The 72089-nt window shown below is 35.1% G+C and overlaps 4 protein-coding genes and 1 pseudogene across 29 annotated transcripts; 3 read left to right on the top strand and 2 right to left on the bottom strand.

Annotated features, from left to right (window-relative positions):
- The first annotated feature begins 7982 nt into the window (after positions 1-7982).
- Positions 7983-9470, top strand: LOC132190605 (molybdate transporter 1 pseudogene; annotated as a pseudogene).
- A 10103-nt stretch (positions 9471-19573) lies between these two features.
- On the bottom strand, positions 19574-33805 carry LOC132189147 (uncharacterized). 26 transcript variants are annotated; one of them, XM_088510398.1, is made up of 15 exons: positions 33653-33805; positions 33396-33462; positions 32187-32458; positions 31153-31813; positions 30570-30769; positions 30234-30478; positions 28973-29870; positions 28788-28839; positions 28567-28715; positions 28420-28484; positions 27429-27624; positions 27253-27336; positions 25679-25763; positions 24691-24727; positions 19574-20169 (listed from the first exon to the last, which is right to left on the bottom strand). In XM_088510398.1, the coding sequence occupies exons 2-7, from the start codon at positions 33414-33416 to the stop codon at positions 29176-29178; spliced, it is 2094 nt and encodes a 697-aa protein (XP_088366524.1). In that variant the 5' UTR covers positions 33417-33462; positions 33653-33805; the 3' UTR covers positions 19574-20169; positions 24691-24727; positions 25679-25763; positions 27253-27336; positions 27429-27624; positions 28420-28484; positions 28567-28715; positions 28788-28839; positions 28973-29175. The 26 variants fall into 26 exon arrangements, with proteins under 26 accessions (XP_088366524.1, XP_088366526.1, XP_059459689.2 ...); XM_088510400.1 differs by having other exon boundaries at positions 28567-28811; XM_059603706.2 differs by having other exon boundaries at positions 25679-25734; positions 28567-28839.
- A 15527-nt stretch (positions 33806-49332) lies between these two features.
- Positions 49333-55503, top strand: LOC132189105 (putative E3 ubiquitin-protein ligase RZFP34). Its single transcript, XM_059603630.2, has 12 exons — positions 49333-52014; positions 52108-52693; positions 52798-52885; positions 52969-53028; positions 53145-53177; positions 53439-53516; positions 53694-53737; positions 53865-53905; positions 54030-54112; positions 54211-54302; positions 54394-54505; positions 54666-55503. The coding sequence occupies exons 2-12, from the start codon at positions 52494-52496 to the stop codon at positions 54774-54776; spliced, it is 942 nt and encodes a 313-aa protein (XP_059459613.1). The 5' UTR covers positions 49333-52014; positions 52108-52493; the 3' UTR covers positions 54777-55503.
- Positions 55504-57664: 2161 nt separating this feature from the next.
- On the top strand, positions 57665-63780 carry LOC132189796 (polyamine-modulated factor 1-binding protein). Its single transcript, XM_059604589.2, has 4 exons — positions 57665-57790; positions 58613-58664; positions 59884-60039; positions 63343-63780. Exons 1-3 carry the CDS (start codon positions 57706-57708, stop codon positions 60032-60034), a joined length of 288 nt encoding a protein of 95 aa, XP_059460572.2. The 5' UTR covers positions 57665-57705; the 3' UTR covers positions 60035-60039; positions 63343-63780.
- KAT3 (potassium channel protein) lies at positions 60149-67736 on the bottom strand. Its single transcript, XM_059604588.2, has 13 exons — positions 67524-67736; positions 66471-66686; positions 65273-65434; positions 65121-65178; positions 64714-65031; positions 64283-64522; positions 63912-64010; positions 63796-63828; positions 62796-62981; positions 62325-62402; positions 61143-61212; positions 60856-61008; positions 60149-60397 (listed from the first exon to the last, which is right to left on the bottom strand). The coding sequence occupies exons 1-13, from the start codon at positions 67724-67726 to the stop codon at positions 60294-60296; spliced, it is 1920 nt and encodes a 639-aa protein (XP_059460571.2). The 5' UTR covers positions 67727-67736; the 3' UTR covers positions 60149-60293.
- Between the last annotated feature and the right edge of the window lie 4353 nt (positions 67737-72089).

Raw genomic sequence — 72089 nt, forward strand, 5'->3', positions numbered from 1 at the left:
TGGTCATTTTACTTTCTCCCTCCTTTGGGTTTATGGCTACTGATGATGGTGGGCGGCATATGCATGTGGATGGTGGGCTTGGATCGAGACAATGCCAAAGTTAATGGTTGAGGAGCGGCGGTAGTGGAAGCCAAAGAGCATAAATGATAGTTGACGACATGTTGGATGTGGGTTGGTTTGACCTATCCATGCATAGTACATGTGGTTGTGATGAGCGTCTGGCGCGTGGGGAGGAGCAATGAAGCTTTTAGATGCGCATGAGAGCGCATACAAACTGGGACAGTGAATATCTGGACTGATTTGGGATGACCGGTGAAAGATCTGTCGGGTTAGGTGAGAACAGAAGCAATTGCTAGAATATGATGGTGTGGGGATTAACAGGTAGGATTCTACAAGAACCAAAAACTTGGCTCTAATACCATGTTGAAATAATAATGAGACGAAAATAATAGGAAGCAAGAGAGAGAAAATAATACAAAGAATTTACGAGTGGTTCGCTGTTAGATACCTACATCCATAACTCTAAATAGCCGTAAGGACTACATTGTCCTCATTAACTTGATTTGTCTACAATACAAATGTCTCTATTTATAAGGTAGTAAATAAATACATGTTTACAATCTCAATATTTGATCACAATCGGCTCATAAATAGAGAATATTTGATACCAACCTAATATTGAATATACGGAAAATATTATATATTTTTCATATATTCTAATAGGCGTGTCAAATGAGACACATGTGGTAAATGACAAACTGTTAATTTTGACGATAAAGTGATAAAGGGACATATTTAAACTTGAGCAAAATCTAAGGACCTTTATTCTTGAAATTGAAACCCAATAACTAAATCCAAATTAGATAAAAACCTAAGGACTAAATATGATTTTTCCCTAAATTTTTTGTAATAAAATTTTATTTTTATTTGTATTTTTTAAACATATATATAATGAGAGCCCCTACTATCCGGTCGGTACTTAAAAGTGGTGTTTTGCAGCATCCAATCACCTTGTCACACATCATCAATTTAAGAAAAATGTAAAAAATGAAAATGAGAACAACCATAACAAATCAATATAAGAAAGATAAAAAATAAAAAATAAAAAATAAAAAATAAAAACCTCGTAGCTGGCGATGCCAGACCCGCGAGACCCAGGCCGGACAAACCTAGGCCAGACCCACGACGCTGTGGGTCTGGAGACCCACTGCATTAAACCCGCCATCTGTGACCCACCTCAAAACCCATTTTTAATGCCCAAAATCCATCTCTAATGCCTCAAAACCCGTTTCTAATACCTCAAAACTCATTTCTAATGCTCAAAACTCGTTTTTGGATTCAAAACTAAAACCTAAAGAAGGAAGGTTAACCCTTTAAGGATTTTATCACCGTAAAGGCCGGAGAAGATGATTGTCGGCGCCAGAGACGGTGACTCTCAGTGCCGGAGAGGGTGACCCAGCCAGCCGTGGGTCTGGCCCTAGCGCCATTTCAGAAGACCCAGGGCCATTTCTTCTTTCTCTACCAGACCCACGGCCATTTCTTCTTTCTCTCTTTCCTTCTTTCTCTTTTTTCTTTTTTCTCTTTTCTTCATCCAGTGTATTTGGTTGTAAGTTAATTTTGTGCACTTGTTGTGCTTTAGCTTTGGTGTCAATTTACACCATGTCCGAATGTAGGTTTTCCCATATATAATTGTATTGTGATGAACCGTTCAATAGAATTTTGAGTTCTTCTTATCTTTGTCTCTTACCTTACCTTTTTTCATACATTTTTGCTTGCTTGCCCTAAAATAGCACAAATTATAGTATATCCTCTCCCTTGTATCAGAAACTAAAACTAAAACTGATCAATACATGATCCACTGCTTATGTTCATAGGTTCCACTGCTTATGTTCATAGGTTATATTTTTGGAAGTTGGACGAATGTTTCTTCAGTTGAGAACAAATCAATGATAATACTGTAGTAGCTATAGCCAATATGATCGTTGCTCAATGCATCTCAACAACCAAATAATTCCATTTTCAAACAAAGTTTCCTCGTAAGTACTGATCATGTATTAGTATGACTGCACTTTTTGACCAGAAAACAATGTGTAATGTATCTTTAATATGCTGCTTTAGGAGATCTTGATTTGTGGTTTTCTAAATATATACTTGGTTAGAGTTTCATTAATTTCATGATGTTAGATTACCTAAAATGCAACCTTTTATTCCATAATGGACATTGTTTGATAGCGTCACCTTACATATTTTTTCCCAATTTGTCATGTTTTATTAAGTTGCTGAGTGGCCCTTTTGGCTCTTGGATTAGAGTCAATGGGTGTGAAGATTATCATTGATGGGTTTTTACCCCCAAGTGTGGTTGTAGTGGCCATGATGGCGCGCGGTTACTGCTTGGAGGCAATGGAAGATTAATTGGAAAGATATGGCGGTGATTTGCACCAATATTGATGGGACATTGGTGTCAAGTAGTGTTCACAGGGGCGGAACTAGGATTTTGAGTGTGGAGGGACGATTTTTTTTTTTTTTTTCTAATTAAAAGGGTAGACCAGAGATATCAATTGTGACTATCTTACCTGAGTGTGAACATAGTACCACCTACCGAATTTATATAATTTCATAATAAATCACAAGTCATTTTTGTTAGAATTTTATTATAATTTTTATTACCACTAACAAGTGAAAGAATGACAAATAAATTAATGAATTAAAACCCATCAAATTAACCAACAATGAAAGTTAAAAACAAAACTTGTATAAACACACATTAGCATAAATTATTAGCAATATAAACTAAGCACAACCTATATGATTCAAGAAACCTTTGAGCATGAATTGTTTCTCCTAACAAAATGCCGTGAAGCTCCCAACTACAAGAATGCTGAGCATGAGAGTATGAGACAAGCCAAAACAATGTTGCAGCCTGCAATAATTAAGATAACCCAAATTTTAATCCTATGAAATCTCAAATTAGATAAGTCAAAATGCTAATTTTAATCTTTAACAACTAAGTCGTGAAAATTATCCAGAAGAAAAAAGAAAATATGAGAGTCTGAGACAAGCCAAATCCACTCTGGCGAGGGCTCTCTCTCTCCATGCGTGTATCTGGAAATACCCAAATCCAGCAAATACCCAATAATTGCCGTTTCTTCGTATTTCCCCACCATATGACTTAGCAAGCTGCTGTCCCTCTCTCTTGATCATTACCCATTCTTCCTCTTCTTTCTTTATTATTTCTAAGCCTATTTTTCTTTTGAGTCATCTTGGACTTGGCAGGGACTTCGCCAGTGAAGCAAATCTGAGTCTTCTCTCTCTCTCTTGCTCATATTCAAGTGCGGGCTTCAAAAATCAGACACCCAGATCAAGTTGATGCACTGAGAAGCTGATCTTGAAGCATTTGGGTGATGGGTGCTTGAATTCACCTTCTGTGATTTGAAGTAGACTTTCCTTCTTGTTTTGGTGAAAATGGGGATTCATCGTCTTCGAGTGCAGCCAAAGCTGCTCAAAAGGAATAAAAAATTATTTGGGGGACAATTTAAGAATTTTTTGGTGAGAGAGTTTTGGGGGGACATCTTCAGTAATTTGGGGGGACAAATTTCGAAATTTGGAGATATATATAAAATTTCACATACTAATATAAAATTTCTGAAAACTTTTGGGGAGACATTCGTCCCCCCACTCATCAACATACGTCCGCCCCTCAAGTGTTGTCATGATATGAGAAATCATGTTAGTAAAGAAGATGATCGAGATGGTAGACAATGGTGAGTGGTAGGGGATGAGGATCATGAATTGATCATCATATTTGAAGGCCAAAGGAGGAGATTTGAAGCAGCAAGGCCAAAGGATGATCATCATCATCATGTTTCTGCAGTAATGGTCTTCTATGATATGTTGTCTTTTGAATACCTTTTTATTCTTTGAATATGTAAGCCTAGAAAACATTAGTTACGTTTGTGCTAATATCTCAAAATGATTAGCCAAAGAATCGTTTAAAAAGTTCAATCTCATCTACTAAAAAATCAAAGTAAGACTTAGCACTAATGCGTTTTAATAATTCCACCCACTTAAATCCTCCTCGTCAAGGCTATGCATGTCATGCAATACTCTAGTATCACATGGAGTTATTAGGATACTTTTATACTATTTGTAACGACGAAGAAAAAGCATTATACATATTTGCATTATTATCCAAAAACGACTGACTTTCGCTAGCATAAGATACGTTAGTTACATCTGTGCTATTATCTCAAAATGATTAATCAAAAAAATTGCAACATTTATAGTGCGCAACATCCCTATAACCTCTTTCCTTTCCTACATATAAGAAAAATGTCAAAAAAAAGAAATCATAAAAACCTATCCACAACAGATATCCTATCGGTTCCCTAAGCATTGCGAATGCTATAGTAATTCTACCCAATGTGTAGGGAACCAAAACAGCTTCCCTCTCTCATCTCTCATCTATCATCTCTTTACCTTTTATTGGGGATTGCGTTGAAACTTTGTAAAAAAATTGAGGGAAAATAGGAATTAACTTATATTTTGTAAATAAATAATATTTAATTGATATTAAAAAAAATTAAAAAAAAAAAAAAAATGAAGCTATTGTGAAAAGTATTTCAATAGGAAAACGGAAAATAGTTTTGTTTCCTAAATTTAAGAAAATCTAAAGGAAGCTACTCTGAATGCTCAGAAACCAATATGGGACTTACCACTCATGAGTACCTTCATGATCTACCCACTTAAATCCTCCTCATCAAGGTTATGTCACACAGTATTCTAATATCACATGGCGTTATTATAATGCTCTCATATCATTTATAATGATACAAAAAAAAGCGTTAACCTCATCTATATTATCACCCAAAAATGACCGTCTCTCGTTGGCTTTCTATTCTTGGAATACCTTCAATGGTATTTAGGATATTTTGTTCTTTTTTTTCTTGTTGGTCTTGTGATCACTCGCAGAAGGGTGCTTCTTGTCGATGCAGCTCCACTTGCCGCTCCTACCAACATGTGATATTTTAAATTAATTAAATGCTTGTGAGTGAGGAGACATCAGACATGTACTTTTGAGCCATAATATCTTTTTAGTATGTGGGGCGTGCTTAGGACGCCGCGTGCTCTTTTACTTCACCCGAAGTTTATAGTTTTTTCAATTTTTCTTTTCAAAAATGGAAAATCTTAAAATGTGCTTAACTTTACTACTAGAGTACTACAATCGCATGTTTTAACGAAAACAGATTTTTTTTTTTTTTTTTTTTTTTTAGGAGAAAACAGAATGTTGAAAAAACTCATTTTAAGAAAAAAAAAAAAAAAAAAAAAAAAAAAAAAAACCTCTAATTTCCATCCTTGACACTTAGATTATCCAAGTTTTAAAAGTGACATTTAATTCCCTTTAATTATCACTTATTTACAAGTTATACATTACACTGAGGGAAAAATATAAAAAAGGCCCCTCAACTAATAGTCGTTTTTAAAAAGAGCCCCAATGATCTTTAAAATGTGTTAAAGTGATCCATCAAACAAACAAAATGTGTCAAAAAGGCCATAAAATTTTTTATATTCCTATAATACTCATATTCTTTTAAAAACTAAAATAAAAAACTAAACTAAACTATTTTTTAAACATAAAACCAAAAAAAAAAAATGGAATAAATAAAAAATTAGTCACTATAGTTAGCCTAAATTACAAATTGCTCATATAGTATAAAAAGTAAGGGTAAATGCAAAATCAGACCATTAGTTGGTCTAAATTACAAATAGCTCCATGTCATATGAAAGTGAAATCAGAGGTTCCTATTATATGTCAAAAAACAATTTTCCCTGATTCCAATTATATTAAACATTTAACAAATTCTGTTAGATGTCACGTTAATACCAATAAAATGGCGACATGTGTCATTCTTAATGAAGAAAATATAAATGTGTGTTTTAATATGCATTTTAAATGTTTATAGACATTTGGCACAATTTTAAATAGATTGAAAGATATTTTCTTCATAAGTAAATTTATGTCCATAGAACAAACGCACAATAAAATCCAGATTAGGAAAGTTTACTTTCTAAGAAGATTTGACTTTTTATAATCCTTTCGTGCACACTTGGGTTGTCCATCTCTCTCTCTCTTATCTTTCTTTTCTTTTTGTCTGTTTTGGCTGCTGCTAGTGGGGAGAGTTCTTCATTGTCTGGTTTTTCCTTGTCAACTATCTGCTTCCCCAAAAATAAAAAAATAAAATATTTTAACTTTCTTACTAATATATGAGGAAAAAAAAGTACATGGTCACCTAATTATGAGCTCATAATTAATTACATGCTCATTGTTGTCTTGTTGAATTTGCTGTTGCGGATCTTTTTCACTTGGTTCCTTTCCTGGTAAATCAAAGGTAACGTTATGCAGGTTACCAACCTGCTCTTGTCTATCAATGTCATTCCTTTTCTTGAAGAGGAACCAAGGTTTGATTTAACACGTGACGTGTTTTAAGTAATTTTTTTTTTTTTTTTTTTTTTAAAGGTTTACATATACTCTTTAAATTTCTATCTAATTGACAATATTCCTCAAACTTTTAATTGCGACAATGTCCTCTCTAAACTACCAAAAAATTGACAATATCCCCTACTAACACCAACAAAAAAACAAAAATACCATAAATTTTGTTCAATAAAACAAAACTACTCCAATAAATTTGAAAAAGGAAAAAATAAATCAATAAATAAATAAAAAACAAAAAAACTTAGTTATTTTTATTTTATTAAGTGTATTTTCGTTATTGATGGGACACTGTCAATTTTTTTGATAATTTAAGAGGGACATTATCGCAATTGAAAAGTTTTGAGAGGGACATTGTCAATCGAATGGTAGTTTAAGGAGAGTATGTAAACTTTTCGCTTCTTTTTTAAATAACTAACATAAAAAATCAGTTAAAACATGTTGCATATGTAAGTGTGAAATGAATTTAATAAATATATATTAAGCGTGAAGAGTAACTAAATCAACCAACTTGGCTTATATGTTATGCATTGAAAACTTGGCTCTCTCTCTCTTTTATTTTTTTTTTTTATAATTTTTTTTTTTTTTTTTTTTTCAAGGAGTTGCATCGATCCAGTTTATTCAATTAATATAGTTAATTAATGAAGCCATCTAAAATTTGATGAAGAAAGCTTGGGCTTACTTTACTCTCATTATCATATTTGAGTTGAAAATGAGATTCCCTTCTTTAATTTGCATGTTGTGCTTCGATTCCTTGCACGATAATTCAATGAATCTTTCAATGTCAACTGTTTTTATATTCCCTTTTTTAATATATATATATATATACCTTTTTTTCTTGCCCCTTTTAAGCAAACAATAGGGTTTTCTTCAATCTTGCAGTTCACTGTTATCCAATATCAATGTATCATCAGATTAAACTTTTTATTTTATTTTATTTTTTTACGCATCGTTTTATAGAATAAAATTTTATTTTCATTTAATTTGAAATAGAGATAATTCATTTCATGATCGAAATTTTATTTTATTACCGATATATATATATATATATATATATATATATATATTCAAATACGTTAATGTGCTAAAAATCACTACTCAAACTACATGTATTCGAGAAGAACGTACATGGAATTTTTCCTTAGATTTGAAGTGTGAGCCGTACATTTAAGTATAAATAAGAAATAAAAAAGATCAAGTGGTTCTGAAAAAATGTTAGTTAACGAGGCTCCAGGTGTTTGACAACTCATTTTTAGCGGCGGGAAATCATCAATGAAATTGTTGACTTTGTGTAAAGGACAATACAGGATCATATTCCCTTGGGCCACCAATAATGGCACATCTTATTATTTTACTTAACAGCCTCTGAATCAATCTAAAAGACACCCTAACCTTACTTCATCTCACCTCACCCCTCCTCACCTAAGAATTTAGTATAAATACGGCACAATTCTATTAACATTTACTTCGATATTTGCATTCACAATCTCAGTGACTAGTGCACTTCCATGGAGTCCCAAAATCCGCAAATCTCACCACCCCATGCCTTCCAAGGCCCACCTGAAACCGCTCACCGCTCGCCCATGTCCGGTTTTGCGGCCAACATCGTAAACAAAGTGAAAACCAACTTAGTTTTCCAGTCAAAATGGGCGGAATTGAATGGGGCAATGGGAGACTTAGGCACATACATACCAATAGTGCTGGCCCTGACACTAGTAGATGGCCTTAATCTAGGCACAACATTAATATTCACCGGGGTCTACAACATTATCACTGGTGCCATCTATGGTGTCCCCATGCCAGTCCAGCCCATGAAGTCCATCGCTGCAGCAGCCTTAGCGGGCCCCGGTTTCGGCGTCCCAGAGATCATGGCTGCTGGAATTTTGACCGGGGGAATACTAATTGTTCTGGGTGTCACAGGGTTGATGAAGCTGGCGTATAACTTGATTCCTCTACCTGTTGTTAGGGGAATTCAGCTGGCACAGGGCTTTTCATTTGCACTGACTGCGGTTAAATACGTCAGAAAAGTACAGGATTTTTCCAAGTCAAAAGCTAAGGGGGACAGGCAGTGGCTCGGGCTGGATGGATTGGTCTTGGCTATTGTTTGTTTTTGTTTTATTGTTATTATTACTGGTGCAGGAGAGAAATGCAGCGGCGAAAGAGATGAAGAAACAAATGTTGATTTGGGTGTTGATGAAGAAAGGCCTAGAAGAAAAAGAAGAAATTTCAGAAAAATTATCTTAGCTTTTCCTTCAGCCTTTATTATATTTGTGTTGGGTGTTGTATTGGCTTTTATAAGAGAGCCTAACGTGGTGCATGACATCAAATTTGGGCCGTCTGTTATGGAAGTAGTGTCCATCTCAAAGCATGCATGGAAGGAAGGGTTCATAAAGGGTACAATTCCTCAACTTCCCTTGTCCATATTGAATTCCGTGATCGCTGTCTGCAAGCTGTCATCGGATCTTTTTCCGGGAAATGACTTCTCGGCGACGTCACTGTCGGTGACCGTCGGGTTAATGAACGTGATCGGGTGCTGGTTCGGAGCCATGCCGAGCTGCCACGGCGCGGGCGGGCTAGCCGGGCAGTACAAGTTTGGTGGGAGGAGTGGTGGGTGCGTGGCCCTTCTTGGCACAGCAAAATTGATCTTGGGTTTGGTATTAGGGAGCTCTTTGGTGAAGATTTTGAGCCAATTTCCTGTTGGTGTCCTTGGGATTCTGCTCTTGTTCGCTGGAATTGAGCTTGCCATGGCTTCAAGGGACATGAATACCAAGGAGGAATCATTTGTCATGCTTCTTTGTACAGCAGTTTCTCTAGTGGGATCAAGTGCTGCTCTTGGCTTTGTGTGTGGGATTCTTGCTCATTTGCTTCTAAGGTTAAGAGATTATAGAAAGGGTCAACCCCTTTCAACGTTGTGGATGCATGAAAACCAATAAAAGCCAAAGCTCTTGAAGCCTTCGGTTTAGCCTATGTTGTCACATGCAAAGATATGGTTGTGTTTTGTTTCAAAGTAATGATATCGAGTAGACTATTATACGACTGTCGTACAACTGAATGATGTGACAATGAATTACTCTGATTTATCCCAGTTGTATAACTGTGTCTAACAATCTACTAAATAGCATTGTTGTTTGTTTTAAGGATTTGCCTATGAGTGGGAGATTGTGGTGGCAAAAAGTTGAAGACATTGTGTATTTTTCACCTTTATTTTTGTTGTCTTGTGATGGGGACTGCAATTGGAATCAAGTAAAGGGGCTATTCACAATGGTGAATTTCCTTGCTTCCTCCCCACCTACGTTGTAGATCTCCTGCAATGTATCATGTAAATATTTGCTTGCTATGATGCTATGAAGAATAAAAGTAGTCAAAACTTTTGTAATTGTGGCTTCACTGTTGCCTTTTCTCTTATGTTGTCCACTTTCTCCTTAATTATGTGTTGCTTGTGATCATATGATCAGGTATATATATATAATAATCTTAATTTGCGATGGTGAAATGAACAACTTATATACCACTTTCTAGCACTGTAATTTTTTTTTTATTTATTTATTATTATTATTATTATTATTATTATTATTATTTTGTTTTCACTTTACTTATGTGAAATAACTCCGTTGCTTTCCACTAAGAAAGGAAGATACATAGCATATCAATAAAGGTAAAAAGAAGGAAAAAAAAAACAAATGATATGAGAACCCAATTCTCCATATCATATTCTTCGATGCTGAATTAACTATTTGGGTGTTTTTATTCCTTTTGTAATATTCTAAGGGCTAATCTTCCACTTAGATAGCTCCATAGCTTGATCTTGACAGGCCATGAGGAGCATTAGAAGTAAATAAGTAAAAAAAATCAAAGAAACAGAGGAAATGCTAGCTATCCATGAACTTTCAACAACAAGCAGAACTGTTCATAAACATTGTTGCTTGGGGATTGATCGATAGAGTTTTCCTCCTAAACGGGCTCCGAATTCCGTCTACAAAATTGTCATACACGCGTCCCTTAGCACGTGAGAAGCCCATGTTTGAATAGAATAACCTCCAACTCTTTTAATGTTATATTAAAAAAAAATGTGTTTTTCTTCTCATGTACTCAAATGACATATACCAATTTTCTCCAACTCAGTTTAGATTAAAACGTCTATATCTACGAGCCACGCACATATATAATTTGGACTAAGAGTGATGGCAGATTCAGTGCATGCATCATGATTTGGAAGTCGAGCCTTTTTACTGGCCTCCTTTTGTATGGGGAGCGGGTCAATGAAGAACAGGGGGATGGGATACCATATCCTTGAAGCACTTTATGTGCTAAATTCGCCACAAAAATAATCATCACACATCTAACAACAAAAACACCCCCTCCCCCTCCCAAAGGCCACCTCTTGACTTTGTGAAAGGAATGGGCCGGGGTAAAATTAAGGTGGTGTGGTAGAACATGTTCTGCATCAAAGATGAGTTGGAAGACCAGAAAAATCCGCTAGGGACCTTCTTTTTGATTTAGTGATTGTTTGTTTGATTCTGCTCATATGTCTGCCTCCAAAAAAATATCTTGCAGAATAAAAGAAACAAAATACTCGAAGCATTAACTGAAACAGGCTCTAGATGTCATGCCATAAAGTATAGCTAGCCCACCATGCATTGATCTCTTCAGAAAGTATTATAATAAACTAATTCATGAAATAAAGTAATTCATGCTATTTAGTATAATGTTTATACGATTACTGTAACACCCTGCTTTAAAAGGTATGATATTGTCCGCTTTGTGGTAAAGCCAATAACAAAACCTTGTGGACTGAGGCCCGAAGCAAACAATATCAATGTCATTTAGAGCGAGGTGTTACAAATGGCATAAGAGTCATTCTTCAGCCTGAGATTGGGGAGCGTGTACAAGCACATAAGAGTCGCCAGTGAGGAGGCTAGGTCCCAAGAGAGGGTGATTGTGGCATCTCACATCGTCTAGGGATGGGGATGTGCTTATATTTATACTCGCATATTTCTTGACAACAATGAGTTTTAAAGCCGTGATGACCATGAATCTGCTAGAAAGTCTAGTTCGAGGGAATCAAAAGCGGACAATATTATGTCTTTGGGGTGGAGCGTTACAATTACCATACAGCTTAATGATTTTCACAGTCATCTGGGTCATTTTGCTTTCTCCTTCAATGAAACAAAGAGGAGCCTGAATGCAAGCAAGCTAGAAGAAAAGGAAACAAATTGATCTGGTGGTAGCTAAAGGTTTGCAAAGAGCTAGTCTCCATTGATCTTGAAATAAATCTGGGCTTAAGATGAAAACATGGGGTTTTTCTAGATCATCTTTGATCATATTTTGTAGAGAAATAAAAGACAAATGAACCATCCTGTTGGGTTATGTTTTGGCTCATTCGGTTTGCGTGTAAAGTTGGTGAAAATGAAGCATCTTAACATGTCCAGAAAACAAATTCTAGAAGGTAGGTCCGGACCCTCAGAAGCCAGATCCGGACCCAATTTCCAGAGAATATCTATTGAAGGGCATGTCCGGACCGCCCGAAGCCGGGTCCGGACCCAAAAACCAGCAAGTCTATTTTGAAGGGCAGGTCCGGACCGCCAGAAGCTGGGTCTGGACCTGATTTCCAGAAACTGCATTTTGATGAAGAGGTCCGGACCCTCAGAAGCCAGGTCCGGACCCAATTTCCAGAAAGCCTCGATCTTTATGAGATGTCCGGACACAAGTGTTGGAGGTCCGGACATCGCTAGGTTACGCATATGTAACCCTAGCCATGTCCGGACCCCAGATTAGCCCTGTCCGGACATGGCTGCTTTATTTTGTTTTATTTTCTATTTAAACATGATTTTGCTACATTTATACGTACGTATTTTTGGAGAGCAAAATCAGAGAGCTTAGAGAGAGATATTGTTCTAGCTTATTTGAGAAGGGATTAAATACGTGAAGGCAATCGGAGTTCCGGTGAAAGGAAATCTTATAGAAGAATTGTACCAGATGTTCTGGAAAGGGCTACTGCGGTAGAAGTCAAGTGGGTCGCTTGTCGTATACAAGGAAGAGTAAATTGCAAAGGTTTTGTAATTCTTCTTGTATTCCTTATTCTTCTTATAGTGGATTGATTTCCTGGGTTTGGCTGCCCCGAAGAGGTTTTACATTTAGAGAGTTCTCTAAATGGTTTCCTCTTCGTAACCAAATATCTGTGTTCTTAATTTTCATTACATATCTGTATTTGGTTGATTATTGATTGTTAGGTCAGATCTTATTCCTCTTAATATTTGTGAATCACCTAGACATTTGAATAGGTGTCGTTTGGAGTCGTTTTAGATTTTTCAATTGGTATCAGAGCGGGTTCACTCTGTGAAGGATTTATTTCCTGAGTGTGATCCGAGACTCCATATCAAATGTCTCATACTGTTGCTCCTAATTCTCTTCCCGTCTTTGACGGAACAAATTATACGCTTTGAAAAATTTGTATGAGAGCATATTTTAAATCCATTAATGTTTGGCATATTGTCAAATCTGGATGGACACGTCCAGAAAAAGCAATAGCTGAATGGACAACAGAGGAAAAGAATAATGCTACTGCGAATGACAAAGCTATAAATGCTATTTACATCTCTGTTTCAAATGAGGAATTTTCTAGAATTTCTAGATGTGAAATAGCTAAGGAAGCCTGGGAAACTTTAGAAATCACACATGAAGGAACTAAGGTTGTTAGAACTTCAAAAATTCAAATGTTGGTTTCTCAGTTTGAGGAGATTAGAATGCAGGAAGATGAAACTTTTGATGAATTCTATTCAAAGCTTAGTGCCATTAGAAACTCTACCATTAATTTGGGAAAGAAAATGGATGATGCTAAAGTGGTGAAAAAAATCTTAAGATCTTTGCTTGAGAGGTTTATTCCCCAAATTGCTGCTATACAACAGAACAAGGACTTAGATACTATGAGAGTAGAAGAACTTGTAGGTTCCCTTCAGACCTTTGAGCTAATTCTTCCTAAACACAAGAACACCAAAAATATTGCTCTTAAGGCAAAAAATGTTAAGGTTGACTCTTGTGGTTCATCTGATGAGGATTCTGGAAATGAGGAAGAAATTGCTATGTTTGCTAAGAAGTTTAGGAAATTCTTTAGAGCCAAGAAAGGAAATTTTAGAAATAGCAATTCACAATTTTCTGAGAAATCTAGAAATGAGAATGTTGAGAAAGGAAAGTCACCTAGAGGTATCAAGTGTCACGAATGTGGAGGACATGGGCACATTCGTGTTGACTGTGCTAACTTGAGAAAGTCAAATGGCAAGGCATTTAATGTGACTCAAAGTGATGAGTCAGACAAGGACGATGCTGAACAAGGAGTTAATTACTTAGCATTTGGAGTTAGTTATGAGAGTGAGCATGAGAATAGTGAGTGTAATTCTCAAGACAAACAAGGTGTGTCCGATAATGATTCGGAAGAAGAAGATGATTTGCAAAATGCTTATAATAATCTCTTTGTGGAATACACTAAACTGAAAAAGCTGAATAAGCAGCAATTGAATAAACTCAATGAGGTTAATCTTGAAAATGATCAACTTTCTGTCACCTTAACTAATTCTCTTGCTACTCATAATACTTTGATGTCTGAAAATCAAATGCTAATTGCCAAAGTGAAATCCTTAGAGAATGAACTGAATGAATCAAAGAATCATTTAACAAAATTCTCTAGTGAAAAGCTAAATCAAATGCTACATAATCAGAAACATTCGTTTGATAGAACTGGATTAAGTTTTGATAAATCTGCTATTTTATCTACTAATGTTGCTTCTTCTTCAAAGATGATTTTTGTGAAACCAGTGAACAAAGAAGATAGCTTGGCTGAAAAGAAGGTAATTTCTCCTCAAATTTCCAAAGGTGGAAAAGGTAAGGGAACTCTAACTGATTCCTATATGTCTAGTTCTAAGTCGAGAAGTATGCACATGTTAAGGAACCAACCTTCACAAAAGTTTATTCCTACGTGTCATAACTGTGGTAAGTTTGGACATATTCGTCCTAAGTGTTTTCAGCTTAACAGTCATGGGCCTAAAAGAGAATATTTCCATTATAGAAATAGTTATGAGAAATTATTCAACATGATGAGAGACGTAGTAACACAGTTAGATGTCTTGGATAAGAGTCACACAGTTGTCCCTGATGTGAAGAAAGTTTGGGTCAAGAAGATTAATACCATTCACCCATTGAGGGGGAGTGGTAATGGACTCACCTAGATTAGGTGGGCACATAGACCATGCCTAGAAATTGAGCATATTGATATTTGTCTATAGCTGTTCTAGGGCATTTTTGTTTCTTTTTGAATTTTTGTTTGCTTAGTTTTTATTTTCTTTGATTATTTTTTTATTCTTTTAGATTGTTTTAATTGTTGGATACTCAGTTTCTCATGTCTTGTGCTCAAATGAATATTTTACATATGAGTAGGGTCAATATTTCTGCAATTTACATCTATTGCTCCATGTGTTTCTGATATACCTTGTTTTTCTGAAGACTGTTAAAGGAGTAAGAGTCAGTTTTTCTCATGTTCGAAATTGTGCACTTTTTGCCCCCATTAGGTTTAGATTTTTGTTATGTGTTTAGGAATTTGGAGCAAACATTTTGCTTGGAAGATAGGTAGTGTCAGTTCTATCCACTTGACCAACTCGTTAGTTGAACCTAGCTCCTAAAAATTCCAACATTTTCCCAAAAAAAAAAAAAAAAAAAAAGGGCATAAAATAAGCTCAAATGACTTAGTTTTGCTTCTGTCTGTCCCTAAAGAAAGAATCAGTGATCAAATCATTGCGGAAATAGATGATTACTAAAGGACATGGTAAAAGCGAATGATTAGTCTCAGGGGGAGTGTATCGGATGAGAGAATTTAGGTCCTAACATTATAAGGTTTTACTGTGGCTTGAATCAGACTGTTTGTCTTTCATTTACAAAATGTCTGCCTAGATTTCCTTTCCACTGATGCAATCTTATTTAATGGGAGTTTTCACACACTACACATTCACATGAGATTTCTGATTATTGCCTACTTGACTGCATTCACAGAACAAGGTTGTGTCATGCATATGGTACATTTAAGGTGTAAGTGTAGTTTGTTGATCATTTTGGATTGTTAAGATATTCATAAGGGCATGCATGATTTATTGGATATCTATACAAGTTGTATTTCCTTTAAAAAAAAATAAAAAATAAAAAATAAAGGGTTTATTGTTTATTTTGTTTTTATATTAAGGGGGAGGATCAATTTTTTTTTTTTTTGTGTTATTTTTTTCTTTTTCTTTCTCTGTGATTCCATCTTTTCAACTTAAAGGATCAAGACTCACTCACCCAAGGTATGTTTTCTTCCCTTCTTCGTTTCAGTTTTGGTTTCGAATCCAATTCTAGGATGTGAACGTTTTGGGTCTCAAAGTGTCATTTCAAATTGCTTGATTGCTTGATAATTTTTCTTCTATCGCAGAAGTGTAGCACAATCCATACGACTTCGGAGAAAGATGTGAAGTGTATCAAGGATAGTTGCTGGCAAGAATAATCTTTGTTTAAGTAAATAAGTAGAATTGTCTGGTTCTACTTATTTAAGATTTCATGGGTTGTTGGTTTGGTTGTTTAAAAATCTAGAATTTCATTTTTGTGTATTTCCTTTTGTCCTTCCGAGACAAAAAGGGGGAGTTGATTTGATGCGTCATTTTCATGTACAAATTAATTTTTGTCCCCGAATGGCCATAAGGGGGAGTTTGTTGGGTTATGTTTTGGCTCATTCGGTTTGCGTGTAAAGTTGGTGAAAATGAAGCATCTTAACATGTCCAGAAAACAAATTCTAGAAGGCAGGTCCGGACCCTCAGAAGCCAGGTCCGGACCCAATTTCCAGAGAATATCTATTGAAGGGCATGTCCGGACCGCCAGAAGCCGGGTTCGGACCCAAAAACCAGCAAGTCTATTTTGAAGGGCAGGTCCGGACCGCCAGAAGCTGGGTCCGGACCTGATTTCCAGAAACTGCATTTTGATGAAGAGGTCCGGACCCTCAGAAGCCAGGTCCGGACCCAATTTCCAGAAAGCCTCGATCTTTATGAGATGTCCAGACACAAGTGTTGGAGGTCCGGACATCGCTAGGTTACGCATATGTAACCCTAGCCATGTCCGGACCCCAGATTAGCCCTGTCCGGACATGGCTGCTTTATTTTGTTTTATTTTCTATTTAAACACGATTTTGCTACATTTATACGTACGTATTTTTGGAGAGCAAAATCAGAGAGCTTAGAGAGAGATATTGTTCTAGCTTATTTGAGAAGGGATTAAATACATGAAGCCAATCGGAGTTCCGGTGAAAGGAAATCTTATAGAAGAATTGTGCCCGATGTTCTGGAAAGGGCTACTGCGGTAGAAGTCAAGTGGGTCGCTTGTCGTGTACAAGGAAGAGTAAATTGCAAAGGTTTTGTAATTCTTCTTGTATTCCTTATTCTTCTTATAGTGGATTGATTTCTTGGGTTTGGCTGCCCCGAAGAGGTTTTACATTTAGAGAGTTCTCTAAATGGTTTCCTCTTCGTAACCAAATATCTGTGTTCTTGATTTTCATTACATATCTGTATTTGGTTGATTATTGATTGTTAGGTCAGATCTTATTCCTCTTAATATTTGTGAATCACCTAGACATTTGAATAGGTGTCGTTTGGACTTGTTTTAGATTTTTCACATCCCATTCACGTCATTTTTCAGTTTACAATCAGAGAGACAGAGGATGCTTCTTTTTCTTCCTATCTACGTCGTAGGCTGTCGAGTTTTGGCTGCAAGAGTCAATGAAAATGGTCCTTTGTTATTATTCATCTTCTTTTTGACAAATACAACCGATCTTATCAGCTACCCTTTTTTGCTTGTCTGTTATTCATGTTGTTTTGAAGGTGTTAGAGCAGCAGCAAACAGGCTATTATGAAAACGCTGAATTAGTAAATGGTGGACCCCTAATTTCACTTCATAATTGAACTTGAAAATCATTAATTAATTTAAAAAAACTGTATATAGATTAATATATAAATAAATAAAATTTAATTTCTTAGTAAAAAATTCAAGAAATGAAATTTTCATCCTTTTTTAATGCTCATCATTGATTGTTTATATCATTCCAATATTTTTTCTATTTTTCGAGCACATATTAACTCATACAACTCATTTGTTAATCTTATTAGAGAAATGTTACGGTTCTTCTTGATATTCTCTTAGTGTTTTTCTAATTTGACGTGCATATTCTTTTCAAATATATATATATATATATATGAGGAATCAGTGGAGTAAGTTTTTCAACTTTTTTTAGAAAACAATATCCATATAATGTAAGAATAGGAAAACGCCATGAAAAACTATAGTATTCCTAATCTTATTATCTTTGAAAAGTGCTAGAAAGCCAAAGAGTTGAACCCAAAAAATCTTCAAACTGACGTGGCAAGAGTTTTCAAATTAAAAAAAAAAAAAAAAAAAAAAAAAAAAGCAATTCTCTCTTCCTTGTCTGTCACTCACGATCTGCCACATCAGTTTGAAAATTTTTTTGGGTTCAACTCTTTGTCTCTAGCACTTTGATGAATAATATTTCTATTAACAAACCAAAAACAAAATACAATCTCTTCATAACAGTGAATGTTACATCAAATGTTTAATGCAACTCAGTGGTCAGCTTCAAATCAACAAAAAAATCTCTGTAAGTTGCTAGAGTTATAATACATTATTTCCTGAAACTAAAGATATGGATGCTTTTTTAATTGGGATAAATGCAAAATCAGTTCTTATAGTTAGCCTAAATTATAAATCATTCCATGCGGTATAAAAAATAATTCAAAAGTTCTCGGAGTAGGCCGAAATAACAATTTAGTCCCCTGTAGTCAGTACCATTAATAAAATGATGATATGTGTCAATCTTAATAAAAAAATAGAAATAAATAAAACTAAAAAATTATAAACTTAAAATGATGACACGTCTCTCTCTATGCAACCCAGCTCGACGCCGCCACTGCCCTCGTCCACCCCGACGGTGTCACTTGAACTGAACACTGCCCATAAAAAATCTGTATGATCATAGACTCTTAACGTTTAACTTCCAATAGATTGTGCTTTTAAATGGAAATTCCTACATCCAACACCCTCTTATTTCTAGAATCCAACGCCCTTCTTTTGAGTCTAAAGGTCAAAAGCGCATTAGTCATTACAAGTCCCCAAAATAGCAGTCTCACCAAAATAGTCAAAAGAACATATTTTTCTATTTTAATTATACACTTTTTTAAAATACTTCGAGAAACCTCACTATTTTAACAATTCACTTTCATTATTTAATTTAAATAATCTTTTTTAAAGAGTTCTTTATTCTTTCTTTAGCTTTTTTATATTTTTGAATGTTTGTATCTTCTTAACTGTCATATTTTTTAATATTCGTCTTATTATAACAGTAATTTTTTTTTTAAAAAAAAAAAAATCTATATTTTTCCTAATAGTGTAGGAATCCATGGACGTTGACGATGTGAAACTTGACAGACGGTGAGGGCGAGACTCGAAATAAAGAGATGCACTGGTGGAGAGAAAACAGCGCTCTTCGGAAATGGCCGACGCTAAGCAAAATGAGTGAAAAACCCACTCTTAAGCTCGAGTTCAACACATCAGGCACGTTTCTTTGCTTCAAAAGTAGAGAGACAAAATTCTACTCGTTATAAATGTGTGATTTTTTATTATTTAAACATGTTTTAAAGGAGTAGCTAATTGTCCGGATTAGCCTCCGCACCACAAAGCCACAAACTATATTACTGCTTCACAGCTTAAACTCTTCCCTCCTCCGCTAATTAATTCATATAAAAACACAAACTTGGATCATTTAAATTACCTCATTAATTACTAACAAAAAAACAAAAAGCAAGAAAATGGGTTCAATTAGCAAGGGTGGGGCATTGGTTTGTATGATGAGCATGATCCTTTGCAAACCTTTCGCTCGTGCTATCTGCGATGAAATATGCAAAATTAAATGCTCTACTCTCGTATGCATCTTCTGTAATTCTAACTTTTAACAACCTAAGATTATAGGATATCAAACAATCTACCTAATTTTCACCATTTGTATTTTTTTTTTTTTTTTTAAAGTCAAGATGGAATTCTTATTCAATAACGTCAAAAAACCAGTACACTCAAGGAGAGGGAATAACTTCCTCTCTCCTTACAATATCACATATACTTGGTGGAATTTCTTCTCTCCGAGTCTATGACATGCTTGGTAACATCTTGTGCGGCTACATAATTGGCATCCCGTAGAATATGTATAAAGCAAGAGTTCCTCATAGCCCGCAAACCGGATTGAATACCTTCCACAAATTGGCCATAAATGCTCCTGCATGTGAGCATTGAATTGACGGCAGCTACTATTTGCGTTGCATCCCCTTCCAAAATAATGCCATCACCGCCAAGTTCTTGTCCGAGCAGCATGGCATAAAGGGCTGCCATAGCCTCAGCAATGACAGGTTCCGTCTAGACCGTGATACTTCGAGCTGCTCGAAGCCCTCCAAATGAACATTTTAACAACATTCGATACCCTAAGATTCCAGCAAACTTTCCACACCACACTCCCTACACAGTGCCCAGAACTGGCACAACCAAAGAGTGACATTCGCTCCATCTCCATGTGGTAAGCACTCCGTTCATGCTATTTATATTCAAATTCTACACTACTAAAAAAAACTTAATTACTATATTTATGCGGATAATTAGTAAATAAACTTTTCCGAATTAATGAAAAAAAAAAAAAAGAATTTTACTTTAGTTATTGGATGGTAGTGCTGTGCAGAGCTAGAATTTTAGTTCAAGTGGTGCAAGATTAAAAGATAGACTCGAACAAAACTTGATTAAGATATTAAGGAATATAACTAACTAAACAACTAAATAATTCAACAAAATCGTTTGAATCATATAAATGTAACTTGTAATTAATTTTGTCACGCCTAGCTTTAATTTTTTTTTTTTTTTTTGAAAAGAAATCTGTCTTTATTTCCAACAACTCTATGAAAAACAACAGAGAGTCTAGAGTGGTGAAAACACTCTAAGTATAGAGAGCATAAAGCTCTAGATTTACAATATCAGAAATACAACTAGGGGTTTCCTCAATCCAAGTATGATCGACCATGAATGCCGTTGCTTCCTTTGCTAGTCTATGTGCAGCCTGGTTAGCATCTCTCTTAACATGACAAACCTTCCAAGTGCGAAGAGATCCCAAGACTACCTTTGTGTCCTCTAAAATCTGTCCAAACGGCCTCAGGCTGGTCTCTAGCTCCCCAATAGCTTTGACTACAGTTAAAGAATCTCCTTCTAAAATAATGTCAAGGAACCCCAATTCACTGCAGAATTCAGCTGCTCGAAGAGCCCCCCATGCCTCCCCAGTATTCGGTTCTTGGATCATCTGAATTACTTCACTTTTTGCTGCACTAACCATTCCATCATGGTCCCTCACAATGACACCAACCCCCATCCTTTTATTCTTAAAATCAAAAGAAACATCCCAATTTACTTTGAAGAGTCCCACCGGTGGAGGAGCCCACTTCTCCTTGAATTCGCTCACCCCCTCCGAAGAACCCTCCTTCATTCCCAAAGATTCGTTAAATTGACTCAATAGGAGCTCACCCTCTTGGATCATTTTATTTGGATGCGTGAAGTCACCTCCGTGGAGCACAGAGTTTCTTCTAGCCCATATCTTTTTTGACAAAATGGCAAAAAGACATACATCTTCCCTGCTGCAGTGGTTGACTAGAAGTTCAAAAATATCCATGAAGCAAGACCCACGTAAAGAGCATTTCTGGAGCTTTCTCCTGCAGGCCCCCCACACGTCCACTGCAGATGGGCAGTCCCATAGGATATGCAAAGCTGTTTCTTTCTCACTACCACAGAAGATACACAACTCTTCATCCACAACCCCCCTCCTCAATAAATTATCTTTGGTCGGGAGAATATTTTTGCAAGCCCTCCACAAGAAAACTTTTGAGGAATTTGGGATTTCCATGCTCCATAAATACTTCCATAATTGTGTACTCCCTGACTGGGTTGAACTCGTTCCAGATTGCATCATTTTCCTCTCCATCTCCAAATGGTATGCACTCCTAACAGTGAAAACTCCCGTGGGGGATGCTCTCCAAATCATCTTATCCGGCCTCCCATACTTGCTCTGAGGGATATTGCAAATTATCTCAGCTTCGTCATCCTCAAAAATTTCACTAATCAGATCCCGGTTCCAGCCCCCCATAATTGGATCAAAAAGTTCATTTACCTTGGCATCTTCATGGAGAACCCTGCAAGGTGTTTGGATGCGAAAGGTGGTTGGCTTGGGGATCCACCTATCTTTCCAAATAGCCACAGATTTTCCGTCACCAATACGCCACAAAATTCCCTCCAAAAATAGTTCTTTTGCCGCCATAATGCTTCTCCACGCAAATGAAGGCCGGCTTCCCAATTTGGCTTCTAGAAATGACCCCTGGTGATAATATTTGCCTTTTATGATTTTTCCCACCAAACTATCCGAAAAATGAGTCAATCGCCAACATTGTTTGGCTAGAAGGGCTTTATTGAAAGATTCTAAATCACGGAAACCCATACCACCAAGGGATTTTGAGAGTCCCATTTTCCCCCAACTCATCCATCGAATCTTCTTTTCATTACCCTTATGTCCCCACCAAAATTTCTGCATCATTGAGTTGAGCTCCTTACACAACTCCTTTGGGAGGAGGAACATACTCATGCTATAGGTTGGGATTGCTTGGACCACCGCCTTTATAAGTATCTCATTTCCAGCTTGGGAAAGAAATTTATTCTTCCAATCAGCCACCCTTCTGCGAACCCGTTCCTTAATGCCTTGGAATTCCCGAGTTCTGGATTTACCTACAAGAGCCGGTAAACCCAAATAGGTGTCATACCTCTGAGAGTCTGGTACCCCTGCCACTTGTATAATCCGTTCCCTAACCCCTTGCTCTGTATTACGGCTGAAAAAAAGAGAGGTTTTTTCTTTATTGAGTCGTTGGCCAGACCCTTGTTCATAACACTCCAGAATTGCTGAGACTCTTCTCCAATCTGCTTTAGTAGCCTTACAAAAAAGTAAGCTGTCGTCAGCAAAAAACAAATGATTAAGCCGAGGGCCCCTCACTGAAGTAGGGACTCCAGTGAGTGTACCCTCCGAAGCTGCATGAAGGAGCTGTGAGCTCAACACCTCGGCACTGAGGAGAAAAAGGTAAGGAGATAGGGGATCCCCTTGCCTGATTCCCCTAGATGGCCGGATATCTCCCACGGGGTTACCATTTACAATAATAGCATAGCGCACAGAGGTGATGCATGACATAATAAGATGGACCCATCTCCTATCAAACCCCATTTTGATCATTACACTTTCGAGAAAACACCACTCAACACGGTCATATGCCTTGCTCATATCGAGCTTAATAGCCATATAGCCTACCTTCCCCCACATCCGTGAGTGCATCGTATGTAATGTTTCGTACACTGCCAAGGTATTATCCAAAATCAAACGCCCCGGAATGAAGGCGCTTTGATTTTGAGATATAATCATGGGGAGTATCAACTTTAAACGATTTGCCAATACCTTGGCCACAATTTTATACAAAACATTGCAAAGACTTATAGGCCGGAAATCAGTCACCCTAGCGGGGTTATTTTTTTTTGGAATCAATACAATATGTGTGACATTCACTGTTTCATCAAAAATTCCAGAATTAAGAAAATTCAATGCAGCCGCACATACCTCTTCCCCCACAGTTTCCCAATTTTCCTGATAGAAGCAAGCAGGCAATCCTTCCGGGCCCGGTGATTTTAGGGGATCCATCTGTTGCAAGGCTGAAAATACTTCCTCTGCAGTAAATTCGTGCCGCAGGTTTTTATTCATCTCTTGCGAGACTCTGCCAGAAATGTGCCTCAAGCAATTCTCCACTCCAGACGGTGAAGAGGAAGTAAAGATTTTCTGGAAATAACGGACAAATCCCTCCTCAATCTCCTTAGGTGTCTGAAGGTTATTCCCCTCCTCATCCCAAATATTCATGATCAAGTTTGTCCGTCTTCTTTGGGAGGCGCAAGCGTGGAAATATTTTGAATTCTTATCCCCCAGTTTTAGCCAGTGTTCTTTCGCCCTTTGTCTCCATTTTGTCTCATCTGTTTTTAGGAGTTCGTCAACCTCTCCTTGAAGAGACCGGATAGCATTTTGATTCCAAGGCCCTTCTTTGCGTTGCAATTCCTGAATTTCAGCAGATTTTTTGGAAATAAGCCCCTCCAATGGGTCCTTATTGATTCTCTGCCATCGAAGCAGACTTTGTTGACATTGAGTGATGTTTGATTTCACCCTTCTCCAAGTATCTTCGTGTGGACTCTTCCTCCGCCAGACTTGCTTCACCACTCTTCTAATATTTTATTCAAGTGTCCTTGAAGAGTTTTCATATTTTGAAATTGCTGCATAATTTCTTCATTGTTGATAATCTTAAATATATCATTCTCAATATATGTAACCACACAATCCCCTTTTTTCTTTTTTTTTCTTTTTTTTACAGAGGTAGACTATAAGGAAAGCAATTTACTTTTAACCATTTAGAGTACCTTTTATACTCTCATGTAAAGTAAGCTGGGCAGGTTTTCTTTTACTTTTGTATAAAATTAAATTAAATTAAAAAATAAATAAATAAATAACATTTTAATAACAAATGTTTGAACTTGCTTGATTTTGTATAGTTGGAGTCTTGGGACATTTAAGCTTTGAACTTTAACGGAGTAATTGCAAAAGTAATGAAAGTTCAAGAGTTAATTGAAGTTTCTCTAAAGTTTAATTTTGCATGAAAAATACGAACTTTAAAGACTAATTCCCCCAAAGTTTAATTGTAAAATTCACAGACGTTTTCTTTGAAAATGCCAGTAATTTGGTAAAATAATTTTAAAAAATTGGTTATACCGAAAATCTAGTATAACCAAAAATTTTAAAACCTGTTAATAAACCCTAATCACTAATTCATTCCATAACCAATAAAACATACCCATCAACCAACAAAATACATTCAATCACAAGCAAAATATATAATCAAAGTATCACATAGAAGAATACACAATGTTCATTACTCATATCATTGATCACATTGTAGCATTGTTTCTTTGACAATAATCTAAACCAAACACTAAATTAGCATTGTTTATAATTGATCACATTCTGCACATACCTCAATTCTCATCTCCAAGGTCTTGATCATCAACCATCTGCAGAAACACAAAGAAAGTAGTTCATGGATTCCTGTTTCGATCAAAACATTGAGGATATTATAAGCTAAAAAATCCAGTCACTTATTTCATGCATGGTAATCAACTCATGTTCTGGTCTAATATGCATAATTCCATAGGAATACCAATAATTGCAATGACTTAAGAGACAATTGTCAGAGAACGACAAACATGTGTTCATCTATGCTCCGTGCCAACAAATTTAAACGCTTTATATATCAAAATAAATATAGAAACTAAAATCATTGCAGGGTATTACTCCAATGGCAAACAATCATGCTAACTAGAGCAAACAAGTTACTGTCTACACACTGATTAAAAGGGGAAAAGTACAGTTCACAAAACATGATCTTCACCCAGTTTGAAGGAATTCAAATCTAGCATCATATTTCACACAAACCAAAACAAAAGGCATGAACTCAAATAAGGATAAATGCAAATGGCAGCTCCTATGAGAATATAATCCATTTATCCTACATAACCTTATTAGCTCGTTTATAAACAAAATTATCAATTATTATGCATGAAATGACATTTTATACAAAGAAATTGGCACAATAATTCTCTACTATTGAGCATGAATATGAATTACACTACCAAGGTTATATCTTCACAACTATGGATGATTGAGCGATCATTTACCCAGGACTATACAATAGAAATTGTTTATGACAAAACAAAATAATTGTCTGGTCATACCAACATTGGATTTTAAACCTTTAACTAGTGAGCAGCTGTAGAACAGGAATCTCATAAACATCCTAATCATCGATATTTTATATCCACATGCAAGTCATACAAAGATCTTTGTGTCCAATGATTGTTTTCTGTTAAACGTACACAATTTACTTAGCACAATAAATGCTGCCCTACACCATAGTTTTCTGCCAATAAAATTTGGCCAAGAGTGATTCCACTTTCTACTCTTACCTATTTTCTATACTTCAATTCTTCATCACAAAACTCTAAGGCGTTCAGGGATAGGCCTGTAAATAAAATTAAGCAAACGACAGATCTGAAGTTCATGTTAGAATAGTCACGAACTTCAGATTTGAAGTTCTTGTAAGAATATCATACGCAGTTGAGAAATCAGTGAGTGAGAGAGAGAGAGAGAGAGAGAGAAAGAGAAAGAGCCTTCCGGAGGAGGAGTTGAACCTAGGGATGGAGGTGCGAGCATTCGGCTGCGAGGTGGCATGGCAACGGGATAGCCGTAGGGGCGGAACTACTAAGAGGCCTGGGGGGCTTCGGTCCTCCCAAGCCTCAAAATGTTTCCCAAATTGTTTTAAATACTTCTATAATTTTTTAAAAATCAAATTTTTACCCCCTAATTTTGTTTTTTCTTTTTTCTTTTTTTTTAAAAAAAAAAAAAAAAAAAAAAAAAAAAAAAAAAAAAAAAAAATTCATTCCTTCGCAACATCTAAAATCCTAGTTCCACTCCTAGGTGTGTAGGCTTCAATTCACTGTTCACGTCGAAGGAAGAGTGGAAGTTTCAACCGAAGAAATATGAGCGAGAGAAAGGGAGAGAGAGTAAGCGGGAGAGATGAGCTATTCAAGCCCGAGAGTTGAGACGGGGCATTTTTTGTCTTTCAAGACTTTAAGGTTTAAATTTTTTATTGGTAAAAATTAAAAATGTTTTAATGTCTATGGGTTATGCATGTTGACCTGAAATTGACCCATTTATTAATTGTGTTTCATCAGCTCAACCTGATTCAATCCAAATTTTATTTTACTTAACCCTAACCTGCTAATTTTGTATTGGATTCATGTTAAGTTTGCAAGTTAGTATCAAAAATTGCTAGCCTTATCCCCTTGTAATTTGACCACCCCCAAGGGTGGCATTTTTTATCATTTCACATCTAAAAATGCATGTGTACAACACATGATCGAGGATCCGTCCATTTTAACAATCTGGCCTAAGGGAAGGGCTCTTTTACCAACAAATGGTAGTTTATGGAGTTTTGAGTGTCACATGTAGTTCGTGGGGGGCGATGTGTAAATGAGTGACAGTTGAGGGAGATTAAGTGTAATTAACCCTAATTATTTTCTTGTGAATATTTATAACCAGTGGTGTTACACCTGATTTTCAACTTAACGCTCAGTAACTTTTTATTTTTTTGTGATTTTTCATTGATTATTAGCTCTTAATCACCGAGAGAAAAGTTGGTGCTTCACTTGTTTCTATGTTTTTCGATAAAGATTTTTTAGCTAAAAATATATAAAAGAAAGAAGAATTATTCTTGGGATTGAATATAGTAATATTAATTGATTCCTTTCTCTCTCTAGGGTGGGGATAGAAGGAAAGTTTACTGTTTCTGTGTAAAAGGGAGTTGGCTGGAAGACATGCAGAGGATCTGGGCCGTTCAGAAAAAAACATAAAAAGGAGAGAGAGAGAGAGAGAAGAATGCCCAGCTAACTCGTGAATCGTGAGGAAAAAGAGATTGGCCAAGTGCGTTTTTGTGTGGGGAAAGAGAGTGTGCGTCTGAGAGAGATCTTGGGAGGAATACCTGCTAGCCCATCAGTCCATTCCATGACTAAACCACCAACACCAAAGCTTTTTAAGTAAACTTTGGTTTGGAGGACAATGCGTCCTAATAAAGAAAATGAGTTCTCTTTTTTAAATTATTGTAGAATTCTGTGTGTGGTTTCTCGAAATGGAAGGAAAGAGTTGAATTATTATTACCTAGAAACGTCTTCCCAGATGGGACCTTTGAGGATGGCATCACAGAAGGCAGCGTCCATCTAGACCTAATCCTGAGAAGAGCTAAGGTCTCTTGACGAGGCCATCGATTCCCACCGCAACAGCTCCTCCATCCCCACGCAGTGGCAGCAAATGCATCCCAGACTCCCAGTGATTTGATAAATCTGTGGATAACTTGCTGTGGGACAGAACAGACGATGCATGAACATGGTCAAACAGCAACAAATAAGTTCTGGCTACGTGTCACTTTTTTTTAAGTTCGGACTGAGATGTCAATGACCTGACACATGTAGTGTGGTGTATGATGTAAGCTAACTGACTGAATTGTCTAAACACATGTTTACTTTTTATTAGACAAAAAGTGGTCTAATGACCACAAGTCACTCATTACCGTTAAAAAGTTAACAAAAGGAGTATGGAGGGAGTCATTTGATAACAGTGCAAATCTCTGGAACTGTTTTGATCAATTTTAAACCTTAAAAAGAGTGAAATGATAAAAGGTGAAACCTCTTGAGCATTTTTTCCTACTTTTTCCCTTACATGACAAAATACAGTAACTAAAAAGTAAAACAAAAGAAAGAATTATACAAGTACATAAATTTTGATAGTAAAAGATGCTGATTCTCCAGAATAAAAATTTTTAAAAGAAAAAAAAAAAAAGAGCACTAAATCAATCATGATTTTCTCAAAATAAAGTGATCATATATATGGCGGTGCCACATTTGTTACTTCTACAATAAAACAAAATGTAGCAACCTATGGCACGAAAAAGAAGCATCATAGAATAAGAAATAGTATAAATATAAAAGAAATAAAATCGAGTGATACATATGTGGTGTCATTCCAGTTTTAACTTAAACCATAGCCTTCTTTCCAGAGAAAATTATGAACATGAATTAGTACTGGCGACATGAATATGAATATTATCAAAGCCAAGTAAATACAGGTATTGTTATGGGAAATATTTCCTTACTTTTTCTGTTGGGTAATCAGATATTTCCAAATCACACCTGATTCCCAACATACGCTGCCTGCAACCTGCACAGAATGTAACATACTTATGGTGGAAATCCAAGGACAAATTTTCCACGCGTGACGGAATGGATGTGTTGAGAAATACCTTCGCTGAAGAAATGATTTCCAATGGCCACATGCCAGGGGGTTCAAGGTTGGAGCAAGGTTTGTCTACTGTATGAGCGGGTAGAAGTATGTTGTATAATTTCCACAAGCTCCTTCCATGAAAATGTTTGTATACTTTCCAAACGCCACCTACATTATTTGCACCTTGTTATCACCTTCCATGAAGTCTTGCTCAGTATCCAAAATTAAAAGATGACCAACCACGGAATCTGCCCTTTGACTTTGCTGCAGTCAGAAAGTCAAGAAGCTTCAGCTGACAAGGAAATTATACACGAGAAAAAAGGAAAAGATAAGATAATAGGCGGAGAGAATATGAAGCATGGTCAGGTGGATAAATTGAGGAAACTGTTGAAACTGATTACAAGAATTTAGGCAGAAGAATGTACCTACAAAAGCAAAGAGTGGCATTTAACCGAATGCCAAATTTTGTATTCATTCAAACTGGGCTGATTTTAATTATGACTTGTTTCCAAGTTGACTGTGGGGCAATCAACGAACATAACTTCACAGCACCATTTAAAACTTTGGACATACAAGTAGAAAAGCTTCAGCCCAAACAGAGATGCTCAATCTCCTTTCAATTCTCTGTTCAATGAAGACCCGGAAAAAGCACAAGATTATCTGCTCCATGAGAATTAATCTCAGGAGGTAATGGCTGGAGCAACCCACTGTTTGACAAGTCTTCGAAACCCTTGATGTCCTGTTGCAAGCGGGTTGCGTATAAAATGGCATGCTCTAGAACTAGAGGATCATCTGGAGGGTTCTGCAGAAGAGTAAGCAAGGTCTGCCGATAAACTTGAGCAGCCAATAATGGTCTTGCAACCTGCCGATTTTTACAGAAAATCGCCACCTTGATAACATGCTTGCAGAGATTTCCCACCCTTGACCAGGGGCAATCACAGAAGGAAAATTCTGAACCAGGGTTCCAAACTGTATATGCCACACTTCTATCTGTTTGAGAAATGACTTTTGCAAGCTCAAGATTTTGCTCATCTAGTATCACATCAACATCGGCGATGTGTAAAGCCAGATACCATGCATTGGCTAAGAAAGACTTGTCCCTCAAATTTTCAAAGAACCCAGTCTCCACACTGTATTGTTCTAACCAATGTAAGGAGTGAAATTCAGTTGTCAGAATGTGGATCAACCAGTCAACTCTTTCCCAGGAACTAGCATGTTGCTCATTGAAAAGCTTGGATTTTAACCTTAAGTGATAGGACTCAATTGCAGCATGGAGCTCTGGACTGGCCACGGGAAGAGACCTTACCCCAGCTACCCACAACTCTGCCAAACATTAAAACGCATTAAGATTAAGATCAGATTTTGTATGCAACAACTCACAATGTCTGGGGGGTCCATGATCATGAATTATCATTGTAGCTTTAAGACAAACCATTAGAACATTTACCACGCCAAATGGATTTTTTATATTTGATTTTTGAGCATTAAAAGTATTTCATTCAAAATTCATCTTCCTAAGGTGAACTCAAAAGTTCATGTATGCTGTCTGCCATAACACTGGCAGGATTGAAAAGACAAATTAATAACAGTACAAGAAGAACTTGAAGAAAAAAGATACTGGCCTTATGACTGAAGAAGTTCTTTCAACATGAAATAATAAAAATGCATGCTTAAATGGGCAAATACCTACGCTTGGTAACCATCGGATCCTGAAATAATCCATAAAGTCACATTGATCAACAAATACTTGCATAAACTCTTCAATTGCATCCACAGCATTTGGCCCACTTCTCGTGCAATATAAAATCCAGCCTAAATGCTTAAACATTTCTCGCTGCACATCAAAGTTACTGCATTTCTTTAAAAGATTTCTAATCCAAGCACGGCGAATATGCCAGACGCTTAATAGGACCCGGCACTGGAAAGCCTCTCTGCAAGTAAGCATGATCACAGCACTCACATTCCTTTTTCCTAAAATCAGAACTGTACGAATAAAGCTGTAAGGCCACACTAATAATTTACCGTATCATGGAAACCTTAAAAGAAGGATCGTCCACTAAGAAGGCATTGAGTCTCCATCTGGGGTCCTTGGTATGGATTCTTTCAGCAAGTAATCCAATCCATTTATGGATACCTTGACCAACAGAAGAAGAGGTAATGACCCAAGCAATCGGAATTGCATTGTGGGATGAGTCAAACACAAGCAGAGTACACAGGGGATACTGTTAAGAGAGACCAAAACAAAGAGAAAAACTTAAGCATATGGTAGCATCTAATCATAATCAATAACTATAAGCATGAAGAAGCTCCGCTAGCAGTTTATACAACAAAACATAATAAACTTCTTTCTTCCAAAACTGCTGATTGAGAAAACTTCCTCCGCCGTAGTTAATCCAAACCATCCAATTCACACTAATTTTATATTGTTAATGCAAAAACTAACTAGAATAATGTAATTCTGAAACAATGATGAAAAGGAAGGATTGCACATAATTAATTGGCTAGAATATTATCAATAATTCAAACAGAACCCAAAGCTATAACATGTGTCCGTAACGCATTATTATGGGAGTAACATGGAAACAACAAACGGAGAGTACAGTACCTTAAGTTTCTTCAAGCCAAATGTTGAATGAGAAGCTATCAAACCATTATTTCCATAACAGAGCATCTGTTGCAGCTGCCAATCTGTCTGTATCCCCAAGATAAAAGGTTCTGAACCAGAGTTGTCCTGAAAGTAGAAAACATGTTTTTGATGGCGTTGAACCCACATCTTTATACTGCATTCATCATTTTCATGTAACTCATGTGAAGAATTACGAATAAGCCTTTCCATGTTACGAACATCATTTCGAGTGAGAAAATCATCACGATTATGGGGTCCACCATGCCCCTGCACCACCTCCATGTGATGCTGAATTACACTATCCAAAGATATTCCGACATAAAGCATAGACATCACTTTCTGGCGTAACTCTTCTGAGATTCTTGGAGCATACATAGCCCTTGTCCCTAAAGCATCCCGATCAAGTATCCCATGACATGGAGCTCCAGTTTTATCTACATGCTGTCTTTGATTATAGATGATGAGGGCTAGGAGGGGCCGGGTGTATAATCGTTTTACAGTGAAATGGCAAAGGCAGCCTCTCATCATGTGACGCCTCCCAGGCCTGCTCCCTTTCCCTGATGCAGGCTTGATGCTTGACACATCACCTGTTCCAGATTCACTTTCTCGATAATCTTCAGGGCCATAAGAACACCAGTACCTGAAGAATCGTGATTACACAAATAAAACATTAGTTCATGCAACTTAAAAAAATTGCTCAAATGCAAATCTTTTTTGGCACACAAGCACACACATATATATAACCATTAAAATGGAAATGTTCTTTTGTTGACAACGTAATTTTCTAAGACAGCTGAGCTTTACTGGAAAATGGAAACCAATTTGAACACTAATTAACCATTAAAAAAATAGAGTGTTGAGAAAATTTGTTTCCTGAAAATGTTACACCATAACACAACACAAGCAGGGTAGTTTAATGCTTTTTTTCTTTTTTAAGGAAAAAGAAAAAGTTAGAAAGAGGCCAAGAGTCATTAAAAGCACCACTGAGAGAATCGCAAATTACAAAATCATACAATGTGTACTCAAGATAGCCATCAACCCTTGGTTTGCTGATGCTCCCCTCAAGTCTCTTCCTACTTGACTCAATGCGAAAACTAGCAGGGCATTCTGCATTAGAAGATTCTCCTTTTACAAAATCGTCCACTCTCGCAAAAGGAATGAGAGCAATATCATCACCACCTTGACGACCACCTTCTACTTTTACCCACTTTAAATGAGCAGCAGAAAACTCTGCACAAGGAGGATCTTGCACTGGAAGGCTAAGAATATCCTCCATTCTTGGCATCTACATTTCAAATGAAATTTAAAGCAAGTGATAATCAAACTTATGATGGATTACGAAAACACACTCAGAAAATGAGAGGGTATCAAGCAGACAAGTGGACCTTATCAGAGCTTCAAAACAGGAAAATACATCAAATAAATAAACAAAAAGCTGCAGTAGATGTTTTCAGTAATTGCATAATACAGATTTTTTTTTAATCCCATCTTCGCAGTTTTCTTTGGACAACAATAATGAAAACTATGGGAAAGCAATCAATGAGGTCCTCAAAAGTTAAAAGCTGACCCCATATATCAGTTAAATCTTGAAGTCAACGTATAACAGATTTAGCAGTAGTGAAATGATACCTACAACTAAACCAATGATCCACATTTTTACCAATGATTCACATTTTTGTCAGGAAGTTGTTAATGACAAAATACTAATCAACACAAGAGAATAGACCCTTTCCCTAGCTAATAAAGCAACCTATTTGTCTTTAAAAAAAAATGCATAAACATCAGAATACTAACACAGAAAATCTGCCCCGGCTTATTACTGAATCACAATGCAAAAGCAAGTTGCGTCTGAAATTTTCACCTTGGGCAGTCGAGCCCATCATATTCAGTCTAGAGTTGTGTCGAGCCAGCACAAACAAATTTAATGGAAACAAACAAAAAGCAAAACCATAAAATGGGATCATCATCGTTCAACAACATTATACTTGATATAGGAGCATTCCTCGTATAACCCATTTTCCGTTCATTTTTGTTTTCAGCAACCTATCAAATTTGGGGCTTAAGAATTTGGTGACAGCTAATGTGTAGGCTGTCAAGCTTTTATATCCCAAACACATGCACATGTAAATTCAGAAAATTTCCAGAATAACAAGTAACAGAGTCAGAAAATAAGACAAAAGCATATCAAGAAGATAGAATTTCACCGACAATACTGCTAGTACCTTTGTTTCGTGGCCTTTCATGTTTCTTCAACTGCTACAAACAAAACAAACTCTAGCCCTTGTATTCCTGAATCACAGAACATAACCCCATCAAGAAATTGAAATCCCGACCCGAATTTACAACACATAACCCAACTACCAGCAAGCCAGAAACTCACTGGGGGACCAAACAAGAGAAACAAATGCCCATTTTAGAAAACTAGAACAATCAAAACGTGAAGACCCAATAGAGCAGAGGAACAAAGAAATCGGATTACCTTTTTTGAGTTTGTGGTTTCAATGAACTGCCATGAGAGTAATGATTCAGAAGAGGGTTTGGATATTGCAGTGGAGCTCTCTCCGTGATAAAAAGCTCATTGGGTTTTGTTGGGTAAAATTGTGAAATCACCGGCTGCAGAACGTCGGAAATGACCATAAAGTCTGCACTTGGTAGTCCTTTGGGCGGCTTCAGTGTTTTGGGCTTTGAAAACTATTTACGTTGGGCCATTGAAAATTATATTAGATTTTGTTTTGTTTCAATTTTGATTGTCCAATAATATAATAATTCAAAATTTTACATTTTTTTTTTTAATACGTCGGCAGAAATCAGGACGGATCCAGCTTTCAATATAGGGAGGGACCAAGGGCCAAAAGTTTTTTGGGAGAGACCAATTGGAAAAAAAAAAAATATCTTAATTTTTTTTTTACCTTAATATTTTTTTTTTTTGCCTTAAATTTTTTTTTCTTGTAATTTGGGGGACTAGGGCCACTCCCAGTCTCCTCACAAAGGGAGGTCCTCAGCCAATCGAACTAGTGACATATGCTTAATGAGACGTGACTCCCTGTCGATTGAACTACCCCTTGAATACATAATTCAATGATTTACTGTAAATATTAAAATAAAATAAATGTTACATACACTTTCAAGTGCTTACTTTCAAATGCACCTTGTTTTTCATGATAGTGAAAATACCATTAGATCTAAAATCTAATAGTAATTTTACTACCGGGACTATTCACTTGCCTCCTTAAGAGTACATATAGAATTTCTCGATAGATAAGTTCCTTACAAATTAATGCAGTAGTTCATATGGCATTTATCAATTATCAAGTCAGTTATTAATAGTTTTTTTTTAAAAAAAATGGTTAATTTTTTCACCCATATTGTTTCACATGTATAGTCAAGCCTGTAAAGAAAGTATAGTAAAAATTGTATTATCCAAACATTTTTCCTAAGATAATTTGTGAAAAAGCTTTTTCTTTTTCTTTTTCTTTTTTTTTTTTCATTTTGTTGACACCTTTTTTTATATTGGTTGATGCTATGGACTAGTTAATAAGTTAGCATGTCCATGCTATGTAATTACCGAGAGTAATACCCAAACTTATATCTTTAATTTACAATTATTTTATAATATTAAAAAATTAAAAATTGATTAAATTGTTAAGTCAACGTTACAATAATTATGAAATAAAAATTGTAATTTCTAACCTTTATCTATTATTAAATGTTGCTCTGGAAATCGATGGCTTTCGGTGTTTGATAAGGGTGACATTATCGTCTAGTGGAAGGACATACTGTGTGGAATCTGTTAGCCTATTTTTTTTTTTTTTTTTTTTTTTAATTTTATTATTATGTGTACTTCTCCGGTTTCAGAGTAGTTTTCAGTCACCATAAATCCATAATGATTGTGAAACACTGAAACAAATGGTCCCATGTGGTATCATTATTGCAACACCCGGTGACGCCAGTATGCTAGAAGAGTGATGACAGTGAGAACACCGGCGTGTGTTTTTTATTATTTTTTAATATTTTTAAATATATATTTTTTTAATTATAATATTAAAAATATATTAAAAAATAATGAAAAACACAGGCGTGTTGTATCATAACTCATGGTAGAAAGGGCCATGATTCTAAGAACGCCGGCGTGCATGACTGTTCATGCACACCAGGCTTCTTTCTTCTTTTTTTTTTTTTTTAAATAATTAAAATAATATTTTAAAATAATAAATCACTCCGGCGTGCAACACACGGGGCGTGATGTTTAGCATCCCCCTGGTAGAAAACATAAAACATACTGGTCCGTTTGGCATCGGCCTGTTATTATTGTAAAAATTGATTGATGTGAGAAAAATATATATATATTTAGTATGAAAAAAAAAAAAAAAAAACTGTTTTGTAATTATTTTTTTATTTGAATAATAATAATAAGTAATTAATATCATGTAAAAGGTAAGAATGTTTAGACTTTAATTATTTTTTGATGAATAGTAATTATCTATGTTCAAATTCGTGGCTGTTGCGAAACACAGCCTTTCAACTATCACTCATTTATATATTGCCTCTCACAAACTACAAAATGTCAAACTCAATCTCCTTAAGCTACCATTCGATGGTATAAAAAAAAAAAAAAAGGTCCTTCCGTTAAGCCAGATGGTTAAAATAGATGGATTACATGTGCGTTTTTATACGTGAAATGATGAAAATACCTTGAGTTTAAACTAAATTTACTTCAATACCCTCAAAGTTAAAAATAATAATAATAATAAATTAATAAATAATACAAAGAAAAAAAAAACCCTAAAAAAATAAAATAAAAATCCACCCCAAATGATGGTCAAATTGTATAAGGGAATAACTAACAATTTTTTATACTAACTTACAAACTCAACACGAACCCAATACGAAATTAACATGATTAAAGTTTAATAAAATAAAATTTTGGTCAAATTGAACCGATTAGACACAATTAATAAATAAGTTTTTTTTTTTTTTTTTTTACTTAAATGAGTGATAATTGTATATATATAGAGGGAGAAGGAGCTTACTAAAACATTTATAAATTCTTTAATCAATACACTCTTATAATCATTTCATCCCGCTTGTAAGTTTGTAACACACGACAACATTAATTCACAAGACAAGACAAGAAAGGGAATTGGCTTCCATACGGCAAACAAACTACCACAGTACCACATATGGTTTGAGGGCTGAGATTCTCAAAGGGCAAACCACTTAGACAACGGCAATTTATTCCGTTAACTCCCATCCATCTTCTTCTCTCTGTTTTTTTCTACCCAAAATGTTTTCTCTCTCTGTTTTCTTTTTCTATCCATACCACAGCTGGTATTTCTTCCCGGTAGAGCCTATCAACTGCACACGCCATAAATTACAATAAATAAAATCGAATTTGAGAAAAAGCAACATGAAAAAAAAAAGAAAAAAAAAAAAAAAAGAAGCAGTTCTAATGATAACGTAATACTTGAGAAACATCTTTCTTGATTGCACACTTGTCCTCCATATTATCTTTTCAGAAATTCTGCAAGCCCAAAAAAGAAAAACTCAAGTGAGAGAAAACTTTGAAAATGTAAAGTAGCCGTAAATATTACAAGTTTAAATTATGAGTGATAATTTTATATAAAAAGTTAAATAAATTCTTTAATCAAGACACTCTTCTAGTAAGTTTTTTAGCTAGTAGTGTAGAAATTCAATTAATTATAAATAGTAAATGGTGCAAGTTAGGCAGATTATTTGATCCCATAATCCTCATTTTCTGCAGCCTTGTGGGTTTGGAGAAAGCAAATGTAAATGTAGATGCAACGATGCACGTACCTGGCTTAACACAGAAGAAGCATTCCATAAAAGTGCACTCAAGTTTGCACATGCCCTCGCAAAGAGAGCGAGTTGCAGCTGCGCACTTGTCTGAGCATTCTTTGTAGCAAATCTTGTCTTTTTTCCATCTAATGCCTTCTCCAACCTCCAAGGATGCCAACAAGACGATCATGGCGATCAGAAAAAGCAAAGTCCCAATCTTGCTTGAAGTCATTTTCTTGCTTTTACTTTTTTCCCTTTTTTTTTTTTTTTTTTTTCTTAATTGTTTTATTGCCTTAAATGGGCTTTGTTAATTGCAAGAAAGGGAGATGTAGAGAGGTAATTTAAATCATCCAAGTTTGTGTTTTTATATCAATTCATTAGTGGAGGGAAGAGTTGAAGCTGTGAAGCAGTTATATTGTTTTTTTTTTGGCTTTGTGGTGGAGAGGCTAATCCGGAAAACTCACTCCTGTTAAAACTCGTGTTAAATAATAATAATAAATCACACACTTATAACGAGTACAATTTCGGGATTATAATCCACTATTATTTTAAAGAAATTGTAAATTATTAAATTACGGAATTTAGGCTGTGTTTAAACATCAAAACGCTTGAAAAATATCATCTATTATTTCATCTCTCTACTTTTTGAAGAGTGGCTATATATATGCTGAACTCAAGTTAAAGAGATAGGTTTTTTTTTTTTTTTTTTTTTAGAAAATTTCATTTAACATTCTTGAACTTTCAGTGCTTTTGCAATGTTTCCTCAAAAAGTTTATAAACTCTTAATTTAGTATATCAAGCTTTAAAAAAATTAAAAAAAAATAAAAATCAATATCACTGGCCCCTTCTTAAATATAAAGGAGAGAGCTTCTTAAATGCAATTTATATTTAGTAGCTTATATGTGATGGATGTAAATTTTGAAGACGAAATTTTTATAAGAAGAAAGGGGTGTAACACCCAAGAAGATAATTAGAAGGATTAATGTAAGTTAAAATATATTAACCAACAAATTGGAGCACTAGCATAGGATTTTAGTCAAAAATTTGTAGAAAAACACATTTCTCCAATGTTTCGTTCGGACGTTGAAGATTCCCTTCCGAACGAGATTTTAAAAGAGCATGAAAATGTGTTTCAATGAGTCTCGTCCTAAGCTCGTTCGAATGGACACCAGATAGAAGGTCTCGTCTGAATGGGAGATAGTTTCATTTTCAACTTGTTTTGGCTTATTGGATTCGGGAGTTTTCGCCCAAATTTGAAAATGACCAAAATACCCCTCACTCTCAAATTGGGAATTCTCGCCTAATTTGGGGGCGACCCTATTTTGTTAAAGGGTCAGACCTACCTATTGAGCCTCACCTTTTTAATTGAAGGCCTAACCTATGAACCTATCCGTTTGAATTTTGGCATTTTGTCCGAACCCGAAAATGACCAAGATGCCCTTGGCCCTAAACCTCAACTTTTATACCTTGGTAACCTCACATCTTGAGGTCGCCACTATGAGTACTTGCCCTTGGAGCAATATCGAACACCACATGTCATCAACCTTAACCCAAGCGAATTCCGGTATGTTGCCTGAGTTCGAAATTTCTAAAATACCCTGAAACCTAAACCCTAATTTCTATAATTACCCAATCACCCTGGTATTCTCGTATACTGGGGATGCTGTTATATTGAACCAGCCTTAAGGCGCACCACTCATTTCGGTGCTAACCTTTAAATGCAAAATTCCCAAGACACCTCTGATAGTCCGATATTGTCTACCTTTCCACATAGTGGGTGTTCTTGTTAGCCCCTTTGAACTAACCTCTTCAAACAATTTGAAATATAAGCCATACTTGATATTTGAAACCTATTCGTATCCTTAAGACTCTGTTATTGAGAATTAGAATCACATTTTGCTTCAAACTATGAACCAACCCCTTTGCAACCTTACTAAGTTTCCATTTCAAACATCCCCATATTTTTTCCGACGTCTCCTTGCATTTTCATAACACTTAGGGAGAGATTCTTGTTTCTAAGACTAGGACACCACTTTTGTAGTTGGATGAATTAAGGTTGCACTTAGAATTGATACTCATGGTTTTTGAGCCAATGAGGGACGATGGCACGAACTGAAGCAAATGCCGCAACTCCATCTTTCGCCAACCCAACCCAATTCCGCAGAACCGAGCCCATCTTCAAGAAGTTCATGATCCCGATTCCAACCCTGATTCGAGATGGTGAAGGCAGAGGAGGAGGCTATTTCAGATGAGTCTTCAGCTCACAGTTTCGATGCTTCCGCCGAGGACAACACCGACATGGATGAGAACGACGCCCGGCTTAGCTACGACCGCACTCGCTTCAGTGTCGCCAAGGCGGAGAGCCGATATAATGCTTTCTACAGCAGTCGCAACATCATTGAGCGAGAGGAATGATTGTGCCTGACGTGGGCCAGCTGCCGCCGAAATAGTTTGGGAAGTTTACGCGAACCTACATGCCCTTTAGGATGACGACCGTCTTGAATACCACGTGATGATTAGCCAAGTTCTTCCAGCCAAGAATCTTGCCACTAACACGTAGGATAGGATTCTCTGCCTTTTTACACCCTTTTGATTAGGAGCACCATCGACTACGAGCGCCACGAACATCGAGGGCGGCACGAGAAGGACTTACAGCTGATGGAGCCTCCTCACCCATACCTGCGAATGACCTTGATTGTGAGAAAGTCTACAACACGCTTAGTGGACTTCAACAGTCCATAGATAGTCTCCCCTTGGAGCTAAGGAAACTATCGATGCCTTTCCAGACAACATTCCAGGATCACTCCCGTAGATTCACAGGCACTTGATGAGACCTCCGCCCGATGTGAGAGATTACGGCATTCAGAGCCCGAGTATCAACCTAGGAAGAGGGAGCCCTTGTACGCAAGGCACCCCAGGTCAAAGATCGCTCCGCTGACGACCTCATTCGTAGGACGATTTCTATAGACTTTTGCTTGGTGATGGCAATGTTGTATGTATGAGACTGTTTCTTTTCTTTCTTTCCTTAGATTTAATTACGCATGCCTAAACCTTATCGATCTTTTCAAAACCATATGTTTATTTTCAAATCTGTTTCTTCTATCCTAACTTTTAATTGTTTTAAAATACCCTCCCCAAGAGGATCTTGTTTATTACTAAAACCAAATTTCGAGGACAAAATTATTATAAGGAGGGGAGAGTATAATACCCCGATAAATTATCACATATTTATGAAAGAGTTAAAAATTCCTTAAGCCAATGATTTATGGAAAAAAACAGGATAGAAACCCTAAACCTTCCTTGATGGGCCCAAGCCTTTAGGGCCTTTTTTGAAAGCAAAAGCCCAAGTCCACCTTCAATGGATGAGCGCTCATCCAGGGAACCACACCGAGCGCTCGTCTGAACCTCACGCCACCCTCATAAAATCGTACTCTGAACTCTTTTGCCCTTTTGTAAACAGTACACGAGTGCTCGACCCGGACCACACGAGCTCTCGTTGACAATTTTTAGACCGCTAGTTTTTACCCGCGCATGCGACCTGCATCTCTGACCTCTCTGAGCTACAGTACACGAGTGCTCAACACTGTAGTACACACGAGCGCTATCCCCTTTTCAAAAAGTTTCCCATTTCGCCCTCAGCTTCTTCCCCTATTAATACCCCATACCCCATTCGACCCAGCCCTCAAATTAGCCTTTGGAACCTTGGGGAAACCCTACTACTTTGAAATTTGAGAGTGTGTGAGCTTTGTTAGTGACTTGGGAGAAGCGAAGAGCACTCTTGAAAGACCTACTCGTTGAGGTATTCTCTACACCTTTCTGTTATTGTGTTGTTAAGTTTTTTGTTTTACAATAGCCTAAATGTTTTCTTGAAGTGATGATTTCTCCTTTCAATGTTTTAAGCATTTTAGTCTTAAGGCAAGCCTTTGCACCATTTCTTTGTTTAACAAAACTTGCTTCAAAAGGTGTTTCCAAGAGACGCTATTAGGAACACCTGTAATATGTTTTGGTGCTTACAACGAACCTATTCTTAAGAATGTTTTCAAAGGCTTTTAAACACCTCTTTGATCCCTTGTGTTGTGTTTTCTTGTGATGTGCATGTTTATTTTAGAGCCTAGGAAGAGAATTACCAACCCATAGCTTTAGAATATAAACTTAGCACACATTTTAGGATTTTCGGGCTGTGCTTTACTCCCTGGCTGAACACCCGTCCTAGGGAACGAGCGCTCGCCTAGAGAGCAGGCCACTCGCCCCTTAATCTCTGTTATGTGGTGCAAGGTTTTAGCAGCCCTTTTTAGTTAGATGGGACCTTCGTAGAGTTCTTTAGTACTACTTATAATGATAGGTCATGTTTCGTTATAGTAGGGGTTCATGATGTTGGATGACTCGAGCGAGCGTACAAGGCAAGAAAACACTTGCAAATACTTTCCTTAAAAACATGGGATACGTTAGCTGACTAACCACGCGTTTGATATGAGCATGTCTACTTTTTGTAATAACTTGGTAACTACTTTAATAACTAGTTGATAAGATGCATCGTATGATATGGTATACCGGTACATGCAGAATAATGGTCATAGGCTTACTATATAGACTTTATTTTGTGGTCAAATGTATGTGTGTTATATGGACTTTGGATCCAATGGTTTTCGTGACCGGCACAGCCATTCTCTAATGGTTAGTCACTGCAAGACATACATCATTAGTGGTGTAGGCCACCCGAGATCAGACTCGGTAGTGCCACTAGTGGTAGATGGTAGCGTACAATAGCCGAGGCACTGGTATTGTATTATAGGTCCCTCGGGATATCATCAACCTTGTTGAGAAAGAGTAATATCTCTAGTAGACCATACATGGGAGTTATGACATATGAAGTGTTAATTTTTATGCATTAAAATACTTGAGCGATTTTCACCGGGAGTACACCACCATTTATCAAACTAAATGATATTTTCAAATGTGTATTAACGAAGACAACACCTTCTTTTCAAATGTTTACTAAAACTGCACATTTATTTATACTTAAATGGGCTCATGCTATACCTAATTGTGAGGTTTACTTAGTAAGTCGTTAGACTTACGTTGTTATTACTCTTATAAGGAGCTTGTTACTATGACTCAGGAGTGGCGCAGTTGCCACTATAGCTTTTTCTTAAGATTCTTCGTATTGTTATCAGGTTTGCCTTTTATTATTGATTAGTTGCTCCATGTCTTTATTTGAAAAATATATTTGTACCATAATGATTATAGTTTTTCATAGATTTATTTCAACTTCCTATGCATTAACTTAGATAATGCTTAGAGGGGGGATTCCCTATTTAGCTACCAATTGGTTTAAGTAATGCAATTGCCAGTAACCTTGCCAGGCTGGCCAAGGTCAAATTTAGAGACATTACAAGCTCACTTCTAAGGTTTGCTCAAATCCTTGGGTAGTAATTATTGAGGAAAAATGCATTTTACCCCCTTGAAGTTTCAAGACTTTTTCAATTTTAACCCCAAAGTTCAAAAATTGGCAATTTACCCACCTGAAGTTTCAAAATTTGGCAATTTAAACCTTTTGTTTAATTTTTCCGTTAAATTGGACAAATTTTTTTTTAAAAAAAAGTCTGAGGGCAATGATGTAATTTCATAGATTTCCGTCCATTTTGACGAAAAAATTAAACGGAGGGTTTAAATTGCCAATTTTTTAAACTTCAAGGGGGGTAAATTGCCAATTTTTGAACTTTTACGTTAAAATTGAAAAACTCCTGAAACTTCAAAGGGTAAACTGCATTTTCCCCTAATTATTGGAGGTTAACAAAGCTAAATCTAACACTGTGAACGTGATTCTTGGTGATATAACATCATTTTCATCGATCTATTTAAGGTAAATTGCTAAACTCTAGTTTTACCTATAGTTGGATTTTTTTTGGGGTTTTGACTTAATCCCTCAAATTTATTTAGGGCTTTTGTGTTTAAAGGAATTCTAAACCACGAGCAAGTGTCGGGTTGAAGTTTTGTGGCTTGAAACTTTGGATTTCCCTACAAATCAAGGTAAGGTCTCAAACCCTAGATTTTGTCTAAGTGTTATAAGATTAAGTTTTGTGTCTAATCCTTGAGTCTCTCTATCGGTTCATGTTATTAGTTAAAGAAAAGTCTAATGGAAACCCTAAAATGCCATGTGTTACCTTTTTAGGATGGGTTCTTGAATGCTCAAGTATCTTTGTGGTGATTAGAGACGTTATAGTTTAGAGTTGAGTTTAATTATGCATTTACAATATGGATGCGTATGTGCATTGCAAAGCTTGAGTCAAGAGTTTTACCCCAAGTGTAACAAAGCGGACAAGGTAAGTATTTTACTTACTGAGTAAAAAAAATGTTTTCAAAATGTGTTCAAAGCAATATATATAGTTATTTGACTTTGAGCCGACATTGTTTTGATATAAAACATGACTTGTGATATCTTGATGAATTAATGATGTTTTGATGAATGTTTATGAATTTTTTATATGAGTTTTATTATGTTTAAGATATGATATGATGATATATGTTGGATGTGTTTACTTTGATGGATTATGTGATTTTATGACATGACCATGTGATTTTTATGATACATGAGTACAAAGATTTGATAGCATGAGCATAAGCATGACATGAACAATGAAACACAATAAAAACTTATGATATCATGGTATGGTTGATGGCCCCAGGGGTGATTGAGTATTAATCTAACTACTGTAGGAAATGTTCCTGATGAAAGTGCTAAACAAGAATGATATGATAACGAATGATAATGATGTTCATGGCATATTGATGGTATTATTGGTATATATGTATAATGATATGATATGATGGTATATGTCATGATGTTATATGAATGGGGTGACAATTCCCCATAGTGATTGAGTGTTTAGTCTCACTGCTACAAGACTGGTCACTTATAATGTTGATGGTATATGATAGTATGTATATTTTACACGATGATGAAACATGAGCATGCATGATATTATGATTTATGAAGTTTTACGACACATATGTGACTGCATGGAATAAAGCATATGTATATTGTTATGGCTAATTTTCATATGATGTTTTATGATGATTTATAAGAACTTTTTATGCTAGATATATCAATATGCACATGTGATTTAATAGAATAGAGCATATGTATATTGTTACAGCTAGATTGCATATCATGACTTTTTTTATATGTTTTATTGCTTAGATATGCTTGTAAGCTTGTATTCACTCATAATAGCAAATGCACGCCTATGAGTATACATGAACTATATAATGTATAAATACATATGACTTATATGGGATTGTATGTGTATGTTTTCGAGTGGGAGATTGAAGATTACATATACATTCATAGCTAACTAGTATGTTTTTAAAGTATTTTTCAAGACTACGGTGTTTACTTTATTAGCTATGTGTACACTAAAGTAGCTGTTATTGTAAACTTACGTAATAGTGAAAGGTTAGCTCATTGTGAAAAATCAATAATTTTTATACTTGCTGAGACTTTTAACTCATATATTGTCTGGGTGGTTATGGCTAACTCTACGACCGCGTAGATGACATTGTTGCTGTAGGTTCAGAAACCTTGGAAGAGGATCTGATGGTCATGTATTTATACTACTACAATGATTGAGGTAATGTTATGCCAGATACTCTTATGTCAGACTAGTTGTTGTCCATCTTTTGTATAGACCTCTTATGTATATGTCTAAACTGTTGATATTTTGTATATGACTTTGTGTCTCACGTGACACTGTTGTATAACGATTCTTTCTTTATGTAAACACCATTCACATAGATGTATATGTCAACTTTGGTTGTCTTTTATTGATAAGCTTCCACAGCAATGATATGGACTCTAATAATGATGCATGTATCACTGCGAGATACATTTATATTGTTTATCAGGTCAATGCATGAGTTCATAGCATATTGCAGTATTGTCATGCCACTGTGATGATCCATTTTATCCATGACATGTTTTCAAAAAAAAAAAAAATTATTCATGTGTATTTATGCAAGTATCCATGGTACTCGCTTCGCTAATGGATTCGATTAGAGCTCTATCTTTTGTATTTACAAGGATAATTGACAAAAGTTGATTAATGGTGCGTTTGACATTGCTATTTCATAAATAAAATGTCCAATTTTTAATCCAATCGCAAAAAACATATCGTTTGGAATTGCATTTTTAAAAAATTACGATCGCAAGCAAGGTGGTTCTTTTTTGTAAACGTACAATTTTAAAGACTAAACTGCGATTTTGCCAAAACGATGTTTTTAAAAATCACGTTTTCAAATTTCATATTTTTAATTCTCACTTTTTAAAATCATAAACCCAAATGAACTCTAATTATAAGTACGAAGTTCAATACTTTTGTGCCGACAATTACACATCCCTGTATGGTAACAAAAGTTAAATTCATTTTTTTTGTTTTATTTTGAGCAATACAAAAAATTTCTTTTTTTGTTACTTAAACGAGTGATAATTATATGCCAACACATGTTAATATTTATGGGACTCAATAATAATAATAATAATAACCAATACACAAAATGGTGCAAATTAGGCAGATTATTAGATCCCATAATCCTTTTCTGCAATCAAGTTAGTTCGGAGAGTGCATCACCCTTCCATGCCGACTCTTAATGCGACGTGGCTTAACACAATACAAGCATTCAAGAGAAGTGCATAAAAGTTGGCAATGGACCATGGTGTATGCATATTATATCATCACCTCCAATGCACCTCTTTTTTATACAACTTTGTTAGCAATCCTTGTCCATTTTCCGTACAACGCCTTCTCCAACCTCCAAGGATGCCAGCAAAACGACCGCGGCAATCGTAAAAAAGTATTGTCACAACCTTGCTTGAAGCCATTTTCTTGTCTTTTTTTTTGTTGTTGCCTTTTTTTGCCTTAAATGGGCTTTGTCAATTGCAAGAAAGGGAAATGCAATGAGGTAATTTAAATGATTTAATTTTGTGTTTTTATATCAATTAATTAGTGAAGAATTGAAGAGTTGAAGTTGTGAAGCAGTAATATTGTTTTTGTGGCTTTGTGGTTCTGAGGCTAATCTGGAAACCCACTCCTTTAAAACACGTTTTAAATAATAAGACATCACACACTTATAACTAGTATAATTTTGTCTATCTACAGTTTCCTTTGTCACTATAGTGTCAAAGTTAACGGTTTGTCATTTGTCACATGTAAGGCTGTAAATAAATCAGTCTATTCGACAACTCGCTTGATACCCTCTCGGTTTAACTCGAGCTCGATACTGTAGAAACTCGCTCATTACTGTAAAAACTTGCTTGATTAGTAAATGATACATGCTCGATTCGCTCAAAAAAACTCAATAGGGGTTCGCGAGATCAGCTCATTTAAAGCTCGATTGGCTCGTTTCCCTGACTCGTTAGCTCGTTCATATATCTTGTATATATATACAAATATATATTAATATATTACTAAAAATTAGTTATATAAATTTAAGTATTCATATTAGTAATTAAATAATATAAATTATATATGTTACTTAGTATTTATATGTGTGTATTAATTAACATACTATCTAGTTAGTTCATAAACTAACATATTATCTAGTTACTTAATATTTAATAGCCCAGTTCGATTCGACTCGGCTCAAATAGCATTCTCAACGAGCTTGAACTTGAGCTCGCCCGAACTTTCAACGAGCCAATTTTGAACACACATTTCATAACTTGACTCGAGTTCGAGCTATTTTCAAATAAGTATCTTTGTAAATGAGCCAATCTTGAAAGTTGAAATCCTAAAGCTCGACTCGGCTCGGCTCGAGTACATGACTCACATATCTTATTTGACACGTCATAAACACTCTAATGCAATGTCACGTCAACAAATGTTAAGTCATTCGTAAAAAATAAAATAAAAAAATAAAATAAAAAATAAAAAAAATCATCGATTTGAGATGTACATTGACGTGTTAAATAAGACACATGTAGTAAATGACAAACTGTTAGTTTTGATAGCAAAATAATTTTTAAACTTAAGGTATCTTATTCTTGAAATTTAAAACCCAAGAACTAAATCCAAATCAAATAAAAACCTAAGAACTAATTAATTAATGGATGATGTGGTAAATGTAATGTGGATTGCCATATATGTTTGTAAAAATTGAAGTAAAAGTTATAGTACCCAAGTGAAATTAATGTGAATAGTTGTCTTACTGGCTATTTAGAAGACAGTTTCTCACTATTTCTTAGATTCATGAACCCAATTCAATTCAATTCAATGGGATCTTTCATTAACATTTTTTTTTTTTCATCAAGAACATTTTATATAGATGAGAATTAAGTACGCAGTATTACTCATTAATAAATACTTCTCCCAACTAATATTTTTGTATTAGTGTTTACAAAAATTAAGTTAAATTATGCGTCACGCACTTCCCAAGCAAGGATGCTTCCTACGTTGGAAGGAAGAGGAATTTACATACTTGCGTGTAGAAGTGCTTTAATGCACAAAGTAGATAATATTGATTTTGTTAAATCATTATCCTCTTTTGTTTTTTATATATCTTTTTTTACTTTTTTTTTTTCAGTTTAAAAATAAAAATATTAACAAAAAAACATAAAATTCTTAAAATTATTTTTAAGGTAAAATGCAAAATTAGTCCTTTACCTGATTTATAATTAGATCCCCATGATATCAAAATGAACTCAAAAGACCCTGCGGTATGTCAAAAAAAAAAAAAAAAAAAAAATTGTCTCTATAGTCAAATTTCGTTGACTAATTAAATAGATTCCGTTAGTGTGACACTAACTTAAATCGAACATCTGTTAAGTCGGTGAACAAAATTTGGCTATAATGACTAAATTATTTTTTTGGCATACTTTATGAACATTTGAATTTATTTTGATACCACATTGAGTTAATTGCAAATCAAGTAAATTACATGGACTAATTTTACATTTTCCCTTTATTTTTATCTTTACATATATCAAAATATTTTTTTCAAAAAAAAAAAAAAAAAAACATTAAAGAGGGGAGATTCTTTTCTTGTTTGCATGCCAAGATGGAGGGAATAGTTAAAAAAAAAAAGAAAAAAAAAAAGAAAAAAAGGAGGGAATATGATCATTTTCATGAGAATATCCGGTTCATGGTTAGGATTTTATTTTCAAAAGTCTTAAAGTGGGACATATGTCTCATTAATAAAAAAAAATATTATTTAAGATTAAAAAAATAAAAAATAAAGGGTGGTTGACTATCTATCTTGGTCATGGGGTGGCCGGACCACCCCATGGCCTTTGAAGGTGGTTCGATCACCCCAAGGACCAAATGAAAACAAATAATAATAAATAATGAGTTGCACTAAGGATTGGCCAGACCAATACCGTTGGCCTTGGGGTGGCTTCGGCCATCCCAGACCAACCAGTGGGGGTGCCTTAATGGGAGTGATCCGGCCATCTCCTATGACCAAGATGAAGTGACCAGCCACCAATTATTTTTTGATTAATTATTGTTTTTTTTAATTTTAAATAATGTTTTATTATTATTTTTTTATTAGTAAAACATGTGCCTCATTCCTACCTTTAAAATATCTAAAATCCTACCAAACAATTGGATACTTTCGGATCATTTTGGAACGGAGCCGATTATACAATGTATTGCAATTCCTGGTCTTCAATTATTGGATAAGCATTCAATTAATATAATCAATTTCGTGTACAAATCAATCTGTCCCTTCTGACAGATCATGCTTTACCCAGATATTTTTTTTTTGTATCAATCTAATCCTTCCACGACATATTCCGTGACTTACGCCCAAAAATCCACCACCCTCTGTCTGGCCGAACAGGACACGTGGCAAACAGTCACAACCTAGGCCTGATTTGGTAACACGCGTCAGCGTCCAACTCGCTTTCTTAAAAAAAAAGCGGTAATCCACATCATAAATGACGTGTAAGAAGCAAGATCGGGTGTAGTCTGCGTAGGCTCAAGCTCAGATCGTGGCCGTCGATTTTCAGTCTAAATAGATGCCTTCTGGGTTAAAGCGCTGTTGAAGACGACCGACATTTCAGCTAAACTCTTTTTCATCCGTTCGATTAAACCACCATTTCCATATCTCGGAACGAAATCAATCTGACGGTTGTTAGCGGAAAACGTGCACCGTCATATAATGCACGCAATTGCTTTCTGGACTTGTCAATTATTGTTCGTTGAACAGGTCAAACATATTACGCTGAGGGTATTTAAGTAATATTGTACAACCTGTCAACAACAGAACAGCGACAGCTAGAAGTAGTTGGCTCATTGCTTTCGTAGGGAAGGATCTCGAAGAACCAGAGCTCTTCAGAGCTATAAATATGATTCAGTTTCGAATTTGTCCTCTCGTCTTTGTATCTTCCATTTCCTAACGCTCTCTCGGAAACTCAACGTTCGCGAGGCACGCGAGGCGATACGGAGCTCCGAAGATATAGTCGGGTCACACCTTGGATTCCCATACCGAATCGGCGACTGAGACGCCTCCCTCCGTGGATTGAAAGTTCGTTATTCTGTTGGTTAATTCGTATAACCTATAGTTTCTTTTGATTAGTCGTGTTTGATTAGCCCTCTCTTTGATACTTTAGTCATTCTTTAGGTAATGTGAATGTAGATTTTGATTCTTTTTGTTAGATTGGGTTATCTCTTGTTTGGTTTCTGAGAAATTTCTGCAGAGGAGAAAGAAGGTGATTTGAAATGTTGCATTTTTTGGATTCTTATATGTTCTGGTCTAGTTGTTAACATTGCGAAATTTCATATTTTGTTTTCTTGGGAACTATTTTTGAGAGAATATGAAGGTTACGAAATACGAAGCGCCAGATTGTTTTTCGTCTTCACGCTAAGGTTTCTTATAGGCGAAACAGTTCGCTAGGGTTATCAGGAGCTTAATTGATGAAACTAGATAATTGAGAGCGCATTTTTTTCTTTGTGCGTGCGTGTGTAGTGCGGTTTTTATTTTATTTTTATTTCATTTTCGCTTATAATTCTGTGAGATTCGGAGAGAAATTGAATTTCCATTTAGCTACAATTATCTTTGAATTTGTTCTTTTCCTTTCCGTGCAATGTGTGAACTGTTGTAGATGCCATTTTTTGTTGAATTTGATGATGTTGAAGTAACCGGAGAAGTTTGGTAGTCAATCTTATCTGAGGGTTGCTTATCATTGACAACTTGTGCTCCGTTGAGTGATTTGTCTGCTAGAGTCTTCTGGTTTAATTTCAAAATAATGTGGTGATGGTTGTGTTGGTGTATTTGATATGTTAATTATTTATTATGTGTTTATTCTGTGTACGTTTTTGTTTGAAATTTTAAATCTCCGTACAGATTAATGCCAGTTGTTCCACTTGTTAGACGCGTGCGATGATGTCTTATTTTGGTAGTTTTTTTTTGTTTTTCTTTTTCGTAGTTGGGTGATATCATTAACTACACCGTTTCTTGTAGTTCATATTTTTTTGGGGTGAATTTCTCTTATAGTTTTTCTTGCATATCAGAAACTTCTTGGATGATATGTATGGTGACTGAAAGTCAATAAAGCAGTTGCTTGGTAGCGCTGATATTGCTCCAGTAATCTTTTGAAAAAGAAAAAAAAAAAAAAAAATCTTTGTCGGCAAAGGACAAAGTAACGTGTCATTTTGACTTTAGGTAAATATTTTAAAGCAAATATAGTAGTTGAAATTCAATCTGTTTCACTTGATTGAATGCTCTGTTGATGGAGAAACGGAGCCTGCAGTTGAAACAGTTTTTCCTTGAAGACCTCTTCAAGGAATTACACTGCATCAGTGGAAATATTGGTTTGCAAGCAAGCAACTCATCATTTATATGGATATGAACCATATGCTTATAACTATTTTAATTAACATAGAGTAAACCCTTTATTAGGTAATGGCTTGGATAATATATATAGAAAGATACACTAAATGTGGAACCTTTTTGCTTGCTAGTATATTTTAATACTGTGAATAAGGAATCAGGAGGAGGAGGGGCAGTAGGAAGAAATGGAAGAAGAAGAGGAAAAAGAAACACAATGCTCAAATATTGATATAAATAGAACAATTGTGAAACCAATTAGTGACTTATGAAGTTGGGTAAAAAAAGATTTTTAGTTGGTAGTGCCTTTATGGATACGTAATTCCAATGTATGAAACACCATTACTCAAATAAACGAGTCTGTAACATTGCTTATATAGGCCTAGCAGTATTTGTAGCTTCGTTACACATGTTTTGTCATTTTAGTATTTTGGGCCGTAGGTGATGATACTTCGTTCATTTTTTAGGTTAATGACAACTATAGCTGTTTTCGCTGAAGTCAGTGAAAGTAAGTTAAGGTGGATAGGATAAACATTTAGCTTTTCTGTTTTGGTCTTCTCTAGTAAGTTAAGTTTGGCTGACTGAAGATAATGAAGAACCACTTCTTTTATTCTCCATGGCCCTTGCTTGGTGTTTCTGTCTTCTTCCTTTACCACCCATTCATCTCTACAAATTTTACGTCTTTGCGAACCCTCAAAATGAAAATTATGCTGTGGAAACTAACAGTATTTGTTAGGTTTTGGTACTTCCTTTAAAATTAAAGGCAGGAGAGGAACTGTTCTTCAGGCAGTCTTAAAGACTAGAGTCCACCATTGTAATTATTCCTGGAAAATATGTATATGACTGCATCATCACTTAAGGTCATTGGTTTCACTGCCCTTAACACGAAGCCTTAGGTCTCTCTCCTTTCTAACTCTTAAACTGTTCTTGAAACCTGTCAATTTTATTATCAATGTTGGTAGATAGAGAGATTGCATCTTCTTGGATATGGGGAGCCTCATTCTTGGAGGAGGCTGAATTTCCTTTCTACCAACCAGACCTTGGAGTTATGACAATTCTTGGGGCTCAAGAATTAACCAGTAAGATAACAAGAGAGTTTGCCAAGAAAAAAATGAACTAAATTGTGATTGGAGAAAAGCCTCCCAAGTCCTTTTTCATAAGGTTTAAGATTTTGGCGAGTTCAGTTTTCGATGGAGACTCAGTGCAGAGTTGCCAATCGAGGTAGGCTTGTCCTAGTAGAACAATCTCTTTCCCCTAATTTTTCTTAACGTTTTAGAACACATTTGATCGTGTGATGTATTGCTTTTACCTTAGGTTGGGGCGTCTATTGGTCGTCCAGTATAGTGGATTTGGTTCCAAGACTTCAAGGAATCAAGTGATCATGCGAATCATTGGTTATACAGCTGGAGGCTTGGGAGTCCCAATATATGGGACTCTTATAGATCTACTTGTTTTGATGAATCCTTCTCTTGGAGTATTGCTGATTGGAGCTGTTCAACCTTACTTGGATTATGTTGTTGCTGATTCCCATTGGTCTGCAGCTGTATAGAAGAAAGCAACAGTATCATGCGGTGTTTGCCTGGCATGATCGGATGACTGAAAATGTCTTTCGAAGTTTTAGAATGATTCTTAAACTCGTTCCCATATGCAGGTGCTATTGCCAGCTTCTAGATAGTTCATAGTTTCATCCACAGTATCCAATGGGGGAAGTGGCTATGGCAATTAGGCATTCTGAGTCTCAACAATATTTGCTGGAAGACATGCACCACATAACCTGCAAAAGCAACAATACGGTGGCTATTCACTCTGAACAATCAGATCAAGAGTGCATGCTTGCTGAAGAATCAACAGGTTCTACAAAAACAGCCGAAGTATTGGAGGAAGGATTTATGCAATATGGGTAAAGTTTTTTTTTACCTGTTTACCTGGTACTTTTGATTTGTATCTCCTTATTTTTTTTCTTATTTTTGTTTTATAATCAATCACATACAAAATTATTTGCAGATGTTTGCATTATCGGCGAAGGTGCCGCATCAAAGCTCCTTGTTGCAATGAGATATTTGATTGTCGCCATTGTCATAATGAGGCAAAAGTGAGTGCTTTGGTCATCCTCACAGTCTTTGATGTATGTTAACGTCCAAGTGTCGATTAATTTACTTTTTTGTTGATGTACAGAATAACATTAATGTTGATCCGAAGCATAGACATGACATTCCGCGTCATCAAGTGAAACAGGTTGATACATTCACTAGTTTTACTTCCCTTCTTTTTGCTGGTTTTTTGACACATTCTTGATGGTTGTAGTACCCTTCAATGCTGACGAATTACTCCTCCTTGTTAAATGTTTTCAGGTGATATGTTCAATATGTGACACTGAACAAGAGGTGAGTATAGAGTACTTAGAGGGAGTATCATGGAATTTATGCATCTAATGCTTGTAGAAGTGGCTTGCCAGTCAAATATTCTGTACCAATAATTATTTAGTTTTATCTGGGATATCATCATAATTAAAAATGGACAAATTAATCTGTTGGATTCAAAATATTTCTTGATTTCCATTAAAAAAAATGATTTATATTATCTCTTGGAAATTACTAGTTGTATCTAACTCAAGTTGCTCGTTATGTTGGTTGCTGCTATTACAGGTTCAGCAAGTATGCATTAATTGTGGTGTATGTATGGGGAAATACTTCTGCGAGACTTGCAAGTTGTTTGATGACGATGTACGTTATCAATCTTTTTCTTTGCTACCCCCTCTCCCCCGTCACTAAAAAAGAAAAAAAAAAAATCCTTGTTACATGGTCTTATTTTAGTCCTGTTGTTGACATGCACGGTGTCTTTACACTAGTAACTCAATTGAACAGATTGATTTGATTACTCTTGTTTTTGTTATGTTGCAGACATCTAAGAAACAGTATCATTGCAATGGCTGTGGAATTTGCAGGTATGAGTCATATCCCTAAGCACAAAGTAACATGCACCATGTCTCTAATCTCTTCTGTTGTCTTATGTCATTTTTATTTTTATTTCCTTTTTTAGCATAACTTATTTTTTAATTTGCTTTGTCACAGAATAGGAGGGCGCGAGAATTTCTTCCACTGCTACAAGTGTGGTAAGCTACTCTTGTCTTATCATTCTTACTACCTAAAATTCTAGTTGGGAGCTTAAAGATAATAATTACAAGTGATATATTATCTGTTTGTGCTTATTATATATATTTGATCTTGATGATGAAGGTTGTTGCTACTCTATTCTCTTGAAGAACAGCCACCCTTGTGTGGAAGGAGCTATGCATCATGACTGTCCCGTTTGCTTCGAGGTAACACATGCTAGCCTCCCTCTCATCTTTTCATTGATGTAATATGGGATCTGGATGATCAAAGCCTAATTTCAAGCATCATAAAATGTTGTTTGCAGTATCTATTTGATTCAAGAAACGATGTGACTGTTCTGCCATGTGGACACACTATTCACAAAAACTGCTTGAAGGAGATGCGGGATCATCTTCAGTGAGTGCTGGCAGTTTCTTCTCTTTCTCTCTCTTCCTTCTGGTGTACAATTTTACTAACCTGTTCCATATTGTTCCTGTTCATCAAACAGATATGCTTGCCCTCTCTGCTCCAAGTCTGTCTGTGATATGTCCAAGGTATGGGAGAAATTTGACATGGAGATTGCAGTTACACCAATGCCAGAACCTTATCAAAATAGAATGGTTCGTCTCTCGCTCTCCACGTTGTTAGGAAGCATTCACATTTAATCTGTAGTTTTACACAAATTTTTTTCTGTCATTAAGAGTTTAATATTCGTGTTGTTGGTTTTAATCGCTCAAAATAATGTGCTAATTACTCTGATGGAAAAAATATGTTTCACAGGTTTGGATTCTTTGCAATGACTGCGGCAAAACATCAAAAGTGCAGTACCATGTCGTGGCCCATAAATGCTTGGACTGCAAATCCTACAACACTCGCCAAACAAGAGGCTGAGCATCTGACAGTAGCTAGAATGGATTGGCAAAGCAATGACAACTACAACTGTGCTAAAATTGGATGCATCCGTAATCCGGGGTTTCCTCATCCATTTCAATTACCCGAGCGACTTTCATCAGTAAAAGGGAATTGATCCACCCTTCTTGCTCCTGCAGCCTGGTCTCTGCCATGAGATCTGTCATGATCCACTTGCGTTCTCCTGTTTCTTATGTTGTTTTTTCTTGTACTTGCCCTTGAAGTTGGTCATGCAGAAAAAAGTTCTCTCTTAGATTTGATAATGCAGACACTTTTTTTTTCTTCTTCTTTTTTTCTTCTTCTTTTTCTTTTTCTTTTTCTTTTTCTTTTTCTCTTGATCATCCTCACTTGTTGTATCCTACTTACCTAGAGTCATCATTGGCATGGTAGAAGTGAGGTTCATGAGCAAGCTTCGGTGGACCTGTGGAAAATGCGAAGAAGCTTGGATTGAATTTGTGGTGAATGTTGTAGAATTTTTCTTTTGCCATTCTTTTCAAAAGGTCCATGGCGGTGACTTGGTGTCCAGGAAGGTTTAGTCGTCAAGAGAGCTACATTTAGTCTTGCAACAAAATAAGTAATGAATGGAGATAAAATGAGAAATCCATCGTATTTAGGGTTCTTTTGTGATTGCTTAGGTTCAAGAGTATTACAGCCCCGGTCATGATTAGCAATTTCAGATAATGAGAGAATGGAGATATTTCAGCTTTTATTGTCTCATTCATATTTGGGATTATTCCTGACATCATTCTTTTTTTTTTGTGAGTCTTACATCATTCTTTTCAATGTGCCTACTTATTATTTCTTCTTCCTTCTTACCTTTTGGATTTTATAGATTATTTCTTTTGGGTTTACTGGCACTCTTGTGCTTTCTTGGATTGAAGTTTTGGCATGTTTAGTTTATGTGGTTTTAGGTTGTACGGACAAAAGTGAGTGAGTGATTATAATGTTGTTCGGGTCCAAATTTGTTGACAAGTTTTTTCAGTTAAATATGATGTCTTAAGATGTATGAAATTTAAGCATGATTGGCATTGTGTTAAAGGAGTTTAAAAATACTTATAATACTTAAAAAGTTGTGCCAAATAAAAAACTAGTTTGTTTGATAAAAAACTTCAATATATATATATATTAATTCTAAAAAATGTCAAAACTTCATTTTTAACCTTTAAAAGTTTTCATCGCAATTTTAAACATGCTTTAATTCTTTAAGAAATTAACGCTCTCTTCTAAATCCATAATCCATGCAGCATTTTTATTTATTTATTTTTTATTTATATATATATTTTTGGCTTATTGACTAGAAAAAAGGAGAAGAGTAGATGTATTAAGTTCATGTTTTAGTATTTATGTATAATAATAATAATTATTATTATTATTATTATTGTTATTATTATTATTTGAAGTTTCATTAAATTCTTTGGAAGGATGGAAATCACAATCAATGTCCAAAATACTTTTTTATGTATTTATGTATTTATTATATTTTTGTCGCCTTTAGCTAAATGTATGTAATGTTTATACAAATATAAATATTTATATATCATGGGAAGGGTTGATTTAGTGGTGATCAGGGAGGGCAGCTCACTTCCACTTAGGGAGCCTACTGTTTTCAATGTGAGGAGAGATGCTCCTACAATAATGACTTATCCCAATGTCAGAGGGAGGACATGAGTTTAAGTTTTCATTGGCATAATGTTAAGGGGACGAGACTCGCGTCCGCTAATTCTTGCACATAGGCTTTTTGCTATTATGTTTTTGGTGAGACTGTAGTTAAGTTATAGAAAAACTCGTCTTGAGAAATGCTTACGAATCTCCAACATTGCAACTTTGCAAGCCCATTTAAGTCGCTCAATGACCATATAACTAAGAGCATATTTGGGAATTTGTTTCAAAAATATAGCTTTTAAGGGCATGTTTGAAATTGCATTTGAAGGGCCTAAAAGTGTTTTTAACACTCAAAAAGTCCGTTTAAAGAAAAAAGTATTAGTTTGGTAAAATAATTAAAAGCAATTTGAAGGGTTTAAAAAGCCTAAAAATGGCCAAAAAATACTTTTGGCAGAAGCTTAAAAATGAAGCATTTGTCCAAAAGCTCTTTTTGACTTAAAAGCTCTATTTCTCAAACACAATTCTAAACAGGCTCTAAGTCAAAAAGTTTTTTTTTTTTTTTTTTTTTGGCAAAAGCTTTATTTTTAAGCTTGCCAAAAATGTGTTTTTGCCTATTTTAAAGTTTTTTGGACCATTAAAAGCGCTTTCAAATTTTTTTTACCAAACATGTATTTTTTTTCTTCCTTCAAACGAATTTTTGAATATTAAATGCATTTTTAAGCCCCTCAAACGCATACTCAAACAAGCCCTAAGATGCTATTATGATAAAATAAGTAGAGCATTTTAGCCTTTAATCCCTGATAAATAGAAATACAAACCCCCCAATTTTCCAAGTAATTCTATTCATCATTCCTCCAATGCTTATGTGACGTAGTATCCTATCCAAAAAAACCAATGTACAAAATGCTACATGAGACTGCACGGCATAAGCATCAGAATGTGATGAGAGGAGTGATGTAGAATTACTCTAATCTCTCCCCTCCTTTCTTCTTACCCTTTTTATTGGCTCCGAAAAAGAAAAATACTAATATTTATGCATGATCGGAAAAGAAAAATGCAATGTATTTTAATTTTTAACGTTTAAAAACTTAAAAGGCATTTTTGACATTACATTAATATGGAAAAGAACTCTATTTATTAATGATAAATTATTAATATGGAAGCCCATGTTTTGCACTTGGGCCCAGGGGAAAGCCCAAGCTACCATCAACAATTTCCACTCGCACCCAATACTTTCCCGCCCATAATAACCCAAATCTCCCTCTCTCTCTCTCGCTCTCTCTCTCTCTCTCTCGCACAGAGCAAAGCAATGGCGTCCACACCATCTCACTCCTCCGATGTGCAACCTATGCTTGCTGTGGAAACAGAATCTCAGCTCTCTTCTCTCGTCTGCGGTCAGTTACTTCTCTATCGCATACATCTCTTGCTATCGATCTTTGATTATATTTGGTGATGTGACAAAATTCACCTAATTTTAAATTTCTCACTGCAATTAATCTATAGAATTACGTTAACTATTTATATGATACAATTTTATGAATTTTTTGCACTTGATCAATAGATATGGATCTATGAATTGTGTGGTAAGTGTGAGAATTAGCCCGACTTTCGTAGTTTTGTTTGTGTGATTTTGTCGGATTTTGTTTGGATGTGCTTTTTTTTTTTTTTTTTTTTTCTGCTTCTGAAAGCAGAAGAAGGCCAAATTTGATCTCAGTTCTGCTCAGAAAAGGAACTCAAACGCTTTGTTAAGCAGTGAAGCAAACTCTGGTTCTCATATGCTTCCTGAATATATTAGGCATCACACCTAGAATATGAGAGATTCCTGCTAATTATCTATTAATGCTTCGGTAATTAGTAATATTTCAAAGTTGAAACTATTCTAAACAAAGCATCATCTTCTGTAATCTCTAACTTTATATTCAAAGTTCCTCGCCAACCTTTTTCTTTTTAAGATAACTTTTATTGACTCATCAAAATCTTGATGATTTGGTGAATGGGAGATGTTGTATGTTGTCGCATTTTTGAAGATTCTCTTTCTCAAGTGAGAGGTCCTGGGTTCGACAGTCACCCCAACCAAAATCCTTTTTGCTCTGGTTGATTCAGTTACATGCTCGATTTGTTTCCCCTTTGATGAGTTAGACATTATTTGGATATGAAGATTCCTAGATTTTAACATTTTTTTTCCCATAGACCTGATGTTGCTTTTATGGATTCAGATATGTTACAAGAAGTCCAAGGGGCAATGGAGAACATGCTTAAAATGATTAAGTGAGTTCATAATTAGTTCTTATTACTACTATAATTGAATTTCTACTTTTGTTTTTTTGTTCTCTCTGTTACTTGAATGCATACATGGACAGACTTTCATCTTCTTTCTCCATCACATTGTTGCTGCTGCTGTTCCTCCTTCATATCAAATGAACAGCTTTTCCGCTACATTTTTGCAATCTTCTTGCTCAGAACACTGCTACTATGTCTGAGGATGAAGAGGCTGCTTTTGTAGCTTTTGCATCTTATCACAATTTTAGTGTTCTTTGCCAAGGACTCCACTAACGTGACATAAGGAAAACAGTTAATTAACATACTTTCTGTATTTATAGTCTTATCACATTTTTATCTTGTCCGCATGCAATACAAGTCAACACTTTTTCGCATTTCGCTTTTTTTTTTTTTCTTTTTTTTTTTTTTTTCATCTTATCTGCTTTTGATGCATAAAATCTTTTGAAACTTCCTTTATTGCATGAAAAAAAAAATTCGCATGGCTTCTTCTTCTTGTTCAGTCATTTATTTTTAGTAACTGACCTTCCTGTACTCTCTAACATAGGGCAGATTAGAGGATATGTATACTTATTCTTGTGGTGGGGTTAAGGTAAGGAGAATTTGCGCATCTAGGGTTTAGAATTTTAGAAAATAAGGGTTAGGATTCAAAGATTGACTAGAGTTTTTGAAACAATAGGAATAATTATAAGAGCAAGAACGTTGTTTCTTGAAGTAAACAAATTGCTGGAAAAATTCTGGACAGCTGCTGTGTTTGGGCTCAATGAAAATAAACCCAAGACACAGGAACTCCTAGGAAGTTAATTAACAAAATCCTTAAGTCGCAGTAATTGCTGAAAATTCTAGATTTGTGCCTCATTAAAAAACTAACTAAAAACTTATGAAAATTACCCAAATAAAAAATTTGTTTAATCCTAGACTCCTACTACTTGACTTTCAAATCCATGTAAAACTTTACCTACTATGATGTTGCATGTGAGCCATAAACTAAATCTTCGAACCTACGAAGTTGCATAAGTAACAACAAATCAATCTTCCATGTCTGCATCACTCTCTCTCCCACACATTATTTCTTTGCCTTTTGGTTAGATTCTGGAAAGCAGTTTAATCAATGAAGTGTTAAACTTATTCATCTTATTCTAATCCTTTTCCTGCTGATAAACACATGTTGTCATCTCCGCTATTTTTCACTTGACAAAACTCTCTGCAGTGAAATTGATCAAAACTCAGCTGGAATAATGGAAGAGATAGAGAAATGCAAAGATTCTGCTCTTGAGAGGAAGGGAATCTTGGAGGAAGAGAAAGAGCGATTTCAGAAAGCTGCTTATACTGTCTTAGACATGCTTAACAACAGAGATTAAAAGCCGTAAGCTCTACTATTTTCCACTTCTGGCCCTTTATGCCTTGATGAAAGATATGATTTTCAAAGATAGACTCCCATGGCACATGTTAATAAATCAGAGGTTATTCTCACCACATATCATACTTGGCATATATTTTTGTCCCTGTTATGTATTCCACCATCATGCATCTAAAATACTTGGAAAATGATTGAAATCATCACTTAACCATTGTAATAGATGACTTACACTTCCATTTGGTCAAATGTCGTCTTAGTTTTCAAAAGATAAACAAGTGATCATTCTCTCTTAAAGCACTCAATTCTTCCACTTCCGAGCCATCAGCCATGAGAATTGTGCTTCCTCTTTTGCCAAATTTTTTCTCTGCATTTTCAAAATTTCAGAAGGTTCAATATATTATATAAGCTTGGTGATTGCCCCCATGTTTAATACATAAAAATAATGCATCAATAAATTGACATACAGTGAGACAGAATTAAATTTTGTTGAGAATGACTGTTCCCACTGTACAAGTAACTTATATTGGTGCAATAGTTTTAGTGGTCTAAATAATTTGGCCATATATTAAAACAATGAACCCCTAGGCCTTGTGTTATTAACTCTGGAAATCTCATTAAGTCAATTTTATTTTAGTCACAATCACTCCAAATTTGTTGGTGAAAAATTTATGATGTAATTTGGATTTGTGTTGTTTGCTAAGGATATCTCATGGTATCTTGGTAGTGATTGGTTAAATCAGCATGTCTTCTGGAAATTGTCTTAGAAAGAAATGCTAGCATTTGAGAAACTTTTGGAGGCATGCATCTCGAACATGGTGATACCTGCTAATCTGAAAAGGTCTTCTATTGAGTCGGGCAGATTTATCAGCTTTCCCATCGAGTCATCTTCCATAGCATTTTCATTTGGATGATGGCCATGGACTATCAACCTTATGGGAAATGTGCTTGATACTGTTGTAGAAGTTTCTTGAGTTCCTGCATAACAATAGTTCATGTTATTTATTTATAAAAAATCTATAACCATGTTGGCTTGAATCTTTATGGGACGTGGATGTAAAATGTAAGACCAATATCTGTAGTCATAAAACTTGAATGAGGGTTTTGTTTACCTTCTACATTTGGATCTTCGTCATAACTCAATGCTTCATGATTCTGTGTGCCCTCATTTGGTGCTGTATGCTGCAAAGAACATGCCGTTAATTAGCTACCCATTGAGAACTGACTTTTCCCAAATTTATGATAAGTCCTGGGAAATAATGAAATATCTCTTATTGGAGCGGCAAGAAGATCAGCAGAAATATTGATGAATATCTAGGATTCCGTTGAAGTAATATTGTGTGCAATAAAATTTTTCTTCTGTTGAAAATTTGTTTTCCAGTACTTATTCACTGAACCAACTTTCATAAGTTTGGTAAAATTTGAGATTTTTTTTCTCCTTCATTTTCACCCCCTCTCCTGATCCTTTTTCTATAATATTTTCCCAGCAAATTCTAGAATTTAGCTGCCTTCGTTCCAGTTTGAATCTCTTGCTTTCCTTTTTGGGTCGTCCCAAAATACATGTCCACTTTCAAAAAGTAAAAGTTCATGCTTTTTCAATTTCTTAAATGTTATACGAGAACTCTACAAACCAAAATTTTCATTATGTTATACTAGTAGAAAAGATATTTCTTGATATTTTTCATTATGTGTATGAACAATACGCTTGAATTATTTTGCTTGCATTGTTTGCTGACATGTATGCATGCACATATGTGATCATGTGGATTGTGTGGACTTATTTGCATTTGACATGTAGTAGTCATATGTTATATGAGCATATTTTAAGTACGTTAAATATTTCAAAAACAATATCAACATACTTTAATTAATAGTACCATATATGCAAATTATATTTCATATGTTATATGCCAATGGTCTTTGAAGAAAATGAAAAATCACGGGTTTAATCCTATATGAACGTATGAGTTGTATTAGTCTATAGAAAAAAAATGCTGTCAATTGTAATATTCCCCAAGGCTAATCTTGTTACATACAAAGGTTGGTTATAATGTATTATAAATATTTTCATTATGAGGAGGACATTGCATGGTTTCACGATTGACTCCTAAATTTAATTATTTATGTCCTTTTTAAAACTTCCAATACAATGAAAGTTTTTAGTTTAAATTTCTCTTGTACTTTCTGGAAGATACAATTCCAAGGTTGCGGTAAATCTTTCTTTTTAGCAGCCAGATTGGAAAAATCAGGTCCACATTCATAGTGTATATGGTGAAAGGTGAAGATATACATACCTCTATAGTCAGGTCACCAAGCAATTCTGTTAGAAATGGTATTTCTTCTAGCATCTCTTGTTTTAAGCCCTTCAAATACTGAGTGCAGGAGCCAATATAAAAAAATACATCTGATATTAGAGTGAATTATAAAATTCTCAAGAAGGAAAGAAAACTACAGATTTTCCAGCTTCTATATTTTGAATGGAAAATGCCATGGATGAAAATGCTGTTTGTTCAGCTTATAAAATCCATACAAGAAAAAGATTCTGCTTTGTTTTCTTACCAAGGAATAAGGGTTCTTCTGCTTTGTCAAGATCAAAGCAGGCCTACATCTGCTTGTTTAAGATTAAGGCATCCATCTGGATATTTTCCAGTGAGAAATAACTTTTCCCTATAGCTTCTTTTGTGATATCTAATCTCTTTTAATTTCTTCAAAAAATTGCAATTCTGATAACACTCGAGAATAGAATAGATCATAATTTCCCAAACCTGAATGAAGTTGTTGATCATTGTCTTTCCATCTTCACCATGTTGCTGCACCATTTGCTTGAAATCATGATGACTGATTCTAATGACCTGAGACAATCTCCTAGTTCTCACTGTAAAAGGTTGTGGGATATTGAAAATTACCCCTATTTCCCCTGCCATGTCTGCAGATCCTAGTTTTAACAAAAACTGAAAAAAAAAAAAAAATCATGTGAGTTCTGCCAAATAACATAAAATTTGTGTTAGATCACTTTCAGAATGATTTCTGGGTCGCCATTTTAAATCTTTTTTGACCTCTTTTTTGTGGGGTGGGTGGGGCTGGGATATTTTGGATGTCTATGCTGTATTTGTATTGCTGTTTTATGGTAATTTTGGTATTTTGTTTTCTGTTTGATATATATTTTTGATGCTCAATCGTATGCCTATGAGGTGTGTTGATAGTTGAGATGAACACTTTTTTTTTTTTTTTTTCCCATTTATGAGTACATTTTCTTATCGTGGACATGGTTTACAGTACATTATTGAACCTTTTCTCAATTGATAATTGCAGGGTGTTGTTGAAAGAGTATATTCCATTTTGCCAGTGAGTCTACTGCGGCTTGATCCGTCATTCTTGTAGATTCACCCGAAGCTATCAGCAGTCTGTCCGATGTTATCTCTTGCTAGGCTTGGTTTCTCCCTTTGCATCAACTGCAGAACAGTTCTCATGATCGTTCCCCTAAATTCTTGCTTTGTGCAAGAAAATATGTTAATTCCTCTTTAATTTTCTAAGTCTTCTTTGGTTCACCTTGATCTCGTATGGATGAAATTACTATGGCATATATGATGATAAAGATGTAAATGCAATAGAAATTTCAAGAAAATTACTTTTTGTCTGCTCTATATCTACATATTAAATTGTGAATTTGTCACCTCTTCTCTATCTTTCTGGATTAGTTAAGAATATTCATTGTGAGTAGTAGTAACTTGGGATTTCATTGAATGAAGAACTGTCGAAGCATACCTGTTCTGTCCCATTCTTGTATGTCACCATGTCCTGCAGTTTCAGATACAGGTCAGATTTTGCATCTGAGATTGAATAGAAAATGAGAATGTGAGAGGAAGACACAGATGCTATACCACTGCTCCTGACACTATGATGTAGAAATCTGTTGGTATTTCATTTTGTAAGATAATATCCACCTTAGGTGGAAAATATTCTGCTCTAATCTCTGACACCTGTGAGAAGAAATGCCAACAGGTACAGTTGAAATAGCAACTTTGAAGATTTAAAGATTAATTTTTTTAATCTTATTTTTGGTTCCTCTCTATTTCACTTTGATCCGTAAAGATATGGGATTGTCACAATCAATGTTCTTCAATCATGCTAACCATTTTGATTTACATCTTAATCTTTTGCAGTTGATACAGAAGTTTCATTAAGATCATTATTACTGTTAATGCTACCATCAAGTCCTGTAATTGGATTGAGAGGGAAGAAGGATGTTTACCAACTGGATGATAAGGTCTTCGGAGATTCCTTTAAATAGGTAGGCCTTCTCAACAGTCCTGCAAAAAAGATGCTGAGCAATGCCTGACCTTATTGCCTTGGGCAGGTCCTCTAGCACTTTATCCTGCTTTAGCTCTGCTGTCTTGAATTTGAGTTGCACGTGTGCCAGCATTTGCTCTCTCAGGCCTTCTGGAAGTCTATTCTTGCTTGCATATCGCAATGTCTTATTGATGGCATCTCTCTGTGAAGTAAAAGCTCTTCATAGGTTTTGTTGAAGAAAAATGTTATTTAGTAAATTGCTATATGACTATCATACAACAAGGATGACACAACCGTGAAAATCAGTCATTGTTTGTCACATCATTTGAATTGTATGACAGTTGTATAATAGTTTACTGAATATGAGTTGAGAGGGCATAAGAGTAATTTTACCATGATAAATGTTCGTAAAGCACTGTGGACGATGAGAATGGTCATATTTCCAATCAAATAAGCAGTGAGGCCAATGTTAAATAACATGTATAACATATTGAAAACCTTCTCCCCAGTATTCACTGCATGCAGGTCTCCATAGCCAACGGTGGTGAGGGTGACAATTGACCAATACATGGAGTAGGTGTAGCCCAACCAAATGCTCCTATGTTCAAAGTCCTCGACTAGTGTTCCAATCCACGTGTTCTCCGGTTTGCTATGATTGATGGCAAGCCAGAAATAGAAGCAGCCAGCTGAGTGCACGGCGAACAGTGTGACCTGCAGTAGATTAATCAAATTTCTTAACGAGTATGTTAAGATGAGAAGTACAGTAAAAAAAAAAAAAATAAATAAATAATAACACTTACGCATATTAGCTTAGAGTATCTTGTCCAAAAGTAGCTGAAGCGTGTGTCTTTCTCTAGCCTAGAAATTATATGAGAAGTTGATGCTTTAATACAAGAGCTTTCTTTTAATAATGAGATATATAAGATTACTCTTTTTATTTGTAAAGAATTACCTTGTGAAAAGTTCACTGACACGGCGGAGTCGCCATAGGCGAAGCATGTTGAGGAAGCCAAAGAGCTCACCATGGTTCATTCTGCTGGTGAAGATTCTGTATATTAACTGAAAGGGTAGGGTTGAGGCTACGTCCATGGGAAACCATAATTTTCTGACATACCTGATCATATTAGATGGATTAAAATTATATCTAATTAATGGGTCTCATCCATTATTTTTCTTCTTCAAATATATATATATATATATATATATATATATATATATATAAAAACTTGCTCATTTATAACCTTTGCAAATTAAATATACAGTGAGCTGCATTAAGTTTATTATTATTATTATTATCATTATTCATGTTTTTGAGATATGATATATATCGTACTGTCTGAGTTGTATACACGTAGAAGAGGGCTAGACAATTGCGTGTCCTTTCATCTTTTCAAAAGCCCACTTTCCTGGTGGCTCTATTAGGCACGAAGTCTATCAACAGCCTTGGATTTTTGTTGGCCTTTCCTAATTAGTAATGACAATGGGTCTCCCTCTGAATCTCCTATAATCCTGTTAGAGATTAGTGGGTCTCGCTTTTGAAATTGTCTTTTCTATTCAGTTCCGGAAATGTGTTTTGTTGGGAATAAAATTTACTATAGTCCTACTTAAGCAATCTCATTCAAATAAGTTTTAACTAGGTAGAGTTCTACAATAATTCGGCTACTTCAAGTATTTAAGTGGATATTATCTCTCAACCACTACATGAACGTAGACAGACCATTATTTATCCACCACATGATGAATGTGAAATGATCGAGGATAGGGAAAGTATTTACACAAAATCCTATAAAAGAAATGTGAGGCATCAGGCAAATGAGATTGATCGATTCTTCTCAAGAACTCTTAACTCAATGCATATTCTCATTCCAAACAGTAATACTAACTTAAGCATTAGAGTTTTTCCTATCTCCGAACCGGCTTAGGAGGCTGATGTGGGCCATGATACCCTCCAACCCTCCACAATTTTTTTTTTTTTAAAAAAAATGTTAAAATGGTAATTTTTTGGGCCTTTAAAATTTATTTTTTTAATTCAAAAAAAGAAAAAAAGAAAGAAAAGAATACAGATGAGGAATTATTTGGAAATTATTGAATCCCCTTGTTATTTTATTATAAAAACACCAAAAATAACTTAAGAGAGTGTAAGACGTTACCTTAAAGCAATTTTCTTGTGATCATCTACGAGGAGATAGGTTGACTTATCCAAGTAAGCCACAAAAAAAGTAACAATAATATCGACGGCAAAGAGGGCATCTACGACTAAATCAACGGGCATGAGTGACCCAGTTGCAACTTTTCGGAAAGCTAGCTCGAAAGGTGATGCCCATGCTGAGTATACGACTAGCACCACCAGAAATGTCTGCCACCACCTGCATCACACTACAAAATTACCCATGTAGTACGTATGTTGAGATTAAACGACTAGTCGTTTTGAGTTGAGGCTGGCCTGGAAATGGTGCGTGCATTCCATATGCATGTGGGATGTGGCAGTGAATCTCACAGGTCAATACGAATGGGTTAGGGGTAGCTTGCAAATGATGCATGCACCCATAAGTTTTTAGATATTTTTAACTCTATAAAGTTCTTGTTTTCTTATCTAAAGGTTAAGGATTTAACACTTTCTTTCACACATTTCTTAACGTGACTTTTAAAATTATCATTAGTTTCGTGTGTAGCATTACTCAATTAAGAGTGATGAGACTTTTCAATCAAAAAAAATATTACATACACTCTTACGTGCACACTCTCTACGTGACATTGAAAATTCTTATTGAATTTTGAATGAATCATGATTGAATTTAGAATCTTAGGGTAACTTTTAATGCAACGTCAAGGAGCATATAGTTGAAAGTGCACATATAATCCTTTAAGAATTTGTACCAAAACATTACCACATCACAAGTTTGAGTCACATAAGGAGCAACTAATAGGCTAACTTTGAGTAAAATTCATGTTTTGATCTTTTGTATGGACTTGATGAGAAATCTAAGCATTAAGCAAAGACAAAAAGTCAAGAATGAATTAGCTTTAGAAGAGGCAACTTTTGTCTTCATTTTTCCACCAAAAACTATATATATATAGGACAAAGAAGAGAAAAATCCAGGAAATGAAACAAGAAAAAGAAAGAGTTACCTGTATCTACTATATATATATTGGACAAAGAATAGAAAAATCCAGGAAATGAAACAAGAAAAAGAAAGAGTTACCTGTATCTACGATCGTAGGGAGCAATAACATATTTCTTAAGCTGCGAGTATCCGTCATCCACGACGGTTCCAAACGCCGGTAAAAGGCTGCTGGAAACTGACGTCAAGTTCTTGATCTCATCACTCGACCGCCTTCGGAACAGCAGAGGTAGAGGTGACCTTGTCTCCGACGACATCCTTAATTGATTCTTTGCCGGAATCATAGAGAGAGAGAGAGAGTTGTTTATGGATAGTTTTTTGCGCAATGATAATTTAATTTAATGGAGTTTGATTGATTCTATTATTATTAAAATAATCTCAAACCCATCATCCGATTTTCACTAATATTCTTGTAATTTTTGGACGGCTATGATCTGTTAACAGACTTGTACTGATGCTGCTGCTACGTCTATTAATAGGCATTTGTTTAAGCTCATAGGGATTGACAAATCAGTGAGGGTTGAAATTATGGTAAAAGTAATTACTAATTAAAATTATCATTATTCAAATTCATCCAAAGTTTCAACATTCATAAATATTTTAAAAGCCCCACTTGTTTACTTTTCTTAAAAGTCTCATTTTTAGAGTTATGAAAGTCCAAAGTGCATAAATTTTTTTCTCCAAGGTCAATGTCAATTAAATGCTTAGGTTTCCAACATGCATAATTTTTTCTCGAACATCCATTTGAATTAAATGCTTAGAAGAACATGGAAAGTCTTCAGAGTATCCTAATATATATCAAGAGAGCCGTGTCGCATTTTCAATGGAGGCGCCAAATTTCTTTTACAAAATAGCTTTTAAAACTCACTTTATCTAGCTAATGAATCCGATTAACTATATTTTTATTTATATTATTTAAATATTATTTTATTAAAACTTGTGAAAGAATATTCTCATATTGATCCTTTGAAAAGTAAGAAAAGTTTTGAAAAAAAGAGGAAATATATGAGATAAACGATAAAAAATAAAAGAGAAATGCTAAAGGCCCAACTTTTTTGCCTAACAAAAGTCTAACTTTTACCTTATTTTTTTTATAAAAAAAATAAAAATAAAAAATGTAAAAAATGTCTGAAGTAACTCTATCTATTTTTTGCCTTTCTTTTATTTAGTATTTTAAAAAAAAAATGAAAAATGGTATTTTTCTTCATAATAATGACATTTTCTTAAAAAAAAAATGACATTATTATGAAAAAAATACTATTTTTCATTTTTTTAAAAATACTAAATAAAAGAAAGACAAAAAAATAGATAGGGTTGCTTCAGACATTTTTTCCATTTTTTTTTTGTTTTTTTTTTTTTTAAAAAAAAAGGCAAAAGTTGGACTTTTGTTGAGCAAAAAAGTTGGGTCCCTATCATCCCTCAAAATAAAATAACCCTCTTAAAAAATGCTGCTACAAGTAGCTTTTTTTTTTTTTTTTTTTTGGCTAATCTAATCAAATATCTATTTTACATTTTTTTTTGGCTAATCTAATGTTGAGAGTTTTTTACAAATCTAATTAGTTATTTTATATAAAAATACTATTTAGCTCCTTTATTGTGAATGCTCTAAAACGATCACAGCAAAAGTTAGACAAAATTCTTACCAAAAGAAGGGTTGATTCAATGACCATTTCTTCTCATACCAAATGTAATGTTTACATAATGAAGTAGTAGTGGAGAATTACCAACAATTCCCTGGCAAATAAAAAAGTAGCAATTTACATGAAAAAGAAAAAAAGAAAAGATTTTAGTGGCTGAATATTTTATCACGGTACGAGCCTGGTTGGGTCACGAGGGAACATGGACGTTTAATTTCCGGATGTTATCCAGACCACAAAAAAGCATCACCACAGGCTCCAAATCCACCATGTGGAGGTGCACCACCATAATCTCTGAAATAGACCAACAACAGTATGATAAGAGAGAAAATTAACTAAAACAACAATTATAGAAAACAAGAGAAAAATAAGACAGAAAATTACTTGAAAGAATCAATATAAGTTGACATAGCCTTGGTAGTGACATCAATTCCACATGCCTGTGCACGTTCGTTCAGTCAAAGATTCTGGTTCATGTATACGCTGAGCTCCAGAGATTATCTCCTCACCTAACATCATATATATATATATATGTCATGGCAAGGCATCGTATAGAATGGCCTAGCAGCCAAAGGATAACGGTGAAGAATATAGAACTCAGTACCGTACCTTCAATAAAAAATTAAATATGCTCGTCATTTATAGCTACATGATTTAAAAAAGGAGAAGAAAATAACAACATAAATAATATAGGAACGATAGAGATCAAGAAAGTCGCCATGATAAGTCCAGTATGTGTATTGGGGTTATATTCCTTTCCTCATTGTCAAGTGGTCGTATACCAAATCTGGAGGGTGTCTCCTGTTACAACGACAAGTCTTACAAGGGCACACAATAAGTTTGTCTGGAGTGTCACAGTTCCTAACTGCGAAGTTCACAAACGCTCTACATCCGTCTCTGTATTTCTTCGTACCCCTAGACTTCTTAATCCAACTATTGCTCATAGTGTTACTACGTACATTAGAAACATAACTATATAAGAATTACGTTAAACTTAAACATAAATGCATTACTATGGCCCATGGGGACCCTAACGGTGAATAAGTAAAAGTAGGTTCATTACTTTTTTATTATTCTTTTCTTTCTTTTTTATTTTAATTTTTTGCTTAAAATTTACATGAAGTAAATTGGCAAGTAACCCAAACAAAAAATTGAAGCCCAAAACTTAAATGCATTTGTTACGTATATATTTGGACCCTAAATAAAATAAATATAGGTTTGTTATTTGTTTTCGGTTTGTGTCCTATAAGTTTTTTATAACCCTTAACGTTATCTACATTTTATATTTTCCTATTTTATATCGCCTTTGTTACGGTGATCCTAAATAAAATATTTCTAGGTTAATTGTATTTTTTTCAAGACATTTTTTTATTATCTTTTCTATTTTATGTAATTTACGAAATCTAAATTTCCAAACCTTAAACCACATTATAATACAAAATTAAAACCATTTTTTTTAAGTACAGTACGAACCATACTTAAAAAAAAAAATCTACGTTCGTTGTTTTATTAATAACATGTACTCTAATATAAATTTGCAAAACCTAAACCAAATTATATTAAACAAATTGAAAAGCATAATTTGTTAGGGGGACCTAAATAAAATAAATTTAAGTTATGTTTTTGTCGCAATTTTTTATTTTAAAAAAAGTTATATAATTTGAATTTCATATGAGAACCCTAAATAAAATTCATCTAACTACCTAGGTAGGTTTTTTTCATTTTATTATTATTTTTTTTAGCATTCTGTATTTTTAATTATTATTTTTGTAATCATTTATATAAATGATTTATATAAATCTATTTTCTATTTTTTTTTTTTACTATATAAATGATCATTTATATAATAGAGGTTTGTAAAACCTACACAAAATAAAAAAATTTACCTAATTTCAAACTACTTACTTAAAAATGTAGATATAAATATTTTGCATGCATGCACATATTGAACAATCCTACATTCCTACGTACGTACCTATCATACAAACATGCATGGACTCTAAAAATATTATATTTCAACCAAATTAATAAGTTAATTAGCTAACAAAAAAATTAGATCATATGTATATATATATATATATACCTGATTGATGATGACAGGGAGATGGCCGGAAATTGTATGAGAGGTGAGTTGCTGGTCAGAGATAACGTTGCCGGGGAAGAGAGCAAACGGTGGTGCGGTTGATTGAGGAGGAAGAGCCGATTGACCTGGCCAGCTACAAAATCCGAGTAGTGAAGCTGAGAGAAGAGAAGGGGGCTTTGTGAGAAGAAAAGGAAAATTTAGGAATGCAGATCCAAGACAGACAATGCTGCGCACGGGGGAGAAGAAGAAAAGAGAGGGAAAAGAAAAAGAAAAGGAGAGGAAGAAGAAGCTGCAAGGGGCCAACTGGGGTGCGAGTTCCCAAGACCATAGTAACGTGCCACATAGGCACGTTACTACAAGAGTAACGTGCCATGCATGGCACGTTAGTATATATATATATATATATATATATTAATACACTTAATATATATTTAATACAAAGCTTAAGCTTTATAATTGATGATATAAAGCTTTGTATTAATATATACTTGCAAATTATTAAGCTTAATATTAAGCTTAGTAATTGATAAGTTGATATATATATATATACTTAGTAATTGATAAGTTGATATATATATGCAAAACATAAACCATAATATAAAGAACTTAATTACTATATGACAATATAGTCGGAAAAAAACCTATGATATATACTTTATAATGATCATTATAAAGTATGATAGTATATATTGATTTGTTTATTTATTTCATTAGTTTATATAAACTTTATAATAATGTATTGCTCAAGTTCATTTCATGTTTACACTTAAAATATGGCGTACATATTTCCACCATATAATGTATTGCATGTTCAGTGCTAGCTTGCATCCAGTTCCCTTTGGTTAATTAATTGATAGGGTTATTAAGAATCTAACTCTTTTCATAATTAGTACTCTATCATATTGCTAGTTAAGGAGTCACTAAATT

The sequence above is a fragment of the Corylus avellana genome, chromosome 9, assembly GCF_965113065.1.
Source record: "Corylus avellana chromosome 9, dhCorAvel1.hap1.2, whole genome shotgun sequence".
Classification (NCBI taxonomy): Eukaryota; Viridiplantae; Streptophyta; class Magnoliopsida; order Fagales; family Betulaceae; genus Corylus; species Corylus avellana.

Bases quoted from the DNA above. Each gene is read 5' to 3' on its own strand.
- LOC132189147 (XM_088510400.1), bottom strand. From the start codon at position 33,416: ATGAAAGGCCACGAAACAAAG. The intron at 32,459-33,395 runs GTACTAGCAGTA...TTTGAAATGTAG, and splicing joins TGAAAGGCCACGAAACAAAG to ATGCCAAGAATGGAGGATAT. The intron at 30,770-31,152 runs GTACTGTACTCT...CTCTCTTAACAG, and splicing joins TTGGCTTGAAGAAACTTAAG to TATCCCCTGTGTACTCTGCT.
- LOC132189105 (XM_059603630.2), top strand. From the start codon at position 52,494: ATGGGGGAAGTGGCTATGGCAATTAGGCATTCTGAGTCTCAACAATAT. The intron at 53,029-53,144 runs GTTGATACATTC...AAATGTTTTCAG, and splicing joins CGCGTCATCAAGTGAAACAG to GTGATATGTTCAATATGTGA. The intron at 53,178-53,438 runs GTGAGTATAGAG...CTGCTATTACAG, and splicing joins TATGTGACACTGAACAAGAG to GTTCAGCAAGTATGCATTAA.
- LOC132189796 (XM_059604589.2), top strand. From the start codon at position 57,706: ATGGCGTCCACACCATCTCACTCCTCCGATGTGCAACCTATGCTTGCT. The intron at 57,791-58,612 runs GTCAGTTACTTC...TTATGGATTCAG, and splicing joins GCTCTCTTCTCTCGTCTGCG to ATATGTTACAAGAAGTCCAA. The intron at 58,665-59,883 runs GTGAGTTCATAA...AACTCTCTGCAG, and splicing joins AACATGCTTAAAATGATTAA to TGAAATTGATCAAAACTCAG.
- KAT3 (XM_059604588.2), bottom strand. From the start codon at position 67,726: ATGATTCCGGCAAAGAATCAATTAAGGATGTCGTCGGAGACAAGGTCA. The intron at 66,687-67,523 runs GTAACTCTTTCT...AGTGTGATGCAG, and splicing joins CCCTACGATCGTAGATACAG to GTGGTGGCAGACATTTCTGG. The intron at 63,829-63,911 runs GTATAGCATCTG...CTGAAACTGCAG, and splicing joins TCATAGTGTCAGGAGCAGTG to GACATGGTGACATACAAGAA.